The 72089-nt window shown below is 37.7% G+C and overlaps 1 protein-coding gene and 1 non-coding gene across 2 annotated transcripts; one reads left to right on the top strand and one right to left on the bottom strand.

Moving 5' to 3' along the window:
- Positions 1-21499: 21499 nt before the first annotated feature.
- Positions 21500-21693, top strand: LOC142451963 (U2 spliceosomal RNA). Its single transcript, XR_012785056.1, has one exon. It is a non-coding gene; the product is annotated as a U2 spliceosomal RNA (small nuclear RNA).
- LOC142451619 (NKG2-A/NKG2-B type II integral membrane protein-like) lies at positions 21652-58658 on the bottom strand. Its single transcript, XM_075553343.1, has 6 exons — positions 58472-58658; positions 57882-57962; positions 57317-57352; positions 56384-56535; positions 44268-44368; positions 21652-21703 (listed from the first exon to the last, which is right to left on the bottom strand). The coding sequence occupies exons 1-6, from the start codon at positions 58656-58658 to the stop codon at positions 21652-21654; spliced, it is 609 nt and encodes a 202-aa protein (XP_075409458.1).
- Positions 58659-72089: the final 13431 nt, after the last annotated feature.

Below are 72089 nucleotides of genomic sequence, written 5' to 3'. Positions count from 1 at the left end.
ACAAAAACGAACTCAAGATGGATTAAAGACCTAAACATAAACCTTAGAACTAATACAATCATGAATGAAAAAGTAGGGACAAATTTAAGGCCGCTAAAACAAGCCAGACTGTGGTTTTTAATGTGAGTAGAAAACCTTGTCTTTTGAATTGTTGACTTTGTGGTAAGCAGACCAATAAGTACACACTATGGCTCCTGGGCTCCAAATCTAAAAACCAAGCTCAATGGCATTAAGTCAATTCTGACTCATAGCAAGCCTAAGGCAGGTGAGAACTGCCCTGTGAGTTTCTAAATCAGAAACTTTCCCTTGTCCTTCACGGTAGCTGGGAGTCTCCTACTGCTGACTTTATGAGTAGGAGGCCAATGTGTGCCCACTAAGCCACCAGCGCTCCATCTCGAATGATGCGGGAAGCATCTAAGCAAAATGAAAATCACACTCAGAGTCACTGTATCAAAAACCACTGGTTGCTATTGAAACTTTTAAAAGGCAAGCATGTGATCAAGAACCAATGGCATCAAAGGAAAAAACCGAGCTGCACTGAAACCATTAGCCACAAACAAGGCACCAGGAAATTCTGGCACACTGATTGGAATGTTTCAACAAGTTGGACAAGCACTGAAATCTTTGTAGACCCTGATGGTATAGTTTTCATCATATAAGCTAGCTTCTCTGATTATTGTTCAGCATCCAGATGAAACAAGTATAGTGAGGAGATGGAACCCTGATGCACACCTTTCCTGTTTTATTTGCAGTGTTCCCTTGCTGTATTCGCACAACTGCCTCTTGATCCATGTACGGATTCTGAATGAGCACGGTGAAGTGTTCTGAAATTCCTATTCTTCTCAAGGCTATCCATAGTTTGTTATCCCCATGATTGAATGCCTTTGCATAGTCAGTAAAATGCAAATAAACATCTCTCAAGCAAAAGCGATCTGGCATCAGCAGTGATATCATTTGTTCCAAGACCTCTGTTGAAGCTGATCTTTGCATACTTAATAAAGCACAAATAAATCCCTGTCTAATATTCTTGCTTTGATCTATGATCCAGCTAGCATGAGCGATGATGTCTCTTTTTCTAATCCTCTTCTGATTCTGACTCCAGCCTCAACTTCAGGAGTTCCCTGTCAATGTACTGCTGCAATCATTTTTGACTGATCCTTAGCAAAATTTACTTGAATGTGATATCAATGATATAGTTCTACAGTCTAAACCTATGAAACGGGCATAAATATGGATCTCTTCAAGTCAGTTGACCAAGTAGTTATCTTTCAGGATTGGAGGAGTGAGTATTGACAACCTCTAATTGGCAGATGAAAGAAGCGTGCTTACTGGAAATCCAGAGGACTGGAAGGAATTTCTGATTAACATCAAAGGATTTTATCCTTCAATATAGATGATAACTCATTTTAAAGAAAACCCAAATCCTTACAATTGGACCAATGGGTAACATCGTGACAAAGGAAGAAGATATTGAAATTTTCCAAGATTTCATCTGGCTTATTCAATGCTCATGGAATTAGCAGTCAAAACCTCAAATGACATTTTGCATTGGTTAAATCTGCTGCACAAGATCTCTGTAAAGTGTTGCAAAGCAAGAATGCTACTTTGAGGACTAAGGTGCACCTGACCCAGATATTGACATTTTCAATCTCTTCATATGCTTGTGAAAGTTGGACATTGAATAAGGAAGATCACAGAAAAATTGATGCCTTTTAATTATGATGCTGACGAAGAACAATGCAAGTACTGTGGACAACCAAAAAGGAAATATATCCATATTGGAAGAAGGACTTCCAGAATTCTCCTAAGTTAACGATGAAGAGACTTAGTCTCATGTACTTAGGGCAGGTTATTAGGAGAGACTAGTACTTCCAAACGGGCATCCCACATGCTAAAGTAGTCAGGCAACAAAAAGAGAAAGGTTATTGAGGAAGTTAGTTTATTGTGCCAACCTAGCCGATAAACACATGTGGAGTTCATTGAGTATGAGCCTCCCCTTCCAAGTTCTCAGGTCTCTTGCTTTGTGATGGTCGGACCAGGGTGCAGCTGCCTTAGCTGGTTCCCTGCAGCTTGCAAGGCTGACTTCCTGCAATACATCCCCAAGAAGAAGCTGCATGGATCTACCCCAATGCAGTCCTGCGTACGGGAGCAGCACTGTATAGACCCCTGCCAGCACTGAGATGCTTACACATTCACTGATTTGGCTTTCCTCCCGCAGTCGGCATCATTGCATGCGTTTTGTGAGGTGGAGGACTTTGTGGTTTGGTGTCAGACATTTGGGTTAATGTTGGACTTGTGGGCTTGGGCAGCACTGGGTTGGGATGTTTTCTTGATGCGCACTTAACCTTTATATAAAACTCTCTCTTATACATAAGTTTCTGGGGATTTGTTTCTCTACCCAGACGGACACAGATCTAGACTGGATGGATTCGCTCAGTGGCTACAATAATAGGCTCAAATACGGGGATACCTGTGAGGATGGTGCAGATCAGGTGGTGTTTCGTAGCAGCTAGGGTTGCTATGAACTGGAACCATCTCTACAGCATCCGAAACAAAACAAAACAACAACACAAGCCAAGGAGTTCTGGTGGTCTCCTGGGTTATACCCGGGGCTGCTAAACAAATGGTCAACATTTCCATGGCACTCTGAGGGCCAAAGATGAGGCTTTCTACTTCTGTATGCCCTCTCAGAGGGCTGAAAGAAAGGTAAATAGTAGCAATGTTCTAATTACAGGACTTTCAAGAGCTTTAAATCTGCCTTTCAAGTAGCGGTATGGCAGCGGGTTTTCACAGCCATCATGGCCAGGGGAAAAGGTATTTGGTGCAGGGAAAGTGAAAATGCCACCGTTACAATCTTTCTTTCTGAGTTTCGGCTATTTTTCTTTAGAAAACCAACACATATTGCTTCTAGTCTTTTTTTAATTAATTTGTGGTGTGTTGAAAATTTCTTGCCAGTATTTCCTTGGCTTTATATGTTTGCAGAGGTCTCCACTTTAGCAATCCAGAAGTCTCAACCGCAAGTAAAGGTTTCATTGTGAAAATTGCTCAGCTGTTATTAAAGAATGTATTGAAATCCAAGCAAATTGCTAATAGTATTAAAAAAAACTCTTGAAAATAATAGAAAATCTGAGACCTTAGAAAACCAGATGTTTAGTTTTCTTATAAGATGACAACAGATATTTCTGTATTTTGGTTTGCTACAAAATTAAGCTGATAAACATACAGAAAAGAAATTCTCACTTAACATATTATGAAGTGTTATACTCACAGTTATATTTATTACAGAGAAATGTACTGGTGAATATAAGCTGAGGGAAGAAGCCCATCGGATAGAGTCCATCAGGGGTCCAAACATGGAGTTTCCAGTCGAACAAATATCTCACTTGTGTATAGGAGTCTTGCAATCATCATATTATTTCCATTTCTTGGATACTTGAAGAGCATGAACATCAAGTGCTTTAACACTAAATGTCATACTTACAAATGTACGTATATGAATCTTTACAGTCTTCTGCCTTAGAGCCTCTTGAGTGTATCACACCACAGTTACAATTAGGGTTTTGGCAATCGAATATGCTGTAATGGGTGAAAATGAACATTCCTGTTACCATTCCACCAAAAAGGCATTTTACATGCAATAATAATAGAAGAATGTTATACACATGAGTAATCATCATTCTTAAAAATAAATTATTTTTACAGAAACTGGGTGCTTTATTCTTAAATACACTGTGTCATCACTTAATGACCTTTACTCTCTATGTTATTTTGCATGTTTCTAATTCAGTTTAGTTATATTTCTTATCTACGTTTTTTGCAGTTATTATACTTTAAAAAGAATTATTCAGAAATGCTTACTTATTTTTGTAAAGTATGCCATTTGTCCAAAACCAGTTATGACTTGTACTTTTTCGAGTGAGACCAATCCATGAAAAAGGTGATAGGGACTTCAATAATGCCTGTTGCAAATAAATATTTCTGGTTTAATAACCATTATGAACACTTTTACTACTTTTAAATGCTGATAATGCTTTCTTTTGCATCATCTTTAATTTTTCCAAACAATATTAAAATCCTAGATTCTAATATTTTAAGTGCAATGAGTTTAAAATCACATAACCTATTTTCAAAAATTTTCTACATTTGTTCAGTTTTAGTGCAATAGTAACTATGTAAATATTAATACATACTACTTTCATTCTTCTAGTTTTATTATTTAAAAAAATTCATTTTATTGGGGGCACTTACAGCTCTTATAACAATCCATACATAAATTGTATCAAGCACATTTGTACATATGTTTCCATCATCATTTTCAAAACATTTTCTTTCTACTTGAGCCCATGGTATCAGCTCTCCATTTTTCCCTCCCTCTCCCACCCTCATGAATACTTGATAAATTATAAATTATTATTATTTTCATATCTTACACTGTCCACTGTCTCTCTTCACTCAGATTTCTGTTGTCCATCCCCCTGGGATGGGTGTGTGTTATATATCAATCGTTATAGGTTCCCCCTTTTTCCCTTTACTGTCTCCACCTTCCCCTGATTCTCATGGTATCGCTACTCCCATGAGTGTTACTCAGGGGTTTATCTGTCCTGGATTCCATGTGTCGAAAGCTCTCACTTGTACCAGTGTACATGCTCTGGTCTAATCAGATTGTAAGGTCAAACTGGGGTCATGATATTGGGGGGTAGAAAGCACTAAAGCACTAGCAGAATGTTGTGCATTTCGTTGCACGACACTGGCACATCCCTATACTCTACCCTGGAACATCCTTTCCTTTTTAACCCTTCTGTGAGGAGATGTCCAATTGTCTACAGATGGGCTTTGAGTATCCACTCTGACTCCCCTTGTACGCATTGATACGCTTGTTTGCGGTCTTTGGAAACCTGATACCTGATACAGTTGACCCCTGTGATCACAGGCCAGTGTGCTTCTTCCATGTGAGCTTTGTTGCTTCCCTGCTGATGGCTCCTTCCTTAACTTCAAGCCTTTAATAAGACTTCCAGAAACTATATATTCTAATAGCTGGGCACCATTCTATTTCTTCACCACATTTGCTTATGCACCCATTTGTCTTCAGTGATTTTGTCGGGCAGGTGAGCATCACAGAATGCCAGGTCAGTAGAACAAAGTGTTCTTGCATTGATGGAGGACTTCAATAGAGGCCCAATGTCTATCTGCTACCTTGATACTTAACATATAAATATATGTACATCTATCTATACCCCCATTGTTATGTATTAATATTTTTACATATGCATGTCTGTATTTATACCTCTATAAATGTCCTTTTCCATAACTAATTTCTCAATGTTCCTGTAATATAAAACTTACCAGGTCTCCAAGCAGTGAGCATAATAAGAATTACTTTCCAGATAATGTGACATTCTCCTCTACAAAAATGCATGTTTTTCTATCGTACTCCTCAGATTTTGTCTTGTAAAGGAGATTAAAGGTTGCCATGAGTAGATAAGTGACTTGGAGACCATTTTCTTTTCAGAGATCTACACTACCCTATTTTTAAATTTAATTCATCCTCCTTGTAGGTTTAATTCTGAACAACAGTCACACAAACAGATTAATATATAGTGGAATATTTTTTCTTCAGATTAAAAGGGGAAATCAATCCAATTTCAGATATAATAAAAGTAATATATCTTGTCAATAGCAAACCTATTAATGAAGACCGACTAAGAAAATTTCTCAAGAACAAAAACAAAAGAAAATTTCTCAAGTAGAAACAAAGAAAGAAATTTGAAGCAGCAGAGAAAAGAACAGAAATATGACTACATACAACAGGCTCTTCTCATTATTTTTCTAAATCTATGTAGTAAACAAAGATTATGAGACCATTTGAAAGTGCGATCAATAATATTTAAAGTAGAGAAAGTCCTGTTGCTGTTCTGAATCATAGTGACCCTGTTAAACAGAGTAGTGTTGTCCCAGCACATTTGCAAGGTTGTAGGTATTTAAATAAGGTGAGTGATCTAACAGTCTCATCATTTTCCCCTTGAGAATAACAGTGATTCAGTGTTAGCTGAGAATTAACCACTGTGAAAAGACGTATATGAAAGTGAAGTTTTCACACTTCAATGACTATGTAAAACCAATATTAGAAGTGGACAAAGCCATTTGCATGTGAAGCACAGATTATACAAAGAGATGGTAAAAAATCCACTGTGAAAACATGATATGAAATCCTAAATGTGCACAAAATGCCCAGATTTAAGCAACAAACAGAAATGGCTTGATAATACTTAACAAACAACCAGTAGCAAGAGATACAATAATTAGACAAAACAATCTAAAAAATTCATAAATAAAAGCACAAAGTTAAGCTTTTATATTTTTAATAATACACTTTTTTGCTGAAGAATGTTACCACTGGTAGTACCTGGGTGAAGAATACACACTCTTATTATTCTAATAGCACATTAGTTTAAAATTATGCCTCCAAAATAAAAACCTTAAAGATTTATTGATATTAAGAGCACCTAATGGTATTATTAGAAACTAATACTGCTATTAGGTTTTCCAACTATAGTAAACTTATGTACAAAACCAGTGAAACACTGTCCGGTCCTGTGCCATCCTCACAACTGTTCTTATGTTTGAGCCCATTGATGCAGCACTGTGTCCATCCATCTCAACAAGGGTCTGCCATGTTTTGATGTCTTTTTTACTTTACCGAACATGATATTCATTCTCAGGATTTTGAACCTCCAGAATACTTGTCCTAAGTACTTGAGAAGAAGTCTTGCCATCCTAGCTTTTAAGGAATATTCTGGGTGCATTGATTCAAAGACAGATCTACTTGTTCTTTTGGCAATCCATGGTAATATCAATATTCTTTGGCAACATTATAATTAAAATGATTCAATTCTTCATCTCTTTCACTCAACGAAATAGCATGACTTCAGTCTGACGCACCTTAGTCCTAAAATGAATCTCCATTCTTTTCAACACCTTACAGAGTTCTTCTGCAGTAGATTTACCCAACGCAATGCATCATTTGATCATGTGAGATTTGATTGAGGAGCCAAGCAAGATGAAACCTTGGACAATGGCGATCTTTTCTCTGTTTACCATGGTCTCTTGTGAGGATTTTGTTCTTTACATTAAGTTATAATCCTTATTTAAGGCTTCAATTCTTGATCTGCATTAGCAAGTGCTTTGAGTCCTCCTCACTTTCAACAAACAAGCTTGTCATCTTCTGAATATCTCAGGCATTAGTAAGCCTTCCCCTAATCTGCATGTCATGCTCATCTTTATTTCTTCCAGGTTCTTTGTTTATTTAGTCACCATATGGATTGAAAAAGTGGGTAAGAGAATACAACCGTGATACAAATCATCCCTGATCTTAAATCCTATTTTATTCCTTGTTTTGTTCACATCTCTGTCTTTTGATCCACCCAGTTTCCCCTTGAACACAATGAAGTGTGCTCATTCTTCTCAAGCCTCTCCAGAGTTGGTTATGATACACTGAGTTGAATACTTTGACATATTTAATAAAACACACAGAAAACATTTTTCTTATATTCCCTGCTCTCAGCCAACTTCAACCTGAAGTTACATATGAGCAATTAATGCACTGTTCCACTGTGCATCTCTGGTCTTTTAGCTGCTGATATTGAGCTGTCATCTTTTCTTCCCCCAAATGTAGTTAATTTTATTTCACTGTGTTTTAGGTAGAGAAGTTCACCTGTATAGTTGCCATTTGTGATGTTGAAATAGGTTTTTATAATAAATTCATTGTTCTGGCAAAGTTTTATCATGTTATCTCCAGACTAATGTCTCTCACCCATGCCATCTTTTTCTAACTGCTGTTCTTTCTTTACCCTATCCTGACCCCAGCAATTCCACCCACAGCATTCTGCTTCTTTGCTGGGTTCAATAGTTTCTTGCAATTGCCATGCAGCACTCAACAGAAAAATGCAATGAAGGTATTTCATAGAGAACGTAATAAAAAGTTGGTAGTGAGGATACACTTTTTGGTCCTAAACAGCATGTCTTCTCAGCCAACAAGTCTCTTTATGTCCTTAGGGTTTCAGCCACGTGGTCTCTTGACATCGACCTGTGGTCCAGGAAGGCAGCTACCTATTGCTCTGTCTCACAGTCCCACACTTTCAGGCTAGATGAGGGAAGGTACCTCATAGTCTTGGCACTGCTTGTGGATGGCTTCTATACATTACTACATGGATTTCATGGAGGGGTGATTTTATTTGTCTTTTAGCTAATGATTCCCCCTTAGAATATCAAGAATGGTTTTTTACACAAAAATCAGTCAGAGATTATTGTAAACTTAATTATGATGCATCAAATAATGGTATAATATGATAGCTGACCAGCTGACCTCTCTCTTGAGTCAACCTGAATGTGCTCTATGCTCAAATAATTTCCTGTATTGTTCCTATAAAGAAATTTCTTCTCTGGATTTTAAAATATTTTTGGCAATTTTCTATTTCTTACATTATTTTGTTTTTTTCTTCACTTATTTTTATCTTTTTCATTGTTATTGTTTCCTTCTTTCTGGCTGGTTTTAACTTATTTTTAAGTTTTCTCTTAGTTCTCTCAGTTTAGGAAGCTCAGAAGAAGTAGATGCATAGAGAATAACTGATTCCAGGGTTTATTGGGAAGAAATGAATGAGTGGGGAAGGAAAAAGGGGAGTAATCAGTTGATGTAGTAGGGGAGGAAGTATTAGAGCTGATGGAGATGATATCTATAAAATTCTTCTTATAATCGGTTTAAACTATGAATGTATATGATGTGATTATGCTATCGAAAATACTACTAAAATATAGAAGAAGAAGAAGAAGAAGAAGAAGAAGAAGAAGAAGAAGAAGAAGAAGAAGAAGAAGAAGAAGAAGAAACAAACTTGACCTATGGTTGCTAAAGAGGTAGGAGGAAGGGATTTTTTTGGTTAGGGGCATTGAGTTCATTTTATTGGAGGTGAAATAATTTGGAGAGGGCTAAAAATAATGGTTGCACAACATGGAGAGTGTAATGAATGGCACTGAATTATACATGTAGAAATTGTTGAATTGTGGATTCTTTCATATGGTATATTTCTGCCAAAATTGAAAAAATACATAAATAACATTGAGTATGGGAAAAAGAAAATGCTATAAAAATTATTGTGGTAAAGATTGTACTACTCTTCTTGGTATAGTTGAACTATTGAATTGTATGATATGTGGATAAAGTGTCAATAATACTGTTTTAAAGCAAAACAGAACAAAACAAATAGAAGCAGTCTTTAGTAAAGTAGTTCCTCTAATAAAGGAGTCTTGAAGATGCCCCTGGGAAAACAAAGGGAATGGGTTGGTTCACAGCTTCCACTAAAGTCAGAGCTTAATTCCATTTTAATTCTGTAACACAGAACTCCCTCAAAAATGGAATCATAGCGTGGGCGTAGCTTCCAATTATAATACATCTTATAAGGACTATGGCTAGAGGGGCCATATCGATTACATCTCAATTTGTAAATACTTACAATGATTGAAAAGACCATCTCTTCTGATCCTTAGTCAGCAAAATGATATCTTCTCTTTGCAAAACTTCAAAGGAGTCTTTTGCTGTCATTTACTTATTTACTAATTCTTTCATGTGCATTGGTTACTGATTCAAAAAGAAGGGAATCAATGAAAATTTCTATTTTTCAACATTTATCATGATTTTTGTTTTTGCTTTGAAGATTTTAGTTTTTCTCATGTTCTATTGTAATCATACTGAAGACTGTAACCTTTGACTTCATCAGTTGAGCGCTTTCACTCCTCTTTGCTTTTAGCAAACAGTGCTATGTCATCTGGCTGCCACGGGTTATTAAGAAGTCTTTCTCCATCCTTCTGCTGATTTCCCCCCACTAGTCCAGTTTCTCAGATAAATTTTTCATCATGAAGATTGAATATAAGGACACCACTACGACACCACAAAACTTTTCCAAATCTGAACTGCAGTTTTGATTGTGCATCCAATTAAAGTGAAATCTTTGAAACTTCAGTCTTTACTGCCCTGAGCATGATGCTTCCTCCTAGTCCAATACTGAGGAATTTTTATTTTGTTTATCTTGATGTGTAATTCATACTGAAGGTGAAAGCTTTCATCTTCATCAGCATTTTTTTCAAGTGTTATGTGTTGTGTGCATATCACAAGTTCTTATTGTCCTTTCCTCCAAATCTGATGCCGCCTTCTTCTTTGTACAATCCAGCTTCTTGAATCATTTGCTTTGAGCATAGAGATTGGAATACACATGGCAACATGTTGCCCCCCTTTGATTTTATACCATTCCATATCTGTAGGGAACTGCGTGTCCCCCACCCTGCATTTAAGCCATGTACGACCTTTATGAATTTACTCTCAGTCTCCTGCCATACAAACTGCCCTGAGATTTTACTGACCTTTCTTCCTTTCCTGCCAGAGGGTGGCTGCCTTGACCCTTGCTGGGATTGGTGCTCTTTCACTAGCAGCTGCTATGCTCATTGGTCAATACATGTCTGATGGCATCTCCCCCCAAGCTCACCAGGAATGCTTCATTAGCACACTTACCTGTTTGATCAGTTGCCCGTCATCCCTTCCTTGTTTAAAGATGCTACCTCAGCTGTACCCTATTATACATGTGACGTAAGGGTACCTGCCCTTCGCTGGCTATTTAAACCTCTGCTCTCAACTCAATAAAATGAGGCTTGATCAGATTCCTGTCTTGCCTCCATTTCTCGCGCCTTTGCCCATCTTCAATTCCAGTCCCTCTTTCAGGTATCCACGCTGTTGATGTCCCGCGGGACGGGACACATATCCATCTCTTCTGTTTGAATGATTGCCTCTTGGTTAAGGAATTGACTCCACATGACACATTTTAGTGGTCTTGAAATTCCATTCTTCCTAATGTTATCAATAATTTAATATAATAAACATAGTCAAATGACTTTGAATAATAAATAATGTACAAATAAATATCTTTGAGATATTTCTCTTTCAGAAATACAGAAAAAGATCATTGAGGTATTTCTAAGTATCTTCTTTTAGCCATTATCTATGTAATTTTAGTTATGCTTGCTTTTATTCCATCTTCTTGTGTGAATCTGACTTACATTAATGCAGCTTCCTGTCAATAATAGGGCATACATTTTTTAATAACCAAAAAAATTCCCTTGAATGTGATATTAATGAGATTGTTCAAAATGGATGCATAGTGCTGGCTCACTTTTGTTTGGAATGAGCACAGATATGGATCTCTTGCATAACTGTCAGATATGGATCTCTAGGTAACTGTCTTCCAAATGTGTTGATATTGATGAGTGAGCACTACATTTATTGAAATATTTCCATTGTTATTCTGTCTATTCCTGAACTTTTGTTTTTAGTGCATTTGGATTTCTTTTCTCAATACTGCTAGTTCTTAACTAGATGATATGTTCTGAAATGTGTGAATGTTGACCAATTATTTTTGGTAGAGTGGCTCTATGTATTCCTTTCAGAGTCTTTGATGCTTCCTGCCTATGCCACATCCTCTCCCTACCTATGCCACATCCTCTCCATAGACTTTAATATTTCACCTTGACTTGAATTCTTCTTTTTTTCTCATCTTGAGAGTTACCCCATGTTATTTCCTCCTTGGTTTTACAATCCAAAATCTTTACATATTTTACTAAAATATTTTGTGTTCTCAAGCTACCCATTGAATTCCATTATTCCTATCATCTAGTCAGTCTAAACCAGAGTGCAGCTGAAATTTCTCTACCATGGGTGACTCAGTGGCATTTGAAATACCATTGACATAGTTTAAAGCGTTATACTAATACCTAAACCACCATTTCACAACACACTGACATTGGAGTAGTGGATACAGCTGCTACTCAGTAATAAAGTATAGCACTGATGAGACACAATAAGCCTCTAGTTCTTTAAAGCTGCCCCCCTTTCGTGCCCCATCTCCCAACTCTAATTCTACCTTACAAATCCAAGAATTAACACTGGTACAGATAAGAGCTCTTGACACACAGAATTCTGGACAGATAAACCCCTCTGGAACAGTAATGGGAGTGGTGATACCACGAGGGTAGGGGAAATGTCAGGGGAGAAGGGGGAGAAAATGGGAATGGATTGCAATGATCCATGTGTAACCTCCCACCCCTGGGGGAAGAACAGCAGGAATATGGTAAAGGGAGACGGTGGAAGTGTAAAATATGAAGAAAATAATAATTTCTAATTTATCAAGAGTTTCACAAAGTTTGAGGGTGAGGAAGGAAAAGAGAGGAAGTGATACCAAGGACTCAAGTAGAAATAAAATGTTTTGGAAATAATGAAGGCAACATAAGTACAATTGTGCATAATACAATTGATCGAAAGATTGCTATAAGAACTGTAAGAGTCCCCAATAAGATGGATTTATAAAAACAATCACAACAACCATAAGCACACACACACACGCATATGCAATAAAAACCTCTTGCCACACACTACAGGTATGTGAATCCACAAATAATTATGTTAAATGTAAGAAATCAGAAAAAAAGATAAACATTTCATTCACTAAAAAATTCTGGAAAATGCAATGAAACAATGATGATAGAAAATAGTTGAAAATAACTGAGAATAGGCAAGAGGTTGGAATAAGTGGGTATTGAAATTTTTGAGTGTAATAGTTACATTCATTACCCAAAGAGATGATTTTTCGGATGTCTTAATATATCAAAACGAAGGAAAATATATGATATGTGTAGTTTATTTTATGTCAAGTATTTTTCAAAATTTTATTCTAAAGAGAATTAATAAGGTTCTTAGTTTCCTTATTCTAAAGGAAATATTTTCAAATACCAGTAGTATAGAATTCCAATGATAAAAATGTTAAAGCTTTAAATAAGAGACTATCATGTCCTGTCTACTTAATTTTGAAATGCACAGTCTTCAAAGGTGAAAAAAGATGAAATAAACAATAAGCTAGCTTATATTGTAATAGAAGGAATAAAATTGTCACATTCATAGATGATTCAATTTTATGTGTGTAACATGGAAAAGAAGAGCAAACGGATTTGTCCCAGAAGAAACACAACCTGTGTGGCTCCTTAGAAGCAAGGATGGTGCAGCTTTGTCTCACTTACATTGGACATCTTATAAGAAGAGACCCGTTTCTGGAGAAGTCCATCATGCTTTTTAAAGTAGAAGGTCAGAGAAAACTAGATAAAAGCTGCGTGAGGTGGAGTGATGAGGTGACTGTACCACTGGGCTCCAGGACAACAATTGCAAGGAAGCCACGAGAGGGGACGGTGGTTCCTTGCCTTGCGTGCAGGCTCTCTGCAAGCTGGACTGACCAGATGGCTCCTCACAATAGAAAACCTCCCAGGCATTTTCAGATAACTTCTTAGAATTATTCAGTGTTTAGATAGATTTCTAAGTACAAGGTCATTTTACACAATTCATTTGTATTGTGATATATTAAAATTATCAGAAAGGGATATAGAAAAGATCATCAGAGAAAAAATATTTGACTTCTATTCAAAACCATGATAAGATTGAGAAGATAATCTCATGTTAACCCAAACCATCTTCATTACCACAGAGTCAATGACGACGGATAGCGACCCCATAGGACAAGGTGGAACTGTCCCTGGGATTTCCTGAGACGGTAACTGGTTACAGAGCAGAAAGCCTGTCTTTCTCCTGTGAGCATCTGGTGCTTTTCAACTGCAGACCGAAGCCCAATGTGTCACAGCTGCCCCACCCGGAGCTTCAACTCAGAGTAAGGTAGTATATAATTCAGATGCCAATGTCCAACAGTTAATCTATTGATTAAATATAACTTAAATAGTATGTCCCAGCATATTTAAAATATGCATATATGTGTGTAGATGAATTTGTAAATACATTTGCAAAAATGGAAACTTTGTACTAGAAAAATTAAAACAATGAACAAGCGAAATAAAAGAGTGGCCAGGAACACCAAGTTCGACACACGAGATCCTTGTGTGATGACGAAGTGTCACAGAGCTGAATGAGAAACCTCTGACACTGCCAACAGCAGCCCAGCACTTAACCCATGGTGTCACCAAGCCTCCTTCTAGTATAAACTGTGCTCAGTTAGAGGAGGTTAAAAAGCACCTCAGGACATTAAAATCTAGTTGATTGTACAAATAAATGAAATGGTACACATAGAAGTTTTAAAGATGAAAATGAATGAATAAAATGAGTAATTACTAGGGACATTCATTGAAAGCACCTAACAACAGCAATAGACAGTGTCCACGTGGTTCAGACAGAGAGCGCTGCAGTTCAATCGCCCTCAGATGCATGATGCCAGGAGCTGGGCTGCCATGGACGCACTGTGTCCTTTAAAGGACCCCAACCTGACTAAACATGGGAGACGCCAAGAAAAAGAAACCTTCTCAACTGACAAAATCAAGAGAGATCTCATGTCAAAATATATCAAGAATTTATTGGAGGAAAATGGCTGACTATCCTAGAGGTAAAATCGGCAAGACACATGGACAGGCACTTCATAAACCTGCATATCATCCTGGGTAATTGTCTAACTACCTATTGTACATTTTCTTTACTGTTATTATTCAAGACATGTTGTGTGCCTTTGAAGTGCTCAGTCGTAAGGGAAATGGGCAATTATATGGCTGGACCCTGAAAACACAGTGTCAATTGAGGTGAGACACTGAGCAGTTCATAGGGTAAAAGTCCATTTATGCAAGTTTGCAAAGTAGGCAAATCTTTTCTTTAATATGCATAGGAAACATAGCATGTCAGTAACAGGATAAACATATGTTGTATATTTAAATATATTTATATGCATTTGTTTTTGCATGTTATATATTTTAGTAAAAGTATTGCGATCTTTGAATCTTACCATTTCTTCATCATTTTCTATAATAAGTAGATTAGATTTCTTGGAAGCACAGGCCATGTGACTCTCAGTCCAGTTTTTCTTTTCAGTACTAATGTGATAGCAATGGTTGGAGTAGAAAAGCCAATCCTCCATGCAACCATTACAATGAGATGCTGAAAAGATTATTAGCTTACATCATGAAACAATCTACATTAAAAGATCAATCAAGATAGTTGCATATACATGTGAACACATAGCCTAGATATGAATCTCATAACACTACATATGAAAACAAAACACGCATTCATAGAAAAGTGTCCACCCACCCCATTATTCATGTACTGTCAAAGTAAATAGTCTATGCTATCTGTCCCTGTCCGGAACATCACTGAGGAATTCTACTTTATTAGAATAGTGAACTTAAGTCTCTTATATCCAGCTGTTGTTTCTTTTTGTTAGGTGCCACAAACCCGATTTTAAACTCATAGCAACCCCACCTGACACAATTTCATTTCCTCATGAGATGCCCTAGGCTGCCATCCTTATAGAAGCAGGAGAAAATCTCAAACAAATCCAAAGAAGAATAGAGTAATTTTAAAAGAACTCTTCCAAATTTTGAAAAAGAATGATCTCATATGATGTGTATTTACAAAAATGTATTATTATATTTTAGATAGTTATACATTTCTCATTATTTATTCGTGACCTAAAATACAATGTATAATCTATCAGAAATTTAAAATTATTTTAACAATACAAATTAGTAAAGTATTAAGGTTATTTGGGATATTGTTTTTACCATCGACTAGACAAATGTTAACATCATGTAATCTTATTTTGTTTTCCAATGGGTCATTTTATTGGGGGCTCATACAGCTCTGATAATAACCCATGCAATAATTGTATCAAGTACATTTGTACCATGATATAATTTAAATCTATGAAAACTTTAAAAATTATTTCTTACTTTTCAAAGTATTGTTCTTCGCCAGCATTCCAATAGCTAAAAATTAAAGTAATTCCCATAGGGTTATTCATCTGTAATAAATCATAATAATTTTATATCCTATTCTATAATTTTACATAATAATAATGCAAGTTAAAATTATTTTATCAATAAAAATTAATAGATATATTTGTAAATACTTTGAAAATCTAAAAGACAAATACTACCATCCTTTAATGTATTTAATGACTTTCAAAAGTTAATTTTTATTTTGCAGTAAATGCTATTGGTCTCTCAATGAAAAGTTTTGAGGTGTGACAAACATATATTCATGTACATACACACACATATTATATAAACACGTAGAATTAAAAATAAGTGCCCCCTACATTCTATTGCTTAGACTTTTGAAAAATTTAGAATACCTTTTGCACGTTTAGTCTATTTGATGAGATAGTCTTTATTGGATGAGTGGTAAAGACTTGTCAAATATAGGCATAAATGCACACCCTAAACTTAGAGTTCTATTCCATAATATAAGGAAACATTAAGACATTTTCAAAGATCAAAAAGAAATATTCTCTTATAATATGTTGGAATCTTACGGGGAGTAATGATTTTCATTACTATCACACCAGCCACCAAGACAATGCAGATCATTCCCAAAATTCCAGCAGTGATCTTCTCTGGAGACGATGGAGATACAGAGACAGAGAAATGGAAACATTGAGAAAGGACAAATGAACATAAAAGACAGAGAAAGGATAAATGGCACCATGTTTTGAAAGTATGTAAACAAGACATTTGCGAACCTCTGGGAATCATATACATAATCAATCTACCTTGACTCCACAGTATTCATTATGATTTTTAAAATCTATTATTTATTTACAATTTAAAATTTAATCCCTTTTAAAACATACTTAACATTCAGAATATACCATTGCATTATTAATAAAATGATAGCTGCAGTTGTTTATAAAGATTTAAAATTGTCTGAATACAATTAAGCTTCAGAGATCACAGTAGAATATGGTCTCTATACATCAGGGTCAACACTGAAACCTAAAATCTATTCATCCTGTGCCCTTAATTTGAATATCTTTGTTCCATGTCTAGTTTTAACTCTTTCCCAAATTTTTTGCTGTAGAACTGTACTCCCAAATTGAGTTATGAGACTTGATTAAATATTTTACCTCTGCAGTGGAAATTCTTCTTATTCTTTTGAGGATTTTGACAAGTATTCTGAAGATTTAACTCCACGTAAGTTATTTCCTGCACAGTGGTTGAAATGGGTGCATTAGCATCCTTAGGTTTCGTTCGCTGCTTTTTTGAGCTCTTGGTCAGATTCTAATCTGAGTACAATATAGCTTGATTATTCATCTCTGTAGCTGAGGAGGGCCAAGCTCGGTGTTCTTCCCTCAACCCTGCCTAAGAAGCACATGAATGTAATGCGTATCACAAGATCAACGCAGGGGAGGCAGGACAGGGGTCAGTGCTCACTTGGTGGCTCAGAACATAAGGTTCTGGTTCTAATTCAATTTAAGAGACTTCCCTAAATGTCTCCAGGTGGAGTAAATGATTTTTTAAAGATTTTGTGCATTTGATAAAATGATATTGGTTAGAATAAGAAAGGCCATTAATTACTGAATAATACACATGTTCAAAAATAAGAATGTTCCTGCGTAGTCAAATTCCACAGAAATGTTTTAAAATATTAAACTATATAAATATACAACACTAAAACCTGGGTCTAAAATTAAAATGCTGTGTTAGAATGGAAATGATTAATCAGCTAAGGAAAGTTTTGTTATAAAATAATGTCTGAAGACAATGCTTTAATGAAGTAAGCTTTGGAAAATTGGCACACAATGATTTATAGTAATAAATTATCCTGATTTATTGACTTGCTTATTTATTAAAAGAATATGAATTCTTGTTATATGGTCTATTTCTTACTAATTAATGTGTGGAGGATTCTGAGACATTTTGACATATTTAAGGAAATGTGCTTCAGAGGAAGTACATGATGCAATAAATTTATCCGCAAACTGAAAATATTGTAAACATCATTTTTATACTATTTGAAACATATATTGCTAATGCAATAGTATTGAAAGTGATTTTATTTCTAAAATACATGATCAAAATGGATAAATAGTAGTGCATACCAATTATGGAAGAACAATATCAATTTAAACTTCCCAAAATATATTTTCACCATCTGTGTGCGTTACTTTGGTTATAGATGAAATTGTTATAATCCAATATAGTAAATTTAATAATTTCCATTGGACTCTAGAGTTAGTAAGATCAAGAATTGAATAATTCAGACTCTGAAACTTACAATTTGCAAATTTTAAAAAGATACTTAATGTCTAACAATATAGTCATAATACATAAAATGACATGCATATAACTACTTATCTCTCAACCCAGACATTAGAAACATTGAATTATTTACTTTTATTTCTGCCATAGTTTCTTATTCTTGCTCATACTCTTTAATATGTAAAAATTGTTATATACTCCATTAGGCAGCATACTCTCATATTAGCATGTTTTATCCCAAATGCTTTGTTAAATTTCCTGACCCCTTGGTGTTTAATATTAACTTTATATAAGTATTTTCTGTACACTAATATATCATTTTAAAATCTGTGTAAGTAAATGAGAAATTTGTCACATTTTAAAGAATAATAGAATGCATTAATATACATAGCCGCTCCTTGATCCGGTTTTTAAAACTCAAGAATCAAGTACTCATTTTCATGATACACAGAGGATTTCACTTTAAATTAGACTTATTTACCAAAGGAATTAAAATATCCGCCAACATATTTTGCAGTTGAGGCTTACTTTCTACCCTACTTCAAGTGTGCTACAGTGATTTTATTTGATATTAATAGTACCCCCATTGCATCATGCACAGCATTTGGAATCTCTCAATAAACGAGACAATCTAGAAATCCGAGGAAATGGTACATACCTTCTGCTAGTTGGGAAGCCTTGAATTCATTAACAAGGAGACCTGCAATGCCAACGAGAAAACCAGGTAATAAAAGGCAAAATCTAAAACATAGTTTAAAAAAAAAGAAGAATGTTCACTTCACACCCTTCTGGGAGGGCTCAGAGTGAGGCAAGAGATAAAAAGCAGATGGCCCTTCATGTCTGAGCAGGAAATTCTCACATTTGAAATGCTCACACTTCACTATGTTGAAGTCAGTTTATGTCATCACACAGCTCCAGAACATAGCAGATGCTGACCTCCTATTAAAAAGACAGGGTGGATCTTTAAATCTGTCCTAGAGTCTCCTTTTAAAGTGCTTTTGATAAACTGTCTTCACGGTCTTCAAAATTTTGCATAAAGGAGGTTTGACCACACATGCAGTTTGCATGTTTCCATCTCACCATAAACTATGACATTTAGGGCAAGTTGGCAATATTTTAGATGTTTTCACCCTATGTTTAGACTGTATTACAGAACTGTGGCACTGCCTTCTTCTTTGTTACATGTTACGCCGGAGGTGCCTCAGCGCACAGCTTCTGAATGGCTGTGGTCGTGAATGCCCTGGAGCAGTGCTGCTCTGAACACACGTGGGGTGACCATGAGTACGGATGAGCATGACGGACACCGATGACAATCATATTTTCAGAAACTAAAATAAGAACCTTATAGAAGGTGGCTTTAAAATGTGCGGGAAAATTCCAATATCACGGCCTCCAATGTTTCTAAAAACTTTCTGAAGCCCCATCAAATTATGGTTTTACATGTATATTTTATATTTAATAGGAATTAAATTTATTTCTGTTGACTGTATTTATTTTTAAAAACCTAAATAATCTTCCTCATGTCTTCTTTTTCTTATACACATTATATCAATTAAGAAATGTTATGCCATAATGGCAAATAGTAAAATTTTACTTCTCTTTACATTTAAATTATTAGGTTTACTATTCCTATTGAAACTTACCTTTGGTGCGAGGTAGTACCGATGAGAAATACAGCTTTCCCCCAGATCCTGGATGCTTCCTCCCCCAACTACCATGATCTGAATTCTACCTTGCAGGGCTGGGTAGGGCAGAGGTTCTACACTGGTGCATATGGGAGCTGGAGGCACAGGGAGTCCAGGGTGGACGATACTTTCAGGACCAGAGGTGTGAGGGGCGATGCTGGGAGAGTGGAGGGTGACTGGGTTGGAAAGGGGGAACTGATTACAAGGATCCACATGTGACCTTAGTGGTTGTGTCAGGAGGGTGAGCATCATGGAATGCCAATTTAATAGAAGAAAGTATTCTTGCAGTGAGGGAATACTTGAGTAGAGGCCCAATGTCCTTCTGTCACCTTAATACTAAACCTATAAATATAGGCACATAGATCTATTTCCCCATCCTCATATATATTTGCATATGTACATGTTTTTATTTAGACCTCTATAAATGCCCTTTACCTCCCAGCTCTTTCCTCTATTTCCCTTTACTTCTCTCCTGTCCCACTATCATGCTCTGTCCCCACCTGTGTTTCACCTATACCTCTTTGTTACAATACCCTTGATCATGTCCTACCAGGTCTGCCATACCCACTTCACCACCAATTTGGATCACTTGTTGTTCCATTGTCCCTGGGTTCATTAATACCACTTCCTTATCCCCCACCTCCCCCTATCCCATGTCCCCCGGGAACTGTCGGTCCCATTGTTTTTCCTCCAGATTGTTCATCCAGCCTATCTTATTTAGAAATACCTGCGAAGATGATAACATGCACAAGAACAAGACAGCAAAAGCAAGCAACAATATACAACAAAACAACAACAAACCACTGACAAAGAACAAAACAAAACACAATAAGAAAGAAAAGCTTGTAGTTATTTCAAGGATCATTTGTTGGCCTTTAGGAGTGTTTTCCAGTCCAGTCTGTTGGGGCACCATGCCCTGGCCCCAAAGTCCATCTTCAGCATTCCCTGAGGACCTTGCCACTCTATTCCCTTGCTGTTCCGCTGTACTCCCCCAGTGGTTTGCCTTGGTTGGGTGTGTGTCTCTGATGCTGTCCCCCGCATGGCCATGGGTCAGTGAGGGACGTCTTGTCTCATAGTGGGGCTGACCATATGGTCCTCTTTGTGGACTGGCTGCTCTAATTGGGGTCATCATCCTCAGGACCTGGTGAGCCAGGATATGATCCACTCTCTCCTACTCCCTATTCTTCTGCTCTATTGTGCTCTGATCAGATGTGTCCCTCTCCTGGAGCTGCAGATTCAATGCTGTCCTTTGAAATAAATTCTTCTGGGGGGAGGGGCAGGCATCCACTTAGTATTTGGTACTGGGACCAGCCTCCCAGACCTCTCCACTGGTTCCCTACTCTACTTCATGATGTTACATTCACACTTTGAGGCACTGGGTTGAAGTCTGGTCCCTCTTTCCCTGTGGAGACATAAACAATACCCTCCCCTTGGTTGGGTTAGCGCCCCATGCCCCCGCTCCCCATTTCTTCCCTATATTCATCCTTTTGTTTTAACCTTTCCCCACCTCCTCCCCCATTGTATACCATATGGATCCCTGGATTTGATCTGATCTCTGCCATACTACATGGTACTATGCATCGCTAAAAAGCAATGATGAATGTATGAAGCACATAGCGGCATGGGAAGAACTGGAGGAAATCATGCTAAGCGAAGTAAGTCAAGCACAAAAGGACAAGTACAACATGAGCCCACTGAGGTAAGCATTAAAAAGGCCTTTTGGCTAAGATCAAGTGTAGTATCTGTTCTTATTAGTTTAATATCTGATACGTCCTCTATCCGAGGACACCATATTAAATGGATTTTTGGAGCAGGGAGTTGGAATAGGAGCTTGCTCCATCCACTCCACGCATCAACCTGGTATTGCAGTACCTCCAGGAATGGTGCACCCCCTCAGGGGATTCCTAAAAAAAAAAAAATTAAAAAAAATAAAAAGGAATGCAAAAGGGGCATAGGGAAAATGCTACTGTATACAAACTGTTTATTTTTTATGTTATGTATCTATCTATCTATCTGTATAAATATATATATATATAATTATTAGCGTTCTGGTTCTGTTTCTCTAGAGAACCCTAACACAACATTGCACACAAAAAATCCATATAACAATATTTCCCTATGGAAGCAAATATGATAGAAATGCTGTTTCAATTTATTTTTTTTCAAATAGAAAAAAGGAAGAGGAAAAATAAAAAAATATTTTGATCTGAGAAAGTAATGTCAAAAAATATAATTTACATTTAATTGTGTAATTCACATTTACTGGTGAAATGTTGAAATTTTTTCTTCTGTAATAGTTTATTATACATCTGCAAAATTTATTTAATCTTTTTTCAACATTAAACGTGTAATAATAAGTGAAAATCATTCAATAAAATGTCATTTAAGGCAGAAAAATAATTTTTGATTATTTCAACTAAAAATATCTGTTTATAGAAGCAAAAATAGTCCATTAACAAAATAATGGAAGTAATACATGATGTAAGTAAAGTGAGACTATAAGATAAATGTGTAAATGCAAATTATATTTCTATTTTCAGTAACAAAAGTTATGAAAATAAAATTTAAAGTAAGGCTGCCATTGATAAATTCATGAAATTATGAAATACTTCTATTTCTATATTATTTAATGTAAAAGAATATAAGGAAGATATCTAAAATGAAGAAAACATAAACAAAAGGAAGTATTGTGCTATTGATTTGAAAATGTATTCTGAAAAGATGTAAAGCCATTTCAAATTATCTTACAAAATTTGAACTTTTAAACCAGTGTTTGAGAGATAATTTACATAACAGAATTTAACCACTTAAAGTACATAATTCAGTAAGGTTTAGTCTATTTCTGGAATTGGTGAGCATCACCACTAATTGTAGAAACTTTGCCACCCTTAAAGGAAATCCTACAGCCATTAATACCACTCATTTCATTTCCATCTCCCCTCAATCCTTGGCAAACACTAATCTGCTTTCTGTTGGACTTTCCTATCATTGCAAATGCAACAATCCAATAGGTGTTTTCTGTGACTAGCTTCTTTCACTTTTGCTATCAATTGAATTGGATCTCTCTCAAACAAAATGTTCACTTTCTAATAGTAGTTCTTCTTCCAAATAAATACAACTTTATTTGGAAATAGACTCTTGAATGGTGTAATCAATTAAGTTAACTTTCAATCAATTGGACTAGAATAGGGCATGTCCTAATTGCACATGAGTGCTGTTTAAAAAATGAGAACAAAGAGAGTCAGACCCAGGAAGGAGAACCTGTGACCCTGGGGTACAAGCCAGGGGACACGTGGAACTACTAGAAGACAGGGAAAGGCAGGGAACCATAGGCTCTCAAGGCTTGCACAGGAATCCACGTGACCGACATCCTAGGCTCGGACTTGAAACCTCAGAACTGTGCAACAATGTATTTCTGCCATCCATGTAACTCAGATTGATAGCTACACGGCCAGACAGAGCACAAGTGGCCCATAGGATTTCCAAGGCTCCAGGTCTTCATAGAAAGAGACCTTCAAGTCTTCCACAGCTGCAGAAGCTTTAGCAGCTGATGGGCTAAAGCTGATCCATTTTCCAGTTGTCAGTTGAACGTTTTAGTCACTATGCCACTAAGGTTTTCTTTATGATGAACTCCATTGTGGAAACTGATGCAATTTAGCATATTGTTCTAGAAGTTCATTCATGGTTTGTTTTAGATTTTTTATTCCTTCACACTGTCATTTTTGTGTTAAAAATATTTTTTCCAAGGCACGATTTTAATTCTCTTATATAAAAAGTAGTCCTTGTCCTGGTATTAAAATTAACTTCTCAAATGTATAAGGTGTCATTTGGAAGGAGACTAACGTGGTTGTAATATTATACAGAAAGGAGCTATTATATAGATTGATTCCTTTCACTTTTAATATTTTTATTTCAATGAAAATTGTATATGTACACATGAAAACATTCAGCACAATTTTATACTCATTGAAATAAATAGTTGTCTTTTAAAATGGGGGCAGAAAAGTGTTAAAAAATCTGTCTATGCTCCCATTTCCATGCACTGGTGCTCCTGTGGGGTATTTCTTTTTTAATTTCCTAGTGTCCCTTATTTCATTCTATAGGACTCTTTTTGAATTGCAAGCCTGTTACTAGTGAACATCTCTTTTTGTTTGTCTAGCAGTGCCTAACTTCTCTTTAATATTTTAAGAATAGTGTTGATGAGTTCAAAATTGTTGGCTAAAGCTCTTTTTTCCGCAAATGTGGTGAAGAAAGCAGATTGTGCCTGGCTATCGAAAGATATAGTGTCTGGGGTCTTAAAGGCTTGAAGAGGCCACCTAGCTGAGAAGCAACAAAGCCCACATGGAAGAAGCACAGTAGCCTGTGCTATCACGAGGTGTCGCAGGAATCAGGCATCATCAGGACAAAAAATTATATCATTGTGAATGAGGGGAGTTCCTAAATGCTTCCTTCCCTCCCACCCCCACTATCATGATCCCAATTCTACCTTGCAAGTCTGGCTAGACCAGAGGATGTACACTGGTACAGATAGGAATGGGAAACACAGGAAATCCAGGACAGATGATTCCTTCAGAAACAGTGGTGAGAGTGGCGATACAAGGAGCGTGGAGTGAGGGCAGGTTGGAAAGGGGGAACAGATTAAAAGAATCTACACTTAACCACCTCCCTGGGGGATGGACAACAGAAAAGTGGGTGAAGGGAGATGTCAGATAGTGTAAGACATGACAAAATAATACTTTATAAATTATCAAGGGTTCATGAGGGAGAGGGGAGTGGGGAGGGAGGGGAAAATGAGGAGCTGATGCGAGGGGCTTAATGGGAGAGCAAATATTTTTAGAATGATGAGGGCAATGAATGTACAAATGTTCTTTACATGCTTGATGTATGTATGGATTGTGGTAAGAGTTGTATGAGCCCCCAATAAAATGATTTTTTTAAATAAAAGAGAAAATATTAAAAGTAAAAAAAACTTTCTGTTTTGCATTCAGCAATTTTGATATATTATGCCACTTTGATTTTTGTTCCTGAGAGGGTGGATAAAGTTATTAAAAGACCCTTAGATATTTTTCTCTTTCTTCTTTTAATTCTCTCTTTAGACAATGGAACTAACCTGAGTCTGCCTGTGAATCTAATAAATGTATAAACCTATATTAATTTTTCATCAAATCTGGAAAATCTGAGATATAGTACTTTGGGATACTACAGTAAAAAAAATCAAAAAACTGAAAGTAGGTTTAATCTTTGTTAAATTATGGTTATGTGAGACAATTTTTTGTGAGTGCTCATAAAGAAGTGAGAAGAATTGTAACTTCTTTAATCATAGAGATCACATATATCCTCTGGGAATGTTGCTGCAACATGAATGCTGCAGGCCCTTAGAAATAAACTGAGAAATGTGTTATTGCACAATTGAGAAATATCCAATACTTCTTATGTGATACTTCTTATGAAGTTCTGGGGATCATGACTAAATTATATTATTTGTAGAAAATAGGGCTTGAAAGTGATATATATGTATGTGTATATATATATTAGAATTTCCAAGTAAAATGTTAAAAGGGTGATTGGCTTCTCTTTGATACTGGTAGTAAAACATGAAGTAAAAGTTAAATTGAGGAAGAAACCATTAAACTAGAAGGAACCAAAACCTGTACATTTGGAACACTCTGTGTTACCTCTAGTGCAAAAATTGGGAAGTGTGCATCTGAGAGCATCCCAAGCATGTGGCTTAACGGACTTCTGTGGGGAAATTAAAAGTGTGCATTAGAGATCCATCAGTCACCTCTGAAAGGACACTGCACCTGGTGGAGGGAACCATGACAGACAAATGCAGACAGACTGCTGACCCTCTGGGCTTCTGTCTGGAGGAATCAGGTGAACAGAGCAGGCGGTTCTGTACAGGAGCCATAATCTGAGGAGAGATGAAGGTGCGGGCACACAAAGCATAATCATGCTGAGTCCAGTGGAGAGCACACATGCTCAACTCCAGAGGAGGAAAATAGAGCCTCTTTAGTCCAGAGAGTGGAGGCATTGCCGAGAACAAAGAGGTCAGAACTGCTTCCCAAGGGCTAAAAACTGAAGATACACTGAGAGGATGTAACTCCTGCAGAGGACCCACAGTTGGAATCAGGAGGATGTCATAAGGTCAATCCTATAAACCTTCTAAGAGAGGGTGGGGCAATCAAGCTCTTTCATAGGTCTCTTCGTGAAAAATGGCAAGGCAGAAAATGTTCTGAAACCTTGAAATGTTATGTAATTTTCTCTTTTATATTAGATCTGCATGAGAATTTGATGCCCCTTTTCTTCCTAGTTCTTTCTCTTTGGATTGGTTTGGATTTAAGACATATATTATATCTTTCCACATTTCAATCACATTGAGCAGATTGTACAGTTGCTAACACAATCAGTATCAAAACATTCCTTATCCCCCTGGACTCCTTCACATCGTCTTCCTTTTACCACTGCCCTACCACTACAGTACCCTACGTCCAAGTCTCTTATTCCACTTTCTGTCCCTATAAGTTCATCAATCCAGGGCTTCATAAACCAAAAAACAGAAATGTACATAATACACCTTCAAGAAGGTTACCTCCATTTACATAACACCTCTGAGATACATTCTACTATAAACAAATAAAAACTGAAGAAAACATTGCAAAACAATAATACAGGATGGAAAGGATCCCAGGATATCCATACATGTACTACCTCAATGGCCACCTTGATGTGGCATGGAAGACTCTGATCCATTGAGCAGAGATCTGCACTTGAAGAATTGATCCAGGTAGGACCTCCCTGCCATCAATCCCCATACTTAGTAAACAGAGCCCAGTCATTTGAGAGATCCAGCTGGGGAAGACAAAAACTCATGGATTGCAGCCCAAAGTGAAACTCTATCCACACAGACCCTTCATATCAGGAGTGTGTAGGATGCTAGTTCATAGGAAAATGAATGAGGATATGAGTGTAATCGACTTATACCTGAGATGGGTGATTGACAATGCTGTCCTTCTTTGTTTGTATGGGTTTTCTGCTTTCCTGCTTGTTGCTTACTTTTCTTGGTGTGTGTGTGTGTGTGTGTGTGTGTGTGTGTGTGTGTTCTGTTTGTTTGGTTCCTGGTTGACTTTTGGTTGCTATTGATACAGTTGGACTTCCATCAAAGCAAACGAGTCTAGGCTCCTAATTTATTCTAGCCCCAATTCAAGAATAGTTAGTTTTGATAGCATAGCCCAGCTCGATACTCACCTTCATTAAATATTCACTGCAGATAAGTGTGATAAAGAAAAAGATGGTGCCCGGCTATCAATCTGAATAGTGTCTTAGGTTTTAAAGGCTTGTATTCTAAGAAGCAGTAATCGAAGTGAGTAGTCAAGTAAGTCTACACAGAATAGTCACACAAGCTTCTGAGATCTAAAGAAGGCAATTACAAAATCTAAATATGGTGAATGGAAAAGTATCAGAGCTAAAATTATAAACACCCAATTTGTAGAAGTCTATGGAGGACAATGGAAGGCCAAAACCCATATGCAAAGTAGCTTGTCAGATTAAGCAGTTGGTAGATCCACCTTAGTCATAGGCCAGAGTCTTACTATCACACAAAGACCTATGTAATCTTGATTTACTGGATTGGCTCAATACTTAGCCAGTTGACCCTACCTGAATTTCTTTTGGCAGCAGGTTTCTCTTATTAATTCCATGACAGAAGTTGACCCCCTGGCTTTTTGAATGTTGATGGGGTTCTTTTCTTTCTTACTCATTATTTGTATCTTTGTCTTTATGTTATTATTATTATATTATCAATACCACCTTACTTTGATTTTATTTTTATTATTTCCCTTGGGTTTCCGGGTATGAGAATCACAGGAAGAGCTGATGTATCCTGATAATAATTGATACAAGGGATTTTAATCAGGGATGTGAGAGTGGGCATGTGTGATAGGAGGGAAAGAGGATTAGGGAATTAATGATGAAAGCTAGAGAGAGAAGGGAATACAGAACTTATTGTTATTGATCAACTCATTTTAAAGGCTATTTAACCATCATTGGCAGGGGGCAGGGATTCTAAAATTCATGTAGCAATGTTTGTACAATTCTCCTTGATATGATTGAATGATTGAACTATTGGATTTTATGATATGTAAATTAGGTGCTGATAAAACTGTTGGGAAAAAGAAATATCATTGCAAAATAATAGAAGTCTTTATAAAATAAAATACCCTAATGTGAACCGATTGTTCCTCCGCATATCCTTCTCTTAAGTTTGCAGAATTCTGAACACAGTGTCAACTCCTCTCAAACAAGCTTTCTTTTAAGATTTATATGCTCTTTGGTTTATACTATACTCAGATAGCAGTTTTGACATTGTATGTTTTGGCAAATCACATTCTTTAATTTTTTTTTAATTCAGGGCAGTAAAAAAGGTCTAATGAAGTGTGTTAGTCTGGATACATTAGAGAAACAAATCGACATGAACTCATAAGGATATAAGAGAGGGTTTTATATAAAGGGTAGGGATCCATTAAGAAAGCATCCTATCCCAGTAATGTATAAGCCCTAAGTCCACCATTAGGCCATATGTCAGAAACCGATCTAAAAAGTTCTCCTCCATCTCACAAAGCACACGCAATGTCACCGACTGCAGGAGGAAAAACGAATAAGTGAGCGTGTAAGCATCTCAGTGCTGGCAGGGGTCTCCACGCGGCTGCTGCAACACCCAGAGCTGTATTGGAGTAGGTCAATGCAGCCTCTCTTCAGGGATGTCCTACAGGAAGTGAGTCTTGCCAGCTGAAGCAGGGAACTGGCTAAGGCAGCTGCACCTGGTGCGACCATCACAAAGCAAGAGACATGAGAACTCAAAAGGCGAGGCTCGCCGAGTCATTTATCCCTCTGCCCTTCAATTAAACCCATATGTGTGTATCGGCCAGGTTGGCACAATAAACCTTAACTATCTCATGAGGCAAGATGAGAGTAATCTCATAAGACTGCCATTGTTACCCCCAAAGAATGATCGGTGCCTGGACATGATGTGAAAAATAAAACCCACTGCTGTAAATTTTCAGGACTTTTTTCACCAATGTAATTGTAATTTTCTTAAAACTTCTTCCTAATAAATTGTCTTCATCATTTTATGTTCTTTGAGAAACTCCAAAAATTATCTCCTCTGGAATTTTCCAAAGCATTTAATATTCTTAAGGCCATTTTGCTTTTACTGTCATTCACCGCATAGATCCATCAGAAGACACCATTTCAGCCAGACTCACTATTTTGAGGAGGCACTTTAATGAGATTAAGACAAATTAGATGGAGCGACCTGGTCTACATTTTACACTAATCTCAGAGACATATCAAAATATGTTTTGGTTGAGGTGAACTCATGCATGAATGAATTAGAATCCTATTAGTGATCCTTTTTAATTTGCTTTGCTGTGCACATTTGTGTAAGTTGGAGTCTGCGATTTTTTTGTATTATGTTGTCTGTAGTTAATTATAATAGTGTCAGTACCTGGAGTCTACTGAGTTATAGAAACATTATTATTTAATGGCAAGTGGAAAGCTCTTTAATTGTGACCACAAATTTGTTATTTTTCATGAATTAGAAGAGAGATTATTAGTTTCCTGCTGATATGTATTAAAGAATTTATTAGAAAATCTTCTAGCAGAAGAAATAAAAATTAAATCAAACTATTCACAGTGAGTGTAGAGTTCATATATCTTTTTGTTAATGATAATAAGTATGAGCATAAGAAAGGGAAATCATTCTATTCATAAGCAAAACATAAGATGAACTCAGAGTAATTAATAATCATGATCTCTGTTACTTATCATGTTGATTTCCATGGTATTTATAATCACTTTCTTTCAGTACCCGGTCAGAGCAGAGACCCAATTAAGGAGGCCTTGCAGTAGAATAGAGTGCAGCATGACTATCATGAGGGTGTACAGCACAACAGGGAGTTGATTTCTTGGCCCATGGAGGCAGAGGAAAAGGGACCACATCGTTAAGATGTTAAGAACAAGAAAGAGAAAGAAACTTGCTGATGACTGAGGAGAGGTATGGCTGTGAACAAAAGGCTATAACCTTGACTTAATAATGATTCTGACTTGTGGTAACATCTTAACTTCTCTAATAAACAGATATAATTGTGAGTTTTGTCTTTAAGTTCTATGTGGCTAAGGCAATGGATTATTGAACCTGGCAGAGAGGTTATTGCTCTGGGAAAACGGTTCCTTCCATAGGAGGGTAAAGAAGGAGGAGGGTGAGCCCCATCTGACCTCTGCATCAGGCTGTGGGCTGGTGAGGAGTTACATCTCCCTGCTTCCTTATGTAGCTAGTGGAGGTCAGATATGGCCTCTGCCCCACATCTGCACATTGCCTTATTCACGGAAATGGTAGTATTTAGGGATCTTTTTTTTCAAGATATATACATCTTAAGTTCATTTTTTTATTAACAGTCCAATGGCATAAGATTCAGAGAAGCTGGATGATATGAAGAAGAGTGTGGTATCAGGATAGGTGGAAGACTTATTAATAACCTGATTATGTAGATGACACAAGCTTGTTTGCTGAATGAGGACTCCAGGCACTTTCTGATGAAGATCAAGGATTGTAGGCTTCAGTATGGATAACAATGTCAATAAGACCAACCCTTCACCACTGGACTAATGGATGACATCATGGTAAACAGAGAAAAGGTTGAAATTGTCTAAGATGTTGTCTTGCTTGGATCGACAATTAATGCTCATGTACTAATCAGTCAAGAGTTGAACAAGCAAGTTACATTAGGCTAATCTTTATAATGTTGACAATCAGGGAGGTTACTTTGAGGACTAAGATGCACCAGATCCAGGACATTGCATTTTTAATTTTCTTGTACATCTCTGAAATTTGAACATTGAGCAAGGGAGAATTGGTGGGTTTGAATTATGGTGTTGGTGAAGAACAATGAAAGTATCATGGACTGCTAAAAGGACATACAAATCTGTCTTGAAAGAAGACTGACCAAAAGGTAGGGTAGAAAGGGGGAATCAATTACAAGAATCTGCATATGACCCCCTCTCTGTGGGATGGACAACAGAAAATTGAGTGAAGGAAGATGTCAGAGAGTGTAAGACGTGACCAAATAATAGTAATTTATAAATTATAAGGGTTCATGAGGGAAGGCGGGATAGGGAGGGAGAAAATGAGCTGATACAAAGGGCTCAAGTCAAAAGCAAATTGATTTCTGCTTGTTAATGTTTTATCCTGCTAAATACTATATTCATTTATTTTTTCCAGCAATTTTATTGTTGACCCCTTAGGATTCTCAGTATATATAATCATATAATCTGAAAATAGTGAATGCTTGACTTATTCTTTAGCCAGTCATACACTCTTGATATTTTATCATTGTCTTATGCCATTGGCTAGGACATCCAGCACAAGGTTGAACAGAAGTGGAGATAAGGGGCATCCTTGTTGGGCTCCCCTCATTCCTGAAAATGTTTTCAGCTTCTTCATTGAATGTAATCTTACCTATTGTATTGTTTGCATATGGCATTTATTGTACTAGGATTTTCCACTCTCATTCTATCTTCTTGAAAGTCTTGATAAGGAATGGGTATTGATGCTATTAAATGATTTTTCTGCACCTATTAATATGATATATGGTTATATACTTTTTGGTGATGTGGTAGATTACATTAATTATTTTACAAATGTTGAATACCTCCAAATTACTGAAAGTTTTGGAATACAGTCTTTCATAATACTGTATAATTAATATTTCTATTTCATTTGATTTTAGGGTAAGGGGGCTCCCCAAAACTTGAACACGTCCTCAGGAGCAATTTTGTGATTGTGGAAAATAAGACAGACAGACAGATGGGCATAGGAGCTCCTCATCCCATGTCAGGACTCAGAGAGTGGATGTATTTTCCATTGGGTTTATATGTAATGGGGTTTACAGTTTTTCCATCCTGCATGCATGTCGTACAGCCATCATATTACCTTCTCAATGGAGAATATCATAAGTGGGTAACATAATGAACAATACATGAGATGAGTCATCATCTTGACCTAGTGCTAGTTGACCTCAAATGCCCTGAGCCCTTCCCAGGCATTGGCTACTTTTAAGGTAGTTTGACTATTGAATCTGATTCTTCTTATCTACAGATAACCTCCAGACACAATGCTAAGCCTGACAATAGCTTGCAACTTCTTTTATGGCAACTCCCCTATGACGGTTCCTTTATGGGGGTTTCTGGAGGGACTATGTTCAGTCACAGGAATGCATACTGAGGTTTATTTATATCTCATAACAATGAGGGTCTTCCCTGACTAGAGTCAGTTTCCAGATCTGTAATTATGACCTGCATGGAGATACATTATATTCTCATTCAGTCCCTCAGCTTAGTACAATTCCCCCTTTAGTAAAATGAAAGGGCTACATACGTGTTTGTACTTTCCTCCACACACCAAAGTTTTCTGCATAAATATCAAGCAGTTCCAAAAACCAAAATGGCGACTATAAGCAAAACAGATGATCCAGAGCTAAGTCTATACAATGGAGTTCGAAAAGACTCATGGATCAAGCCTTCTAAACCACCTAACTTTTTTCTTTCTTTTTTTTTAATTAAGAGATAATTTTATTGGGGGCTCTTACAACTCTTATAATAATCCATACATCAGTTGTATCAAGCATATTTGTACATATGTTGCCATCATTCTTTTCTAGACATTTACTTTTTTTGGAGCCCCAGTATCAGCTTTTATCTTTTCCCTCTTGCCATCGCAATTCTCCTGGGCATGTTTTCAATCCATGTTTAAAAGTATTGAATATCTCCTTCTTTTGCTGTTCTATATCTAATGTGATATTTCCCTAAATCCCGACAAATGTTTTCAATTTAAGGATAAATCATGTAAGGTTTTATTATATGGATATAGAGTTACAAATATGTAATAAACCAATAACATTTTACCATCAACCGCTGTGACCAGATGTCAGTGCAAGGTGATCATTAAATGCCCCTGAGGTATAATCATCCCTGGCCACTTCCCTAAGCTGGTGATCCACTGATGGGTTGGAGAGGGGCTTGGGGGGAGGGGAGGGGAAAGAAGACACAAAAGAAAGATAGAAAAAAGGGAGAAATGCTGCTGCACTGGCAAGGGAAGCAAAGCATTGTCAGTAGGACAGGTAGGATTATTGTGCCAAGCTTGCCAATAAACCCATGTAGGGTTAACAAGGTTCCAGTTTAATTGAAGGGCAAAGAGATAAATGGCTCGGTGAACTTCACCTTTTTGTCTCTTACTCTCTGATGATCAGACCAGTGTGCGGCTACCTTAGCTAGCTTTCTGCCTCAACTTGTGAGCTACACTACCTCTCCCAACCCACGGACTGTGCCGCTCTAGTTTGAGGTTCCTTCAAGACACACTTCACAACACTGCTGGTGTATACATCATTCGAGCTGGGGACTGTCGGACCCTGTCATCTGACTGACTGTTGGTGACCTGCCCTGCTGTTTGGTGCCTGTGGCCAGACTGCCTGTATTGCTCTACAGAACACTCAGCTGTATGCTTTCTTGACTTGCACCCAGAAGCCCTTGTTAGTTGAAGGATTCAGTGTATTAACTGTCTCATGGAAAATGAGTTGTACTGAGCGTTTGTACTGCTCTGTGTATATTAGCTGTTTATTTCTTTTGTTCTATCTATCTATCTATCTATCTATCTATCTATCTATCTATCTATCTATCTAATCATAAGGTCCTGGTTTTGTTTCTGAAGAGAACCCTGTCTAACACAACAAGGCAATGAGAACAGGGACCACGCACAATGGACCATGAGCACAGCTGAGCTCTTTATAGGTTTGCCTACAAACGGGAAGCCTCAGATCCAGGTCCCCTAACAGGGCAACCTTACAATCAAATGTGGCAATCGCACAGTGAACACTTCACATGGGCGATCCTCCATCCGCCTGTAAATCTTTATAGAGGAGGTTAATCGTCTTTCTCTGATGACGCAGTTGATGGGTTTGAATTGCTGACTTTTCTGTTAGCAGCCCATCACTTTACCTTCTTGCCAAACAGAAACACACACTTGCTCACACAAACACATGCCCACACATGCATGAATATTTTCTTCAAGGAAATGACTCATGTAATTGTGGGAGTCTGATACGCAAAAACCTGTCAGTCAGACAACAGGCTGCATGTCAAAATGTTATAGGTGAGGTCATGATTAAATTCAAAAGTGCAGAAGAAAGTATATAATCTTGAGACAGGGTGTTCTCTTTTTGTTCTTAAGGCTTCAAATACAGTCATCTTAAGAAAGATAATCTTCTCTACATAAAGTCAAGAGATTCTGTCACTTGTAATTAGATCACAATAACAAGAGAATTTATATTTTAGCAACCAGGTGGGCATCATAGCCTAGTCAAATAGACACACAAAATGACACATCATGGCATGCGACATGCTCTAGAAAGAAACATTTATTTGTTTCATTAAAGAACTAGAGGAGAGTTATTACTGAAGGCTTGTGGGGAGGGGATGAACCTGGCAGGGTGCAGGGGAGTAATGATGAAACATATAAATTTACTCTATTAACTTTCCTCTAGTTCTTAAATGCATCCTGCCCCCCACCATCATGATCCCAATTCTGCCTTACAAATCTGGCTAGAGCAGAGGATGTACATAGGTACAGAGAGCAACTGGAAACACAGGGAATCCAGGACAGATGACTCCTTCAGGCCCAGTGGTGAGAGTGGCGATGCCTGGAGCGTGGAGAGAAGGTGGGGTAGAAAGGGGCAACTGATTACAAGAATCTACATATAGTCTCCTTCTTGGGGGAGGGACAGCAAAGAAAAAGGCTGGGGGAGACATCTGACAGTAATAGTGACAAAAGAATAATAATTTCTGAATTATGAAGGGTTCATGAGGTAGGGGGCAGTAGGGAGGGAGGGGGAAAATGAGCAGTAGATATTAAGGGCTCAAGGAGAAGGCGAATGTTTTGACAATAATGATGGCAACAAATGTATATATGTTCTTGACATAATGGATGTATGTATGGATTGTGATAAGAATTGTATGATAAATAATAATAAATAATAAAAAAGAAAAGTAGAAAAAAAGAAACTGTTAAAGTACTGTCACATTGTAACACACGAAGCATTACTGGTAAGGATGATGCATGTTTCATAGTGGTAGATTTTCCATGTCATTAATATAATCTCTGCAAATTTTCATGTCCTTTAAATACTTCCCCCCACACACGCCCCCAACTACCATGATCTGAAGTCTACCTTACAAGTCTGGATAGAGCAGCGTTTGTACACTGATGCAAATAGGAGCTGGGGGCACAGGGAATCCAGGGTGGATGATACCTTCAGGACCAGGGGCGTGAGGGGTGATGCTGGGGGAGTAGAGGGTGAATGGGTTGGGAAGGGGGAACCAATTACAAGGATCTACATGTGACCTCCTCCCTGGGGGACGGACAACAGAAAAGGGGGTGAAGGGAGATGCTGGGCATGGCAAGATATGACAAATAATAATTTATAAATTATCAAGGGCTCATGAGGGAGGGGGGAGCAGGGAAGGAAGGGGAAAAAAGAGGACCTGATGCAAAGGGCTTAAGTGGAGAGCAAATGCTTTGAAAATGATTAGGGAAGGCAATGTACAGATGTGCTTTATACAATTGATGTATGTATATGTATGGATTGTGATAAGAGTTTTATGAGCCCCTAATAAAATGTTAAAAGAAAAAAAAGAAGTAACCTAGCTAAGGAATGTAAGAACTCAGTTATAGGGCCTGGTAGCTTTTAGCATAGCAAAGACCCACTGTAACAAGAGTCAGCTTTATACAGCAAGTAACTACAGTCCAGTGACTTTCAGAAACAATTACATTTGAGTATACTCTAGCTGGCCAGGGAGATAAAAAAAAAATTCTCAGGCTCATTGGGCTTGCTTTTTAACTTTTTTGTCTCCTCTTTGCCTCTTTCTTGGTCTCTCACATTCTACTGCTAACCTCCAGACCACTCCCCTTAGCCTAGGGCATTTACACCTGTGCCACACCAAGCTAGGTGAGCTCCACCCTGGGTAGCTAGATAGGCTGGGAAAACCCTGCTGACTCCCGCCAGGGGATACTGGGCTCAACTTCTTACTGGGCAATTCCTGCCTGTGTGCCCTGGGGCATAAAGCAGCTCAGCCTATACTCCTAGCTGCAGCAGGAACCTCTGGCCAACCTCTGCAACACCAAAGCAGGCAACCCTTCTGGGTCACTCTCCTGAAAGGGAAGCCACTGGAGGATAAAGTGGTAGGTTAATTCCATGGTGAAATAAACTATAGGCAGTTCGAAAAAGTACTCCTACAAGTCTCCTAGAAAGAGCCAGTGCTCTTTGACTCCCAGGAAAATGGCATCTGGCTCATCTAAAACAACACAATGCAAACAGCCATCAGCCCCAATGACCTCAACAAAAAAAACAGGAGAAACAAAGGTAATGCCTGAAGATGGCCTGAACATAATGACATTCATAGAGGAAACAGACATGGAGCTGCCACAGAAAGAAATTTTCAGAATGCTACTTGGAGTCATAGAAGATATGAGGGGAGGATGAAATGATAGAAGAGATAAAAGCTATAAATCAAAGAGAAATATAGGAGCGTAGGGAGGAGATAACAAAAACCAGTAGCACATTCATGGATCTCGAGAAGGGACTGGAGGAATCAGAGAGCAACATTAGTGACTTGGAGGGCAGCCAAGCAAACTTCAACAAATGCAAACAAAAATCTAATAAGATCTTCAGAGAAGCTGAAGAAAACTTAAGAGCTATGTCTGATCCTATGAAGCGAAACAACATTTGAATGATAGGCTTACCGGAGGAAGACACAACAAAGAAGTCATCTGCAACAATAGTGAGAGAATACTTGGAGGAAAGCTTCCCCAGCTTAGTGAATGAAAACCAGGCAACCATTCAGGAGGCTGAAAGATCACCAGCAAGACGGAACCTCAAGAAGTCACCAAGGCACATAATAGTTAAATTATCCAACTTTGAGGAAAAGGAGAAAATCATGAGAGCAGCTAGGGAAAACAAGCAAACATATATAAAGCTTCCCAAATAAGAATATGCTCAGACCTATCAGCAGAAACTATGAAGAAGAGGAGAGAGTGGAGTAACATTTTCAAAAAATTGAAGGAAAACAATACAAACCCAAGAATACTCTACCCAGCAAAAATATCGATCAAGATAGAGAAGTAAGAGTCTTCCCAGACAAGGAAAAACTCAAAGAAGAAATCCAGCACTACAAAAGATCCTTCCCGACTCAGTATGGGCAGAAGAACAACACTCACCAAGCATAAATAAGAGACCACCACATAGAACAACCTCACCCAGAGGACAAAAAATAGAAAACAGCCTTCAAGATAGCATTGATTTAAATATAGAAATACTTGAAAGGCTGATGAAGTAAGCTTAAAAAAAAAAAGGTAAATGGGGCATAGGGAAAAAACTACGATATACAAATATCCCTGGGGTGAGGACCAGGTAATATGGCAGGGACCAAACCAAATACAGGGGTACACATGGTAGACAACTAAAACAGGAGGTGGGGAAAGGAAAAAAATATAATATAAAAGAAAAGGGTATAGGGGGTACAGGGTATTAACCCACCCAAGTTGAGGGTATTGTTTGTGTCTCCACAGGGAAGGAGGGACCAGATTTCATCACGATGCTCCAAGATGTGAACCCAACATGCTGGCATGGAGTAGGGCACCAGTGGAGAGGTCTGGGGGGCCGACCCCAACCCCAACTACCAAGGGGACATCTGTTCCACCCATCAGAAGAATTTATATCAAATGACGGCACTGAATCTACAGCTCTGGAAGAGGGACATATCTGATCGGAGCACACGGGAGCAGAGGAAGGGGGAGGAGGAGAGAGTGGAGCACATCATGGCCCACCAGGCCAGGAGGTTGATGTTCCCAATTAGAACAGCCAGTCAACAGAGAAGACCACATGGCCAGGGCATGGTGCCCCAACAGACTGGACTGGAAAACAATCCTAAATGCCAACAAACAATCCTTGAACTAACTACAAGCTTTACTTTCTCGGGTTTTGTTTTGCTTTTGTCATTGGTCTTTTGTTTTGTTGTATATTGTTGCTTGGTTGTGCTCTGTCTTGTTTTTGTGCATGTTACTATCTCCGCAGGTCTGTCTAAATAAGATAGGCTGGATGAACAATTGGAGGAGAAAACAACGGGACCACTAGTTCTATGGGGACATGGGAGACAGGGAGGTAGTGGTGTTAATAAACCTAGGGACAAGGGAACAACAAGCGATCCAAACTGGTGGTGAGAAGGGTGTGGGAGGCCTGGCGGGGCATGATCAAGGGCAACGTAACTAAGAGGAATTGCTGAAAACCTGGTGGGGACTGAGCATGATAGTGGGAGAGGAGGGAAGTCAAAGGAAAGAGAGGGGAGGCAGAGGGCATTTTTGAGGTCTGGATAAAGACATATACATATGCAATATATTTATACATGAGGATGGAGAAATAGATCTATGGGCATAAATTAATAAGATTAGTATTAAGGCAGCAGATGTACATTGGACCTTCACTCAAGTACTCCTTCAATGCAAGAACACTATTAAATTGGCATTCTATGATGCTCACCTTCCCAACACAACCACTGAAGACAAAGTGTGCGAACAACTAAATGTGGTGAAGAAAGCTGATGGGGCCCGGCTATCAAAAGAGATAGCATCTGGGGTATAAAAGGCTTGAGGTAAACAAGCGGCCATCTGGCACAGAGGCAATAAAGCCCACATGGAAGAAGCACACTAGCCTGTGTGACCAAGAGGTGCTGAAGGGATCAGTTATCAGGCATCAAAGACCAAAATAATCATATCATTTTGTGCTCACCTCCTTGATATGATAGCTACAGACATATGAGTGCATAAGCAAATGTGGTGAAGAAAGGTGAAGGTGCCCGGCTATCAAAAGAGATAGTGTCTGGGGTCTTAAGTGCTTGAAGGTAAACAAGCGTCCATCTAGCTCAGAAGCAACAAAGCCCACATGGCAGAAGCACACCAGCCTGTGCGATCACAAGGTGTCAAGGCATCAGGTATCAGGCATCATCAGAACAAAAATCTTACCATAGTGAATGAGAAGGGAAGTGTGGAGTGGAGACCCAAAACCCATTTGTAGGCCACTGGACATCCCTTTACAGAAGGGTCTTGGGGAGGAGACAAGACAGTTATGGTGCAATGTAGCAGCGATCAAAAATACAACTTTAGTTCCTAAATGCTTCCTTTCTACCCCTCCCACTGTCATGATCCGAATCCTACCTTGCAAGCCTGACTTGACCAGAGGAGGTACACTGGTACAGATGGGAACTGAAAACACAGGGAAGTCAGGGCGGATGATTCTCTCAGGACCAGTGGAGTGAGTGGCAATACTGGTAGCGCATAGGAAGGGTGGGTTTGAAAGGGGGAACCAATTTCAAGGACCTGCATTTGACCTCCTCCCTGGGGGACATACAACAGAGAAGAGGGGAAGAGAGACGTGGGACAGAGCCAGATATGACAAATTAATAATTTATAAATTATCAGGGAATCATGAGGGAGGGGGCCATAGGGGGGGAGGGGAAAAATTAGGACTTGATTCCAGGGGCTTGGGTGGAGAGCAAAAGTTTTGAAAATGATGAGGGCAATGAATGTACAAATGTGCTTTACACAATTGATGCATGTATGGATTGAGATGGTTGGTATATGAGTCCCTAATAAAATGATTTTTTAAAAAGGACAGATAAGGACATTTTATATAAAAATGTAATTTTTATAGAGTATGTTTTATGAATCTGGATACAAAATTCTCTACAAAATACCAGAAAACCTAATAGAAATTCCATATACAAAATACTCCACAAAATAGTAGCAAATCAAATTCAACTTTATTTTCACAGGTATGTACCACAATCAAGGGTCATTTATACAAAAAAAGTAAGGATGGTTCAACATTTGAAAATCAAAAACTTAACATATAATATGATTAGTTAAACTTGTCTTAGTCTAATTTTAGTGCTTCCAAAAGAGTTCTACTCAAAATCGTGGTTTCAAAAGAAATCTGGGGGGCTAATTAAATTCAAGGCAAAGAGATCAGCTCAGAAGGTAATGGTAATTACAAAAGAATGAAATAGCACCTATATCTCATACCATACACAAAATGAACTAAAGATGGATTAAAGATGTAAACATAAAAATTAAACCGATAATAATTATGAATAAAAATTATGGACAAATGAAAAGTCTTTAATGCAAGGGAGATTGTAGCTTTTAATGGGAGTAGAAAACTGTCTTTTGAATTCCTGACCTTGTGGTTATCGGCCCAATATGTAATCACTATGGCACCCTCACCAGAGCTGAAGACCAAGCCCAATGTCATTAAGTCAATTCTGACTCATAGCAACCTTAAGGCAGATTAGAGCTGCCTCTGAGAGTTTCTAAGAAAGTAACTTTCCTTTCTTCCTCACGGTGACTGGCGGTCTCCTACTTTACAAGCATGAGCCCAGTGTGTACACACTAAGCCACCAGTGCTCCACAGTGAATGATGCTGGAAGCATCTAAGCAAAATGAAAATCATACACAGAGACACTGTACCAAAAACCACTAGTTGATATTCAAGCTATTGAAAAGATAGCATATGATCCAGAATCAATGGTATTAAAGGAAAAATTCAAGCTACACAGAAAGCATTGGCCATAACAAGGCACCAGGAAATAATGGCATACTAATTGGAAGGTTTCAACAAGTTCGTGAAGCCAGGGAATTTTTGCTAACAGACTGCGCAAATTATAGAACAATATTACTGACATGACAAATAAAATTTGGTTGAAGATTATCCAATAACAGCTGTGGGAGTGTATTAACAGGTAGGTTCCAGAAAATCAGTCCAGATTCAGATAAGGACATGAAACAAAGGTTGTAATTACTGAGGCCAGATGGATTTTGTCTAAGAGATGTTTACTTTATTGACGATGACTTTTTTTGACTATGCAAAAATCACTCAACTTTTATTGTTTATGCAAAATTCTATTGCCTATTTTATTGACTATGCAAAATCACTCGACTATGTAGATCCTAATAAACTATGACTAGTCTTGAGAAGCATGCGAATTTCAAAACACATAATTATGCTCTTGCAAAACCTGTACATGGATGAGGCACTTGTTCAAAAGGTACATGGCAATGCCATATGGATTGCAATCAGGAAACCTGTGCCTGGTGGCTGTAGCCTCTCACCGTACATTCCATCTGCATGCTGAGAATATAATCAGAGAAGATGAGTTATATGGAGAAATGGGACATCAAGATTGGGGTTTTGTTGGTAGCATTTGGTTCTAATCCAAAACACAATAGAATGGAACAGTGTATGGTCTTGCTCCATCCTTACAATTTTCCCTAAGACTGTCCCATTGTTATAACCTTGGGGTTAATCTATCCCATTGAGAGCCTAATTATTTTTCTGCTCACTTCCACTTTACCAAACCAGACATCCTTTTCCAGGGACTGATTTCTCCTGATAATATGCCCAAAGTATGTAAGATGAAATCTTGCCATCCTTGCCTCTAAAGAGCACTCTGACCATGCTTCTTCCAAGACACATTTTTATTTTTGTCTTGTTTAACAGCCCATGATAATTTCAATATTCAATACTTTTCTCTAGCATCTTGTACACTTCTCACAAGCATAGGTGGCCTTTGGAAATATCACAGCTTTGGGCAGGCGCACCTCAGTTCTCAGTTACTTCCCTACTAGTCATTGTATTCTAAAATTTTTGTCCAGCAGATTTTTCTAATGCAATACATATTTTGAATGCTGCTTCCATGAGAATTAAGGATTCTGGATCTAATTAAGATTAAGGATCCAAGACAGACAAATACCATCACAACCTCCAACTCTTCTCCATTGATCACAATTTTTCCTAGTGGTCTAGTTGGTGAGGATTGTGGTCTTGCTTACATTGACTTTTAATGCATATGGAAATCTGCAAGAGTTCAACTGTATCACAAGGTGCTTCCTTCGAGTCCTCTTCATTTTCGGCAAGCAAGGCTGTGGCCTGTACACATTCCAGGTTGTTAATAGGCCTTCCTCCATCCTCATGGACCCGTCTTCATCATATAAGCCAGCTTCTCTGATGAACTGTTCAGCATCCAGATGAAACAAGTATAAAGAGGAGATGCAAGCCTTATACACACTTTTCCTGCTTTTATTTGCTGGTTCCCTTGTTGTATTTGCACAACTGCCTCTTGACCCATGTACAATTCTGAATGAGCACATGAAGTGCTCTGGGATTCCTATTCTCTCAATACTATCCATAGTTTGTTAAGATCCTCACAGTTGAATGACTTTGCATAGTCAATAAAATGCAAATACATATCTTCCAGGCAAGATCCATCTGGTATCAGCTGTGATATCTTTTTTATCCAGGTACACATCTGACCCTTGTCTTTGCACTGTCAATGAAACAAAAACAAACATCCTTTTGGTATGTTCTGCTTTGACCCAAGACCCATATGACATCAGTAATGATAGCTTTGGTTCCAAGTGCTCTTCTAGCTCCAGCCTGAATTTCTGGCAGCTCCCTGTTAATGTACTGCTGCAATCATTTTTGAATGATCCACAGCAAAATTTTCTTGCATGCCACATCGATGATATAGTTCTGCATTTGAACCTTGGCAATGGGCACAAATATGGATCTCTTCAAGTCGGTTGGCCAAGTTGCTGTCTTTCAGTATTGGAGAAAGGCTCATTAACTACCTGAAAAATGAAGATGACACAAACTTGCTTGCTAGAAGTGACAAGGACTTGAAGCATTTGCTGATTAAGATCAAGGTATTTATTTTTCACTATAGATTATAATTTATTGTAAACCTAAATCCTCACAATAGGACATTATGATAATTGACATGAACCCGTGATAACTTATAAATTATTATTATATTTTCATGTCTTATACTCTCCAATGTCACCCTTTGCCTACTTTTGTCCATCCCCGTGGGAGGGGGCAATTTGTAAATCATTGTGATCAGTTCTCCCTTATTCCCCCACCTTCCCCTTCCCCTCATGTTATAGCTACTCTCATTATTGGTCCAGAGGAGATTATCTCACCTGGATTCTCTCTCTAAAACTTCTTTAAAAGTTTTTCCCGTCTTTTTGTTAAAATAATTTTATTGTGGACACATTCAACTCTTTTCACAATCCATGCATACATCCATTGTATGTCAAACACATTTTTACATTTGCTGCCCTAATCATTCTCAAAACATTTGCTTTATACTTGAGCCTTGGTATCGGCACTTCATTTTTAAGAACTTTAAATGTTCTGCCTTTCAAATAGTAGTATCACTGCTGGTTTTCATGGCTACCATGGGCATGGGGACAAGGTATTTGGTCTAGGAAAGTTAAAATACCACAATTACAATCGTTCTTGCTGAGTTTCACCATTTTTTCTTTAGTAAACACTTCACATATTATTTCTGGTCTGTTTTTTTTAAAATTTGGGAATGTTGAAAACATTCTTCTGACAATTTCTTGTAGGATTTCCTCAGTTTTATATGTTTACAGAGGTCTCCAATTTAGCAGTCCAGAAGTCTGAACCCTAAGTAAAGTTTTCTTTGTGAAAATTTCTAAGCTCTTATTAAACAATGCATTTAGGCAAGCAAATAGCTAACAGTATTCAAAAATTATGAAAAGAATAGAAACTCTGAATAGTTAAAAAGTTAGATATTCAGATTTCTTGTAAGACTACAGGTATTGGTCTATTTTGGTTTGTTACACAATTATACTGATAAACGTATAGAATAAAATGAATGCCCAGTTACCATACTGCAGGCTGTTATACTCACTGTTACATTTTATTACCAAAAAACGCACTGCGAATATTAGCCAAGGGAAGAAGCACATAGGATATAGTCCATCAGCGTTCCAAACGTGGAGTTTCAGTCGAGCAAATAATGTATTTGTTTATAGGAGTTTGGGAGTCACCATGTTATTTCCATTGCTTGGATACTTGAGGAACACCAAGATCAAGGGCTTTGACGCAAAATCTTATTCTTACAGATGTATGTGTTTGCAGACTTGCACATATCTGCCCAGAGACCATTGGAGAATATCAAACCACAGTTAGGATTAGAAGTTTGAAAAGCTCTTATGCTGTAAGGAAGAAAAGAGAATAAATGGTTATCAACCCAGAAAAAGGAATTTTACATGGAATAATAATAGAATAATCTTTTACAAATGGGTAACTATATTTCTTAAAAATAACAAATTATTTTTACAAATACTGATTGCTTTATTTTAAAATATACTTGTGGCAGCGTTTAATCTCCTTTACTTTTTATATATTTTACATGTTTCTAATTCAATTTAGTTATATTTCTTATCTAAGTTGTCCATTTTTGTAGTTTTATTACTTTTATATAGCTTCTTTCGGGAAAACTTACTTATTTTTGAAAACTGAATCATTTATCCAAAACCAATCATGACTTGCGCTTTTTCGAGTGAGACCAATCCATGAAGAAGGTGAGAGGGACCTCATAAATGCCTGTTGCAAAAAAACCCAAAAAATCCTGTTTTAACAACTATTATGAACAGTTTTATTACTTATAAATGCTGGCAATGCTTTACTTTGCTTCATCTTTAATTTTCCAAACATAGTGAAGAGGTAGATTCTAATATGTAAAATACAGTACAGTTGAAAATCACATTACATATAGTTTGAAACTTTTCTATATTTGTTAAATGTTGGTGCAAGGGTAACTATTTAAATATTAATAATTACCAGTTCTAGTCTTCTAGTTTTATGAATTTTTAAAAAATAAATCATTTTCTTAATGGTTCTTAAGATCGTACAACAATACATACATAAATTGTATCAAGCACATTTATACATAAGTTGCCATCAACATTTTCAAAACACTTTCTTTCTACTTGAGCCCATGATATCAGCTCCTCTTTTACCTCTCTCCCTGACCTCCCACCCCGTAATTCCTTGATAAATTAGAAATCATTTTTTGTTTCGTATCTATTCTTACACCATCTGTTGTCTCCCTTCACCCAGATTTCTGTTGTTCATCCTTCTTGGGGGACGGGGGGTTATACATCATTGATCATTATGATCGGTTTCCCCTTTCTCCGTGTTCTCCTGCCCCCTTCAGTCTATCCTCACACTGTCGCTACCCTGTGACTGTTCCACAGGGTTCATGTGTCCTGGATTCCGTATCAAGACCTCTAATCTGTACCAGTGAACATGCTCGATTAGTCAGATTTGTAAGGTAGAACTGGAGTCATGAGAGTGGCGTGAAGGAAGCACTAAAAAACTAGAGCAAAGTGTTTTATCTGTGTGTTTCTTCAGTGCTATACTGCACCCTAGCTGGTGCATCCCTTCATTATGACCATTCTGTGAGGGGATATCCAATTGTCTATAGATGGGCTTTGGGTCTCCACTTCGACCCTCTTTGTTCAGATTGAAATAGTTGTTTGTTTTGTGGATTCTGATGCATGATACCTGATCCCAGTGACACCTCATGATCACAAGTGTTGGTGTGCTTAATCCATGTTGGCTTTGTTGTTTCCCTGTTAGATGGCTACTTCTTTAACTTTCAGCCTTTAGGACCCCAGGTGCCTTATCTTCTAATAGCTGGGCACCATCTGCTTTCTTGAACACATTTACTTATGTTTTTTATTTTGTCTTCAGTGATAGTGTCAGGAAGGTGAGCTTCACAGAATGGGAGGTCATTAGAACAAAGTGTTCTTGGTTTGATGGAGAACTTCAGTAGATGCCCAACGTCAATCTGTTACCTTTATACACAACATAGAAATATATGTCCATAGATCTATATCTCTATTGTTATATATTAATATATTTACATATATACATCCCTCTCTTTATACCTCTATAAATGTCTTTTGCCATACTAATTTTTTAATGTTCCTGTAATGTAGAACTTACCAAGTCTCCAATCAGTGAATATAATAAGAACTTAAATTAGTCTCTGGACACTATGGCATTCTTCTCTAAAAAAATGCATATTTTTCTATCTTAATCCTCAGACTTTTGTCAGGTAAAGGAAATTAAAGGTTGCCACTAGTAGATAAGTAACTTGGAAACCATTTTCTTTTCTGAGATCTACAATGCACGATTTTTTAATTTAATTCATCCTCTTTGGAAGCTTTATTCTGAAAGACGGTCACATACACAGATGAATATGTAATGCCGTATTTTTTCTTCAGATTAAAAGGGGAAATCAATACATTTTCAGATGTAGTAAAAGTAATACGTTTTGTCCATAGCAAACCTACTAATGAAGATTAACTAGAAAATGCCTCAAGTAGAAATGTAGACTGTTGAAGCATCAGAGAAAAGAACAGAAACACGAATACATACGAGAGGACATTCTTCTCCTCATTATTTTTCTAAATCTATGTAATAAACAAGGGTTATGATACCATCTGAAAATACCATCAATAATGTTTCAGAGTAGAGAAGTACCTGTTGTCCTTCTGACACATAGTGACCCTGTAGGAGAGACTAGAATTGTACTGTAGAATTTCCAAGGTGGGATATCTAAATAAGCTGAGGAAGCTAACTACCACATCATTTTCATGTTGAACATTACCAATGATTCAGTTACTAGCAGAGAGCTTACTGACTGAAAGGATGTGTATGGAAGTGGTGTCCACACTTTAATGAAAATTCAAAACCTATAGTAGTAGAAGTTGATAAATTCATTTGCATACCAACCCCTGATTACAAAGAGAGATAGTAAAAGAAAGACCAAAAATGATATGAAATCCTGAAAGTGCACAAATTACCCAGATTTAAGCAACAAACAGAAATGGCTTGATAGCACATAAAAAAACAACAAATAAAAAGAGAAAAAATAAGTAGAGGAAGCAATCTAAAAAAATCATAGATAAAAACACAAAGTTAAGCTCCATATATTTTTAGTACTATACTGTTGTCCTAAAGAATGTTACTACTGGTAGAACCTGTATGAGGAATACCGTCTTATTCTTACAATAGCACGTTAGTTTACAATTAGGCTCCCTCAAATCAAAAACATAAAGATTTAGTGACATTCAGAGAATCTAATGCTATTGTTAGGTGCTAATATTGTTATTAGGTTATTTCCAACTGATAGTAATCTTATAAATTAACAAATGAAACACTGTCCAGTCCTGCGCCATCCTCACAATTGTCCTATGTGTGAGTCCATTGATGCGACCACATGTCAATTGATCTCAGCAAGGTTCTTCCAGTGTTTTGCAGCCCCCTTTAATGTGTAACACTTCTAATATTATTCTATTGGGGTTAGAAAAATAGTCTGATTATCCTCTAAATTTTGTTGCTTTATGATCTTTTAAAAATATATTTCCCCCCCAATACAATAGCACCTCGCCCTGCTAAGCAGCCATTGCAGGATACCCATCTTCCCGACATGATCACTGAAGACAGCCGTGTGTGTAAGCAAATGTGGTGAAGAAAGCTGATGGTGCCCGGCTATCAAAAAAAGATATAGCGTCTGGGGTCTTAAAGGCTTGAAGGCAAATAAGTGGCCATCTAGCTCAGAAGCAACAAAGCCCACAGAGAAGAAGCACACGGCCTAAGTGAACACAAGGTGTTGAATAGACCATGTAGCAGATACAAAGGAACAAAAACAATCATTGTGTGATCACCTTCCTCACATAATGGCTGAAGACGAAAGTGTGCATAAGCAAGTGTGGTGAAGAAGGCGGATGGTGCCCGGCTACTGAGAGATATAGCGTCTGGGGACTTAAAGGCTTGAAAGCAAACAAGCGGCCATCTAGGCCAGAAGCAACCGAGCCCACATGGAAGCAGCACACCAACATAGGTGACCATGAAGGACAGAGGAGACCAGGTCTCCAACATCAAAGATGGGGTGGTGGTGAGAAACACATCACCGTGAAAGAGGGGGAGTGCATGATGGGGACCCAATGCCCACCTGTAGAGAGCTGAACACCCCTTCCAGAGGGGTAGTGAGGAGGAGATGGGCCACACAGGGTTCAGTGTAACAACAATGAAACTCAAAACCTTCCTCTAGTTCCTGAACGCTTCCTCCCCTCCCAATCATCATGACCCCAATCCTACCTTGCCTTGCGGACCTAGTTGTACCAGAGGATGTACAGTGGTGCAGCGGGGATCTGGAGGCACAGGGAATCTAGGACAGACGAACCCTTCAACACCAGCGGTGGGAGTGGCGACACCAGGAGGGAAGGGCATGTAGAAAGGGAGAACCGATCTCGGAGATCTATGTGTAACCTCCTCTCTGGGAGATTGTCAAGGGGGAGGCAGGTGAGGGGAGACGCCGGGGAGTGTAAGATAAGATATAATAATTATTTATAAACTATCAAGGGACCAGGGGTGGGATCGGGGAGGGAGGGGGATGGGGGGGGGGGGAAAAGGGAAACCGAGCTGATTCCAGGAACCCAAGTGGAAGGTGAATTATGAGAGTGACGAGTGCAACGAATGTATAAGGGTGCTTTGCTCATTTGATGTATGTACAGATTGTGATAAGAGCCTTATGAGCCCCAAAAAAAAGATTAAAAAAAAAAAGAAAATGATTAGGGCAAAGAATGTACGGATGTGCTTTATACAATTGAAGTATGTATATGTATATGTATGGATTGTGATAAGAGTTGTATGAGCCCCTAATAAAATGTAAAAAAAAAATAAAAAATATATTTTTATTGTTTTAGAGCTCTTGTAACAATCCATACATCAATTGTATCAAATACATTTGAATATATTTTGTCTTCATTATTTTCTAGACATTTACTTTCTATTGAGCCCATGGTGTCGGCCCACCCCACCCTTGTAGCCCCTTAATAAATTATCATATTTTTCATATCTTGCACTGACCACTATCGCCTTTCCCCTACTTTCTGTTTTCGTCCCCCATGCGGGGGCAGTGTGGTTATATGTTGATCTTAGTGATCTGTTCCCCATTCCCTCCTTGCACTCCCAACCTTTCCCCTCCCCTCCTGGTGTCACTGCTCACATTCCTATATTTGGATTCCATGTGTCATGAGCTCTTATGTTTTATCTGTACTTTGGCTTAGCTATTGTCTAGCCCGCAGAGAAAGGCAGTAAGAGGGTCATGACAGTGGGGGGTGAGGAAGCCTCAAGCAACCAGAGGAGAATCATGTGTTTCATCAGTGCTTTATTGCACACTGATTGACTCAGGCTTTTCCTGTGACCCCGCTGTGAAGGGATGTCCCATCATCTACAGGTAGATTTGTGGCCTCTGTTCTGAAAACCTTCATTTTCAACCATGTGTTTGTTTGTTTTGGGTTTTCTGATACTTGTAAATCGTCCTGGCGACACCTCATGAATGCACAGGCTGGTGCGCTTCTTCCATGTCAGCGTGTTGCTTTTCTGCTAGATGGCTGCTTGTTTAACTTCAAGTCCTTAATAGTTCACATGCTATATCTTTTACTTTACCAAACATGATATTTTTCTCAGAGTCTGTTCCCTCCTGAAAACTTGTCCTAAGTACAATGGAAGAAGTCTTGCCATCTTTGTTTTTAAGGAATAGTATGGTTGTTCTTATTCAGAGTCAGACCTATTTGTTCTTTGGACAATCCATGGTAATCTCAATATTCTTTGGCAACATTATAATTAAAATGGTTAAATTATTCTGTCTCACTTACACAATACCCAGTATTTACATGAATGTTTGGCAATATAAAATAGCATGACTCAAGTCCAACAAACCTTAGTCCTAAAAATAAAATCTTTTTTTTCAACACCCTTTTTGGAATAGATTTATACAATACAATGCGTCCTTTGGTTATTTGAGATTTGATTGTGGATCCAAGCAAGATGAAACCTCTGACCATGCCAAACTTTTCTCCATTTATCATGCTATTCCCTGAAAGTCCATTGTGAGGATTTTGGTACTTTGCAGTATGTTGTAATTTTTATTTAAGTATTCAATTCTTGATCTTGATCAGCAAGTGCCTCAATTCCTCCTCTCTTTCAACAAACAAGTTTTCCATCTGCATAGCTCAGATGTTAGTAAGTTTTCTCCCAATCATCAGTTTTTCTATTTACTTAATCACCATACAGATTGAATGTGTAGAGAGAGAATACAACTTTGACACAAAACTTTCCTGATTTTAAATAATATAGTATTCCTTGTTTTGTTCACAAAATTTGTCTTTTGATACATGGACAGTTTCCCCATGAACACAATGATGGGTGTTCATTCTTCTCAGCTATCCACACTTTGTTATTTTTCCACAGAGTCCATTGCCTTGAAATAGTCAATAAAATACAATAAACATTTTTCTCACAATCTCTGCTTTTAGCCAACATCAACCTGAACGTATATACAAGCAATTGATGATCTGCTCCACTGTGCGTCCCTGGTCTTTTTTTAGCTGCTGATCATGAGCTTCCATCCTTTCTTGCCACAAAGTAGTTAATTTTATTTCAGTGTTTTATATGTAGGGAAGGTCATATGTAGAGTTGCCATTTGTGATGTTGAAAAAAGGTCTTTGTAATGAAGAGTCCTTGTTCTGCCATAGTTTTTTCATTTGTCTCCAGGCTAATGTCTTTCACTAATGCCATCTTTTCTAACTGCTGCTCTTTCTTTACCCTATTCTGACACCAACAGTGCCACCCACAGGATTATCCTTCTTTACTGGGTTCCATAATTTCTTGCAATGGTCATGTGGCACTCCACAGAAAATACAATAAAGGGGTTTTGTAGAGAAGGTAATAAGTTAACTGTAAGGATACACTTTTTGTTCTTCAACAGCACATCGCCTCAGTCAACACTCAAGTCTCTTAGGATCTCAACCATGTGTTCTCTTGATTTCTGCCTTTGTGGGCTGGTAAGCCAGCCTGCCTATTATTCTGTCACAGAGCCCCACACTTTCAGCCTGGATGAGGGAAGGTACCCCATAGTCTTGATTAATGGCATTTATGGAGGGGTTTTTCCCCCCCTGCCTTTTAGCTAGCTATACCACCAAAGAATATCAAGGATAGTGTCTTAAATTACTATCAGTCAGTAATTTTTGAAAACTTAAATATGAGAAATCAAATCATGGTATAAAATGATACTTGGCTAGTGGACTTCTTTCTTGATGCAACCTGAATTTGATCTATGTTCAAATAGTTTGCTATTGTCCCAAAAAAAGAAATTCTTCTCTGGCATATTTAAATATTTTTCTTGGTTTTCTGTTTCTTTCTTTACTTATTTTTACCTTTTTCTCATTTTTATTGTTTTCTTCTTTCATTTTGGTTTGTTCTGTGTTTTTTATTATTATTGTTTCTGTTAGGTCTTCCAGTGTAGGAAGCACAGAAGGAGTAGCTGCTTAGAGATAATAACTGATAGCATGGTTTATTGGGAAGAAGGGATGGAGGGGAAAGGGAAAATGGGGAGCTGTTTTAATCCGGGTTGACTGGAGAAACAAGTTCATAGACACTCATATGTGTATAAGAAAGAGCTTTGTATACAAGAGAAGTTGAATGTTATGAAAACATCTCAGCCCAGGCCAGATCAAATCTATAAGTCTAATATTAGCCCATATGTCTGATAGCAATATATAAAGCCCTCTTCAGATTCATGAAGCACATGCAATGGTGACAAATGCAGGAAAATTACAGGCCAGTGGGTGGGAAGTCTTATGGATCCAGTGGCATTGTACCTAACTCAGTGCTAGCAGGGGTCTCCACGTGACCTCTCCACTCCAGAGGTCTGGCTCCATCAGTCCCTCAACATGTTTCTTTTCCACAGGGATGTCTCTCAGAGAGGGAGCAGAGAGAGAGTGTCTCCCATGTACAAGGAAGGATAATACAGTTGTTCCAAGAATCCTCAGGAGAAGTCCATGCCCACACAGAGACCTCATTGGCTGTATCCTGATTGACAGATTACACTCTATGCCTACACTCTTAATCCTCATATTGACACCACATTATGTAACTACCACAGGAGCAGTTCATTGATATGGGAGGGGGAGGGGATATCAGAGCTGGCTGTGATGATATATTCACAATTCTTGTTATAGTGTTTTATCTATGGATGTAAATGATACATGGATGCAAATGTGAATATTCTATCAAGAAAACTACTGAAGGAAGAAGAAGAAGAAGAAGAAGAAGAAGAAGAAGAAGAAGAAGAAGAAGAAGAAGAAGAAGAAGAAGAAGTCAAACTTGATCTGTGCTTACCAAGGCGGGAAGGAGGAAGCGTTTTTTGGTTAGGGGGCGTTGAGTTCATTTTACTGGATGTGATATTATTTGGATGGGGCAAAAATAATGGTTGAACAATATGCAGAGTGTTATCAGTGGCACTGAATTATACATGTAGAAGTTGTTGTATTATTGCATTGGGCATCTCTTTGCCAAAACTGGAAAACCATACATGAATAGCAGTGAGTACAGGAAAAAGAAAATGTTCTAAATATGATTGTGGCGAAGATTGTTCTACTCTTCTTGATATATTTGAACTATTCATTGTATGATATGTGAACTAAGGGCCAATAAAACCGTTTTAAAGCAAAACAAACAAAACAAAAAGAAGCAATCTTACTAAAGTTATTCCTCAAATAAAGGAGTCTTGACGACGCCTCTGAGGAAAGGAAGGGAATGGCTTGGATCACAGCTTCTACTAAAGTCAGAGCTTAATTCCATTTTAATCCTGTATCACAGATCTTCCTCCAAAATGGAATCATAGCCCCAGGCCTAGCTTCCAATTATAATACATCTCATAAGGACTACAGCTTGAGGGACCATATTAATTGATTACACCTTGCTTTTGTAGGTATTTAAAGTAATCTAAAGACCATATCTTCTCATCCTTAGTGAGCAAAATAACTTCCCTTTTTAATACTTAAAAGGAGTCCTTTGCAGCCAATTTTTCCCATGCAATATGTTCTTTGACTTATTGACTATTACTTTCATGGGCAGGGGTTATTGATCCAAATAGAAGAGAATCGATGAAACTTTCCATTTCTTCAATATTATCATGATGTTTTTTGTTTCTGCTTTGGGGATTTCAGTTTTTTTCATGTTCTCATAATTATACCAAAGGCTGTAGCCTTTGACCTTCGGCAGTTAAGTGCCTTTACTCTTTACTTTTAGCAAGCAAGACTATGTCCTCTGGGTGCCACAGATTATTAAGGAGTCTTTCTCCAATCCTGCTGCTGTCAGGAGCTCTTATCTGTCCAGTCTGCAATCTCTAGGCAAGTCAGATTTGTAAGGTAGAACTGGGCTCAGGATAGAGGTGGGGTGGGGGAGAAGCATTAAAGAACTAGAGGAATGTTGTGCTTTCTGTCGTTGCTCTGCTTTTATTACTGGGTAGCAGCTGTATCCACTACTCCAATGTCAGTGTGTTGTGAAATGATGGCTTGGGTATTAGTATAGTGCTTTAAATGGCACCAGTGTTATCTCAAATACCACAGAGTCCCCCAGGGTAGACAAACATTGGCTGCACATTCAGATTAAGACTGACTAGATGATAGGAATAATGTGATTCAAAGGGTAAGTTGAGACAACAAAATATTGTAGTAAAATATGCAACGATTTGGGATTGCAAAATCAAGGGAAAACAACACTTGTCACCTCTCAAGATGAAAAAACAAAAGGAGAATTCAAGTCAAGGTGAAATATTAAAGTCTATGGAGAAGGGGTGGAATAAAGCAGGATGCATCACATCAGGAACAGTAATAGAAGTAAAAATACCACGAGGGTAGGGGGAATGTGGGGATGATGAAGAGGGGAAGAGGAGGAATGGATCACAATGATCATTTTATAACCCCCACCCCAGGGGATGAACAACCGAAACATGGGTGAAGGAAGATAGCGGATGTTGTAAGATAGAAGAGTAATAATAATTTAGAGTTTCCCAAAGGTTCATGAGGGTGGGAGGGTTGGGGAAAAAGGGGAAAAGGAAGAGCTGACACTAAGGGTTCAAGTAAAAATAAAAAATTTTGAAAATGATGAAAGTGACATATGTAAAAATGTGCTTGATACACTTGCTCTCTAGATTGTTATAAGAGCTATAAGATCTCCCAGTGTGATGATTTATAGTAAAATCAAATATTACCACCACAACAAAAAAAACTCTTGAAACACACTACAGGTGTATGAATCCACAAAAAGTTATGTAAAATGAAAGAAAAAAAGCTAAACATTTCATTCACTAAAAATTTCTGGAAAATGCAACTAAACCATGATGATATTGAATAGTTTGCAATAACCGAGAATAGGCAAAAGGTTGGAATAAGGTAGGTATTGAACCTTTTTTAGTGTAATAGTTATATTTATTATCTAAGGAGATGGTTTTTCAGATGTCTTTTATATTAAAACGAATGAAATTTTTTGATACAATTATGTGCAGTTTATTTTATTTCAAGTATTGTTCAAAATTGGATTCTAAAGGGAATAAATAAGTTTCTAAATTTCCTTATTGTAATGGAATTATTTTCAAATACCAACATCCTATAAATCCAATGACAAAATCATTACAGCTTTAATCTCACATAGGTAAATAAGAGAAAGTCATGTCCTGTCTACTCAATTTTGAAATGCACAGTTTTCATAAGGCAAAAAAAGATGAAAAAACAAGCAAACTAGATTATATTGTAATGGAAGAAATGCAATTGTCACATTCATAGATGATTCAATTTTACCGTACAACACAGAAAGTACCGTGCAACACCAGAAGAGCAAACAAATTTGTCTCCGAAGAAACACAACCAGAGTGGCTCCTTAGAAGCAAGGATGGTGCGGCTTTGTCTCACTTACGTTGGACATCTTATAAGAAGAGACCCGTTTCTGGAGAAGTCCATCATGCTTTTTAAAGTAGAAGGTCAGAGAAAATGAGATAAAAGCTGCGTGAGGTGGAGTGATGAGGTGACTGTACCACTGGGCTCCAGGACAACAATTGCAAGGAAGCCACGAGAGGGGACGGTGGTTCCTTCCCTTGCGTGCAGGCTCTCTGCAAGCTGGACTGACCAGATGGCTCCTCACAATAGAAAACCTCCCAGGCATTTTCAGATAACTTCTTAGAATTATTCAGTGCTTAGATAGATTTCTAGGTACAAGGTCATTGTACACAATTCATTTGTATTCTGATATATTAGAATCATCGGAAATGGAATATAAAAGATAATCAGAGAAAAAATATTCAAGACTTCTATTCAAAGCCACGATAAGATTGAGAAGATAATCTCATGTTAAACCCAAACCATCTTCTCTTCCACAGAGTCAGTGACGACTGATAGCGACCCCGTAGGACAAGGTGGAACTGCCCCTGGGAGTTCCTGAGACAGTAACTGGTTAAGGAGCGGAAAGCCTGTCTTTCTCCTGTGGAGCGTCTGGAGATTTTGAACGTCAGGCCACTCAGGTTAAATCCCAATGCTAACTTCTACTCCACTAAGGGCTTCAAACACATGATAAGGTATAATATTCTTATGATGAGAGTTTCCACGAATTAATTTATTGATTAAGTATAACTTAAATATTTAGTCACCACATATGCTTAAAATATGCACACAAATATGTGTAGAAGATGTAAATCAATTTTAAAGAATACCAACTTTGGACTGAAGAAATTTAAAAGTGAAGTAAATAGTGGACAGAGACATAGAATTAGACACACAATGTCCTTGGGTTAAGACACAGATGGCACAGAGAGGAATGGAACCATTGACTTTGCCCTTAGCGACCCAGCACTTAACCCCCAGTGTCACCAATCCTCCTTCCAGTAGATGCTATGCCTATTAGAGGAAGTTAAAGAGTACGAACGTCAATCAGCCTCTCAAAACATTAAATTCCAGTAGATTGTACAAATAAATGTAAATGGATAACATAGTCAAAAGTTTTAAAAATGAAAATAAATTGCAAAAATGAATAATTACTAGGGACATTCATTGAAAGCACCTAACAACAGCAGTAGACAGTGTTCACGTGGTTCAGACAGAGAGCGCTGCAGTTCAATCGCCCTCAGATGCATGATGCCAGGAGCTGGGCTGCCATGGACGCACTGTGTCCTTTAAAGGACCCCAACCTGACTAAACATGGGAGACGCCGAGAAAAAGAAACCTTCTCAACCGACAAAATCAAGAGAGATCTCATGTCAAAATATATCAAGAATTTATTGGAGGAAAATGACTGACCCTAGAGGTAAAATCGGCAAGACACATGGACAGGCACTTCATAAGCCTGCATATAATCCTGGGTAATTGTCTACCTACCTATTGTACATTTTCTTTATTGTTATTATTCAAGACATGTTGTGTGCCTTTGAAGTGCTCAGTCTAATAGTCGTAAGGGAAATGGGCAATTATGTGGATGGACCCTGAAAACACAGTGTCAATTGAGGTGAGACACTGAGCAGTTCATAGGGTAAAAGTCCATTTAAGTAGGCAAATCTCTTCTTTAACATGCACAGGAAACATAGCATGTGAGTAATATTATAACATGTCAGTAACAGGATAAACATATGTTGTATATTTAAATATATTTATATGCATTTGTTTTTGCATGTTATATATTTTAGTAAAAGAATTAAAATGTTTGAAATCTTACCATCTCTTCATCATTTTCTATAATAAGTAGATTAGATTTCTGGGAAGCGCAGGCCATGCGGCTCTCAGTCCAGTTTTTCTTTTCAGTACTAATGTGATAGCAATGGTTGGAGTAGGAAAACCAATCCTCCATGCAACCATCACAATGAGATGCTGAAAAGATGATTAATTTACATCATGAAACAATCTCCATTAAAAGATCAATCAAGATAGTTGCATATACATGTGAACACATAGCCTAGATATGAATCTCATAACACTACATATAAAAATAAAACACATTCATAGAAAAGTGTCCACCCACCCCATTATTCATGTACCGTCAAAGTAAATAGTCTATGCTATCTTTACCTGTCCGGAACATCACTGAGGAATTCTACTTCATTAGAAGAGTGAACTTATGTCTCTTATATCTAGCTGTTGCTGCTTTTTGTTAGGTGCTTAAACCCGGTTTTAAACTCATAGCAACTCCACCTGACACAGTCTCACTTCCTCATGAGATGCCCTAGGCTGCCATCCTTATAGAAGCAGGAGAAAGTCTCAAACAAATCCAAAGAAGAATACATCTTTAAAAGAAATCTTCTAAATTTTGAATAAGAATGATGTGTATTTACAAAAATGCATGATCATATTTCATATTGTTGTAAAATTTCTCAATATTTATATATTTGTGGCCTAAAAACAAAGTATAATCTATCAGTAATTTTAAAATTATTTTAACAATAAAATTTTTAAAGTATTAAGGTTATTTGGGATATTGCTTTTATCACTGAATAGACAAATGTTAACATCATATAATCTTATTTTGTTTTCCAATGAGTCATCTTGTTGGCAGCTCTTACAGCTCTGATAATAACCCATACAGCAAGTTTATCAAGTACATTTTACAATGATATAATTTTAATCTATGAGAACTTTAAAAATTATTTCTTACTTTTCAAAGTATTGTTCTTCTCTAGCATTCCAATAGCTAAAAAAATTAAATTAATTCCCACAGTTATTATTCTGTAATAAATCACAATAATTTTATATTATAATAATGAAAATTAAAATTATATTACCAATAAAATTAATAAACATATTAGGAAATACATTTGAAGAACCTAAAAGACAAATACTACCATCTCTTAATGTAGTTTATGACTTTTAAAAGTTAATTAGTATTTCATAGTGAATGTTATTGGTCTCTCAATGAAAGGGTTTGAGGTGTGACAAACACATACGCATGTGCATGCACACACATATTATACAAACATTTATAATTAGAAAAGTGCCCTCTGCATTCTGTTGCTTATACTTTTCAAAAATTTAGAATACCGTTTCCATGTTTAGTCTATATTGATGAGATATTGTTTATTGATGAGTGGTAAAGACTTGTCAAACATAAGAAAAAATGCACACCCTAAAATTAGAGTTCTATTCCATAATATAGGAAAACATATAAAGGCATTTTCAAAGACTTAAAAGAAATATTCCGTTATGGTATTTCATTAGCTTACAAGGAGTATTGGTTGTCAGGGCTATTACACCGGCCACCAAGACAATGCAGATGATTGCCAAGACTCCAGCAGTGAGCTTCTCTGGAGATGATGGAGATATGGAGAGAGAAATGGAAACATTGAGAAATGATAAATGAACATAAAAGACAGAGAAAGGATGAATGGAACCATGTTTTGAAAGCATGTAAACAAGACATTTGCGGAAATCTGGAAATCATATAAACAATCTACATTGACTCCACAGTATTCATTATGATTTTTAACATCTATTATTTATTTACAATTTAAAATTTTAGTCCCTTTTAAAACATACTTCCTTAACATTCAGAATATACCATTGCATTATTAATAAAATGATAGCTGCAGTTGTTTATACAGGTTTTAAATGGTCTGAATACAATTAAGCTTCAGAGATCACAGTAGACTATGGTCTCTATACATCAGGGTCAATCCCAAAACCTAAAATCTATTCATCCTGTGCCCTTAATTTGAATATCCTTGTTCCATGTCTAGTTTTTACTCTTTCCCAACATTTTTGCTGTAGCACTTTACTCCCAAATAGAGTTATGAGACATGATTAAATATTTTACCTCTGCAGTGGAAATTCTTCTTATTCCTTTGAGGATTTTGACAAGTATTCTGAAGATTTAACTCCGCGTAACTTATTTCCTGCACAGTGGTTGAAATGGGTGCATTAGCATCCTTAGGTTTCGTTCGCTGCTTTTTTGAGCTCTTGGTCAGATTCAGATCTGAGTACAATATAGCTTGATTATTCATCTCTGTAGCTGAGGCGGGCCAAGCTCGGTGTTCTTCCCTCAACCCTGCCTAAGAAGCACATGAATGTAATGCGTATCACAAGATCAACGCAGGGGAGGCAGGACAGGGGTCAGTGCTCACTTGGCGGCTCAGAACAGAAGGTTCTGCTTCTAATTCAATTTAAGAGACTTCCCTAAATGTCTCCTGGTTGAATAAATGATTTTTTAAAGATTTTGTGCATTTGATAAAATTATATTGGTTGGAATAATAAAGGCCATTAATTACTGAATAATAAATATGTTCGAAAATAAGAATGTTCCTGCTTAGTCAAATTCCACAGAAATGTTTTAAAATATTAAACTATATAAATTTTCAAAACTAACACCTGGGTCTAAAATTAAAATGCTGTGTTAGAATGGGAATGATTAATCAACTATGGAAGGTTTTGTTATAATATACTATCTGAAGACTGAATGCTCTAAAGAAGTAAGCATGTAAACATTGGAAAATTGGCACATAATAATTTATAGCATTAAATTATCCTGATTTATTGAATTGCTTATTTATTAAAAGAATATGAAATCTTATATGTTCTATTTCTTACTAATTAATGAGTGGAGGACTCTGAGACATTTTGACATATTTAAGGAAATGTGCTTCAGAGGAAGTACATGATGCAATAAATTTATCCACACCTAAAAACATTGTAAACATCATTTTTTATACTATTTGAAAAATATATTGCTAATGCAATAGTATTGAAAGTGATTTTATTTCTAAAATACATGATCAAAATGTATAAATAGTAGTGCATATCATTTATTGAAGAGCAATGTCAATTTAAACTTCCTGAAATATATTTTCACCATCCTCGTGACTTACTTTGGTTGTAGAAGCAATTGTTATAATCCAATAATGTTAATTTAATAATTTCTCATTGGACTCTAGAGTAGTAAGGTCAAGAACTGAATAATTCTGACTCTGGAACTTACAATTTATGAATTTTAAATATATACTTAATGTCTAGCAATATAGTTTCATAATAAAAGCATGAGAGCAATAATACATGAAATGACTTGCATGTAACTACTTCTCCCTCAACCCAGACATTATAAACATTGGATTATTTACTTTTATTTCTGCCATAGTTTCTTATTCTTGCTCATGCTCTCTAATATGTAAAAATTGTAATATAATTAATTAAGCAGCATACTCTCATATTACCGTGCTTTGTTAAATTTCCTGACACCATGGTGTTTATTATTAATGTTATATAAGTATTTTCTGTACACTAATATATAATTTAAAATCTGTGTAAGTAAATGAGAAATTTATCACATTTTAAAGAATAATAGAATGCCTTAATGTACATAGCCGCTCCTTGATCAGTTTTTAAAACTCAAGAATCAAGTACTCATTTTCATGATACACAGAGGATTTCACTTTAAATTGTGTTCATTAGGAACCCTCAATAGGTGTGTGTACACTTGACTTATTTACCAAAGGAATTAAAATATCCACCAACATAGTTTGCAGTTGAGGCTTACTTTCTACCCTACTTCAAGTGTGCTACAGTGATTTTATTTGATATTAATAGTACCCCCATTGCATCATGCACAGCATTTGGAATCTCTCAATAAACGAGACAATCTAGAAATCCGAGGAAATGGTACATACCTTCTGCTAGTTGGGAAGCCTTGAATTCATTAAAAAGGAGACCTGCAATGCCAACAAGAAAACCAGGTAATAAAAGGCAAAATCTAAAAACATAAATATAGTTTCATAAAAGAAGAATGTTCGCTTCACACCCTTCTGGGAGGGCTCAGAGTGAGGCAAGAGATAAAAAGCAGATACCTCTTAATGTCTGAGCAGGAAATTGTCATATTTAAAATGCTCACACTTCACTATTTTGAAGTCAGTTTATGTCACCACACAACTCCAGAACATAGCAGATACTGACTTCCTATTAAAAAGACAGAGTAGATCTTTAAATCTGTCCTATAGAGTCTCCTTTTAAAGTGCTTTTGATAAACTGTTTTCATAGTCAACAAAATTTTGCATAAAGGAAGTTTGACCACACATGCAGTTTGCATGTTTCCATCTCACAATAAACTATGACATTTAGGGCAAGTTGGCAATACTTTAGATGTTTTCACCCTATGTTTAGACTGTATTACAGAACTGTGGCACTGCCTTCTTCTTTGTTACATGTTACGCTGGAGGTGCCTCAGCGCACAGCTTCTGAATGGCTGTGGTCGTGAATGCCCTAGAGCAGTGCTGCTCTGAACACACGTGGGGTGACCATGAGTACGGATGAGCATGACGGACACCGATGACAATCTTATTTTCAGATACTAAAATAAGAACCTTATAGAAGTTGGCTTTAAAATGTGTGGGAAAATTCCAATATCATGACCTCCCATTTTTCTAAAAACTTTCTGAAGCCCCATCAAATGTATAGTTTTACATGTTCTTTTTATTTTTATTAGTAATTTAGTTTATTTCTGTTGACTGCATTCATTTTTTAAAAACTAAATAATCTTCCTCACGTCCTCTTTTTTCTTAAATCGTTTTATTAGGGGCTCATTCAACTCTTTCATTATCCATACATATATCATTTGTGTCCAGCACATTCGTACATATGTTGCCATCATCATTCTTAAAACACCTGCTTTCTACTTGGGCCCTTGGTATCAGTGCCTCATTTTCCCCTCCCTCCCTGCTCCCGGTCCCCCTGAACCCTTGATAATTTATAAATAATTATTATTTAATCACATCTTACACCATCTGATGTCTCCTTCACGCAGTTCTCTGCTGTCCATCCTCCAGGGAGGAAGTTATATGTAGACCTTGCCTTCTGCTCCCCCTTTCTCCCTCACCCTCCCTCCACCCTCCTGATATCGCCACTCTCACCACTCATCCTGAGCGGTTCATCTGTCCTGGATTCCCTGTATTTCCAGTTCCTATCTGTTCCAGTGTACATTCTCCGGTCCAGCCGGATATGTAAGGTAGAATTGGGATCATGATAGTTGCGGGGAGGAAGCATTTAAGAACTAGAGGAAAAAATTGTATGTTTCATCGTTGCTACACTGCACTCTGACTGGCTCATCATCTCCCCACAGCCCTTCTGCAAGGGGATGTCCAATTTCCCCCAGATGGGCCCTGGGTCCCCTCTCTGCACTCCCCCTCATTCACAATGCTATGATTTTTTAAAATTATTATTATTTTGGTCTTTGATGCCTGATACCTGATCCCTTCGACGCCTTGTCATTTCACAGGCTGGTGTGCATTTTCCATGTGGACTTTGTTGTTTCTCAGCTAGATGGTCCCTTGTTTATCTTCCAGCCTATGGGACCCCAGATTCTATATATTTTGACAACTGGACACCATCAGCTTTCTTCACTGCATTTGCCTATGCACCTGATTTGTCTTCAGTGTTAATGTCGGGGTAGGCTGGTGTGCTTCTTCCTTGTGGACTTTGTTGTGTCTTAGCTAGATGGCCGCCTGATTCTCTTCAAGCCTTTAAGACCCCTGGTGCTATATCATTTGATAGTCGGGCACCATCAGTTTGGTCACAACTTTTACTTATGCACCCACTTTGTCCTCAGTGATCGAGTCGGGACAGACCTGTGTGCTTCTTCTACATGGGTTTTGTTGTCTCTCAGCTAGATGGCTGCTTGTTTATCTTCAGATCTTTAGTACTTCAGATGCTATATCTTTTGGTATCTGGGCACTCTCAGCTTTATCACCACATTTGCTTGTGCACCCATTGTCTTCAGCAACTTCAGATGCTATATCTTTTGGTAGCTGGGCAACAGCAGCTTTCTAATGTCCTCATGTCCTCTTTTTATTATGCACATTATATCAATTAAGAACTGCTATTCCACAATGGCAAATAATAAACTTTTACTTCTCTTTACATTGAAATCATTATGTTTACTATTCCTATTGTAAGTCACCTTTGTCATCCTCTATTAAATAGTGTTATATAGCTTCCTTTTGATCTATGCACTAATATGGGTTGGTTCTTCTACTAGTTACACTTAACAAAATCTCTACTCAGAAGCTCTAAGGTTATGATAAACTTACTAAAATATTTGAGGGCATTTAAAATTTACTACGTATGATGTAACTCTGTGTAAGCATCTGTGAGTACATATGAAAGTGGCAGAACCCGTGTCCAAAGACGAGTTTCCAGGAATTTTAAGGGCTTAATCCTTAAACTAATTAGACAAAAGGTTGGTAGTTTCACATCATCCAGACTCGTCTCTGCAGACGGACATAGAGACCTATTTCTGAAAGGCCAGAGCATTGAAAACTCTACAGAGGAGGGCACCTTCAATTGGAATTAATTTTATGGAAATTAATTGCAACAGTGTGCAACAACAGATGGCTAAATTTCAGTTCATTTCCAAGTAAATGTGTCTTTCAACTATTATTATGAATATAATATAATAATAATAAAATGATGACTTTCAGCAATTTTTATTAAAACAAGGAAATTACAACCAATTCTCAATGAAGGAATAATTCAAGCATCTTCCTAAATATAGACAATCATTCCATACAATGTTCATTGTACACAAAAAGGAAAGAAGAGTTTAAAAATCAAAATTAGTGGCTCTATATACATGTGCATCAATTGTATTTCAAATGCATTTCATCTATCATAAAATTCTAGTAATATAGATACCAACTTGAAGATTCATATTTGTATTTGAGTTTGGGGACCAGATGTAGCATAGCACCAAGTCCATATATGTGTGGAAAGTATTTGTATTGTTTGAGAAGATGTGAAAATACATATTTTGGGAGATTAAAGAAGTGAAAAATGAGTGCTATAAAATGTAGAACACCATTATGAGAATAGATAAAATAAATTGAATTAATAAGATTTATATAGAAAAGAATAATCAATATATTTATTCCCCAAAACATAATAAAACAAAGACATGATGCATATTTATAATGTAAATAAAAAATAGCAAGTAGAGATGAAATTCAATTTAATGATAATTAGATGATTATTAATAGCATATTTCAGTTCAAACATTGAGAGAGCTTGCATTAAAAATAAGCATTATTTAGTTTGATGAGAAACACCTTCATATGCATGAAGGAAAAATTATAGTTCAATGATTTTTTTAAGATACCATGCAATACAAACTAGTAGAAAAATTTTAAAAGGTTGTCATGTTATATGGTAAAATGTGATACTGGAAATGAAAAGATATGTCTCACAACGGTTGACTATCCAAATTACTAATAATATGATTTTAAATTTGCATATAACTAATGATAGTAATAGGAAATATATGTGTATATAATATCTGTAAAACGTTGAATGTAGAAAGTAAAGAAGTAACCATTATGAGTGGAATTTTAAACTCTCTCACAACTTTGAATCCTGGAACCTCAGATTAAAGAGTTCATCAATGTTGCTATGAGCTGCCTGAAGTACCATATATATTCGTGTATAAGCCGAGTTTTTTCAGCACAAAAAATGTGCTGGAAAACTGGGGTTCGGCTCATACACGGGTCAGTGGTGCCCCAGCCAGGTGAAACATTTCGCTGGGGCCCCCAGAGGCAACAGGGCAAGGGCCCGTTATCTCGCGGGTGATTGCTGTTTCTCCACTGTTCATTCAAAGCCCTGCTGACACTCAGGGCTTTGAATGTTTGTTTACTCACATCTAACCAATCAGAGCCATCCTTTAACGTGGAAGGCGTCAATTCGCAGAAGCACCCATAGTGATTCACTTATGCCACAGCTGAACTGGTAAGGATGTGTCTGTGGCTGGGCTCTGTCTCTCCCCTCTGGTCTCTGTGTTAATTCACATCCTGCATTCCCCCCCTCCCCTGCACAGACTTCACCCCCTCATCCTGGCTAACATGTCAGGAGGGGAGGGGGGAGGAGACATTACTATGAAAGTTCTTATTCAAAGTCTTGTTTTTTTTATCCTATTAGAAATGGATACTCTTGAACCAAAACAAAAACATCGGTCATATGAGGCTGGTTTCAAAATGAAGGTTGTGTCAAGAGCACAAGAGAGCAATAACAGTATTGCAAGTAGGGAATTCTGTGTTGACGAAAAGCAAGTTAGGGAGTGGTGGAAAATGAATGCTGACTTGGAACAGATTCCAAAAGCTAAAAAAGCTCATCGTGGTTTAACGTCTTTTTAATGGGGTTCTAGGGAATGAATTGCATAAATGGGTTTTGGAGTGTCATCAAAATGGTTACTGTATAACACACATAGAAATATGCCTACATGTTCTACAATGGCTAAGGATGACAAATATAAAGCAACAGGCATTGAAAATTTTGCTGCGTCAGCAGGATAGGGTACATGCTTCATCAATAGGTTTGGCCTACTATGTTTGAGACAAAGAACAAAGATTTCTCAGAAATTGCCACAAGACCTTGAAGAAAAAATTACCATATGTCATTCCAGTCATTTATTATAAAACAAAGAAGGATTTGTAATTATTACCTAGCAGATATTGGGAATATGGATGAAACTGCCATGACTTTTGATCTTCCAAGCAATGCAACTGTGACAAGTTTAGGAGAAAAAGGCACTTTTCTCAAAACCACAGGAAATGAAAATAAAATACTTTACAGTTGTTTTATCATGTTTGACTAGTGGAACTGAGCTGCATCGTGTTATTATTTTTAAAAGAAAGACCTTGTCTAAAAAGATCAATTTCCCACCAAGAATTACTGTGCATGAACATGTTAAAGGCTGAATAGATGAAGACAGAACAAAAAAATGCCTGGAAGAAATTTGGAACCAATGACCAGGAGCAGCCTTAAAGAAAAAGCCATTGTTACTTGTGTGGGATAAGTTCAGAGCCCACCTATCCGATGACATAAAAAAACTGGCAAAATCTATAAAAGTTACCTTAGCCTTTATTCCAGGTGGGTTTACATGTGTACTGCAGCCTCTGGGTGTATCTTTGAATAAGCCTCTTAAAGACCGTGTGCGAAGGATGTGGCATGAATGGATGTCATCTGGTCAAGCCCAACTAACAAAAGGAGGAAATCTTATGAAGCCTGACATAGAGTGAATAGCAAAGTGGGTTCGAGATGCATGGGAAGACATTCCAGAAGACATGGGAGGACGTGCCTACCAGAAATGTAGTATTAGTAATACTCTGGATGGCAGTGAATACTGTGCTTTGTATGAAAATGACAGCAGTGATGGTGATGACAGCGATCTCAGTGAGTACAGCGTCTATGATGGCCTCACACCAGCTGAAGCTCTGCATCGGGATACGGATGATGATGAGGAATCCAGTTTCGAAGGATTTTAACTCTTTACATTTTAGCTTGGTTGCTGATTGAGCTCAGGGAATAGTACTCTTAAGGTATCATTGTTGATACCTTATTGTTTTTGTTGAACCTATTTTCCACACACTGTGCTGGTTTACTAATGTTAAATGACTTGTTGTCCTTTTATTTATGTTTTCCTTTAAAATAAATATTTAAATACATTGCCCCACTGATGTCTCAATTTTTAGTAATTTTATTTTCATTTGCTTTGATTATTGAAACTCACCAATAGCATCTGCATTTTTCACCTTAGGCTTAAGCTCGAGTCAATCAGTTTTTCTGGTTTCCCAGGTAATAATTAGGTACCTTGGCTTATACTTGGGTCGGCTTATAATCAAGTATATATGGTACTTCTCCTGGTACTTGGTATGCAGCTATTGATCTGGCTAATGCCTTCTTCTCAATATCAGTTTCGAAGGACCACCAGAAGCAGTTTGCCTTCACTTGGAAGGGGAAACAATATACTTTCACAACTCCTCCAGGGGTTCATCAACTCTTCTGCCTTGTGCCATAATTTATTCTGAAAGGAACTTGATCACCTCTCTATTCCACAAAATGTTACACTGGTCCATTATATTGATGACATTATGCTGATTGGACCCACTAAGGAGGATGTATCAAAGACTCTAGATTCATTAGTACAATGTCTGTGTACAAGTGGTTGGGAATTAACCCAATGAAGATTCAGGTACCCTCCACATCAGTAAAATTTCTAGGGGTCCAGTGGTGTGGGGCATATCGAGATATTCCTACTAAAGTGAAGGATAAGCTACTGCATTTAGAGCCCCCAATGACTAAAAATAAGGGGCAATGCCTAGTGGGCCTCTTCGGATTTTGGAGGCAACATATCCCTCACTTGGGTGTTCTACTTCAACCTATTTATCAAGTGACATGAACAGCCTCCAATTTGAGCGGGGCCCAGAACAAGAAAAGCCTCTTCAACAGGTTCAGGCTGCCGTGCACGCTGCTTTGCCACTGGGACCATATGATCCAGCTGACCCAATTTTGCTAGATGTATCAGTTGTAGATAAAGATGCAGTGTGGAATCTTGAGCAGACTCCTATTGGTGAATCACAGCAAAGACCATTGGGATTTTGGAGTAAAGTCCTGCCATCCTCTGCTGACAACTACCCCCCCTTTGCAAAACAGCTGTTGGCCTGTTACTGGGTCTTTGTGGAGACTGAACACCTCACCATAGGCCAGCAAGAACCATGAAGCCTAAATATCATGAACTGGATATTGTCTGACCCATGGAATCATAAAGTTGGACGTGTGCAGCAACACTCCATTGTTAAAGAGATGTGGTATATAGGAGATCGGGCCAAAGTAGGACCTGAAGGAACAAGTAAGCTGTATGAAGAAGTGGCCCAAATGCTCATTTTCCCCCTCCCTCCCTCCCCACTCCCCCCTTCCTCATGAACCCTTTATAGTGCATAAATTATTATTGTGTCATATGTTCCACTTTCTGACATCTCGCTCTGACCTCTTCTCTGCTGTCCATCCCCCAGGGAGGAGACTATAGGTGGATTTTTGTAATTGGTTCCCCCTTTCTACCCCACATTCTTGCCACCCTCCTGGCATCACCACTCTCACCATTTGTCCTGAAGGAGTCATGTGTCCTGGATTCCCTGTGTTTCCAGTTGCTATCTATACCAATGTACATCCTCTGGTCTAGCCAGATTTGTAAGGTAGAATTGGGATTATGATAGTGGGGGAGAGGAATTAAGAACTAGAGGAAAGTTAACCCTGATGGGCTCATCTCCTCCCCACAACCCTTCAGTACGGAAGTGTCTGGTTGGCTACCGATGGACTTTGAGTCCTCACTCTGCACTCACCCATACTTACAATGATATGATTTTTTCCCCCTTAATGCTTGATACCTGATTCCTTCGACAGCTTGTGGTTACACAGGCTGATGTGCTTCTTCCATGTGGGGTTGTTGCTTCTGAACTAGATTGCGATTTGTTTATCTTTGAGCCTCCAAGCCCACAGATGCTATACCTTTTGATATCCGGGCACCATCAGCTTTCTTCACATTTGCTTATGCACACATTTTTTTCAGCTATCGTGTCAGGAAGGTGTGTATCCTGGAATTCCAATTTAATAGAACAAAGTGTTCTTGCATTGAGTTAGTGCTTGAGTGGAGTCCCAATGTGCATTTGCTGTCTTAATACCAAACCTATAAATATATGCACATAGATCTTTTTGCCCTCACTCTTATGTAAATATATTTACATATGTACATCCCAGTCTTTTGACCTCTGTAAATACCCTATATCACCTAGTTCTTTCCTCTATTTCCTTTTACTTTTCTCTTGTCCCACTATCATTCTCAGCCTTCTCTTGGATTCCATTAATTTCTCCCGGTTACCTTGCCCTTGCTAAATCCCTACCAGGCCTCTCACACCCTCCTTGCAACTGATTTTGGATCACTTGTTGCTCCCCTGTCCTGGGTTTGTCAACACCACCTCCTTACGCCCTCCTCCCTATCTCCCGTGTCCCCTGGAACCATTGGTCCCATTGTTTTCTCCTCCAGACTATTCATCCAGTTTATCTTATGTAGATAGATCTGTAGAGATAATAATACACACCAAAAATCAAACCATAGCAAGATAGATGATGGGTGAGAACACAGCGACGACAACAAAAAAGGAAACCAATTAACCATAGAAGAATAAATTAGTTAAGAGCAAAACAAATTAAAAAGAAAGAAAAACCTGTAAATAGAACAAGGTCTGTTTTTTTATCTCTAGGCGTGTCCTTCAGTCAGGTCCAATGGGGTACCATGCTTTGGCCCCAGAGTCTGTCCTGTGTACTCCCTCAAGCGCTCCCTGCTCTGCTCCCACAGTTGCTCTGCCGCACACTTTTAGTGGTTTGCCTTGGTGTCACGGGGTCAGTCTGGGCCACTCCCGACACTGAGTCTACAGTGTTGCCCCCTTAGGGCCCTGGGCCATCAAAGTATGATGTATCTCATAGTGGGATCAGCCATATTGTCCACTGTCCATTGGCTGTTCAGAGTGGGGATATCTTCCTCGAAGTCTAAAGGGCCAGAATGTTCTCCACTCTCTCTTCCTCCCCGTTCATTTGCTCCCATTTGCTCTGATCAGACGTGACCCTCTGCCTCAGCTGCAGCTTTAGTGCTGTCCTCTCAAGTAAATTCTTCTGGGGTGAAGGGCAGTTGTCCACATAGGGCTGAGCCCTCAGGCCTCTCCACTCGCTCCCCACTCCTTGCCAGCACACCGCATTCGTCTGGCACTGGCTTTATATCTGGTCCCTCTTTCCCTGTGGAGACACTAACCATATCCTCCCCTTGGGTGAGTCAGTGCCCTGTTCCCCAATCACACATCTTTTTTCTCTTTCCCCTTTCTTCCCTCCACCCCCTTTTTAGTTGGCTACCATATGTTTCCCTGGATTTTGTGTGGCCCTGTCATACTACCTGGACCTCACCCTTGCAGTGTTTGTATACAGTATCTTTTCCCCGGTGACCCTTTTGCACTTAACTTTCGGTTCTCTCATATATATATATATAAACACACACACACACACACACATATATATATGTTAACTTACCTCAGTGGACTCATATTATACTTATCCTTTTGTGCTTGGCTTACTTCACTAAGCATAATTTCCTCCAGTTCTTCCTATGTGGCGGTAAGCTTCATCCTTTCATCACTGTTTTTTTCGTGATGCATAGTACTCCATTTTATATATGTACCACAGTTTTTTAATCCATTCCTTTCTTGATGGGAATTTGAGTTGCCTCCAACTCCTTGTGATTGTGAACTGTGTCGCAATGAACATTGTAGCACAGACAGCTGACTGTGGTTTTTTTCTAGCCTCTTCTGGGTATATGTCCAGTAGGGGGATTACTGGGTCATATGGTAACTCAGTTTCCATCTGATTGAGAAATCGCCAAATCGATTTCCATAGTGGCTGTACATACCTACAGGTCCACCAGCAGTGAATAAGAGTTCCTATCTCACCACAGCCCCTTCAACACTTGTTGCTTTCTGATTTTTTTAATTGGGCTATCTTTGAGGGTTTTAGGTGGTATCTCATAGTTGTTTTGATTTGCATTTCTCTTATGGTTAATGATAGGGAACATTATCTCATTTGTTTATTGGCCATTCAGATTTCAGATTCTGTTAAACTTCTGATCAGGCCCTTTGCCCACCTCCTCAGTGGGCAATTAGTTTTTCTCTTATTGTAAGCTTGCAAAGTATTGTAGATTTTAGTAATAAGGCATTTGTCTGATATGTTATTAATAAAGATGTTTTCACAGTTGGTGGACTCTCTTATTACTCTCTTGGTGAATTATTTCGATATACACACCTGTCTTATCTTCAGTATATCCCACTTGTCTATTTGTGACTCCTCTGTATTTGTATCCTTCCCTATTTCTGATAGCTTATTTATTCCCTTTGCCAAGGTTCTCAGGTTTGTCCCAATTCCCTCATTAATGACCCTAATTGTTTGGCAATTTATCTCAAGTTATGTGATCCATCTTGAGTTTATTCTTGGGCATGAGGTGACGTAAGGGTCTTGCTTCTTTTTTCTTCAGGTAGATATTCCTTTTTTTTCCCAGCACCATTTATTGAAGATGGCATCTGCTTCCCATTTAATATTTTTGGGGACCTTATCAAAGATCAGTTGTCTTTATATTGATGTTTTTATTTCTGGGTCTTCTGCTCTTTTCCATTGGCCTGAATATCTGTCATTATGTCAGTACCACACTGTTTTGACTATTGTAGCCATGTATTACTTGCTAAAATTAGGTAGAGCAAATCTTCCCACTTTGTCCTTCTTCTTGAGGAGTTCTCTGCTAATTCTGAGTTTCTTCCCCCTCCATATGAAGTTGGTAATCTGTTTTTCCAATTTTTGAGGAAGGATGGTGGTATTCGTATCGGGATAGCATTGAACTTATACAGTGCCTTGGGCAGAACTGACATCTGTACTATATTCAGTTTGCCAACCCACGGGCATGGGATATTCTTCCATTTGTTGAGGCCTTAAAGTACTGTCTTGTATTTTTCCTCATACAAATCTTTCATTTTTTTTAGTCAGGTATACCCCTAGGTATTTCAATTTGTGCCTGGGTATTGTAAAGGGTACTACCTTTTAAATCATCTCTTCTGTGGTCTTGTCTGATGTGTAGAGTAGTCCAATAGACTTTTGTTTTTTTATTTTATATTCTGCCACTCTGCCATATTCCTCTATTGCTTCCAAAACTCTGCGTGTAGAGTAAGGGATCTTCAATATACAGAATCATATCGTCTGCAAATAATGATAATTTCGCCTCTTTTTGCCTAGCTGAATACCTTTAATAACTTCCCTTTGTTTATGTGGTTAGCTAGGATCTCCAGTACGATGTTAAATAGGAGTGAGGACAAGGGGCATCCTTGTCTGGTACCCTTTTTCAGTGAAATTTTTTTCGTCTTTTCTCCTTTACACCATTACCTGTTGGTTTTTCATATAAAGCTTCTACAATATTGAGGAATTTTCCTTCTATTCCTATCTCCTTAAGTGTCTTAAACAGGAATGTGTGTTGGATGCTGTCGATTGGTTTTTCCACATCTATCGATATTATTGTGTGCTTCTTATCTTTTTTCCTGCCAATGTGGTGAATAATGCTGATGCTCTTTAGTATGTTGAACCATCCCTGCATCCCTGGTATGAATCCCACTTCGTCATGGTGAATTATTTTTTTGATATGCTTTTGTATTCTAGACCAGTATTTTGTTAAGGATTTTTTTGCATGGATATTCATTAAGGATATTGGTCTATAGATCTTGATTCTTGTGGCATCTTTGCCCACTTTAGGTATCAAAGTAATACTAGCTTCATAGAAAGAGTTTTGGAGTTTTCCATCTTTTTCTATGTTCTGGAAGAGTTTGTATAGGATTGGTGTCAGTTCTTCTCTGGATGCTTGGGAGAATTCTCCTGTGAAGCCATCTAGCCAGGGAAATTTTTTTGTTGGTAATCTCTTGGCTTCATTGTCTATTTCTTCCATTGCTATGGGTCTGTTAAGAGTGTTAACATCTATCTGGGATAGTCTAGGGTGGGATTGTGTTTCCAAATATTTGTCCATGTCTTCCAAATTGTTGAATTCATTAAAATAT

This window comes from Tenrec ecaudatus, chromosome 6 (assembly GCF_050624435.1).
Source record: "Tenrec ecaudatus isolate mTenEca1 chromosome 6, mTenEca1.hap1, whole genome shotgun sequence".
In the NCBI taxonomy this organism is placed as follows: Eukaryota; Metazoa; Chordata; class Mammalia; order Afrosoricida; family Tenrecidae; genus Tenrec; species Tenrec ecaudatus.
The sequence above is the reverse complement of the archived record's forward strand: the minus strand, read 5'-3'. Positions and strand labels throughout refer to the sequence as shown.

What these genes read in the sequence shown, in the direction of transcription:
- LOC142451619 (XM_075553343.1), bottom strand. Translation starts at nt 58,658, where the DNA reads ATGAATAATCAAGCTATATTGTACTCAGATCTGAATCTGACCAAGAGC. An exon ending in CCTGACAACCAATACTCCTT is followed by an intron (nt 57,353 to 57,881) that starts GTAAGCTAATGA and finishes TAATTTTTTTAG; the next exon opens with CTATTGGAATGCTAGAGAAG. An exon ending in GATTCAGTTTTCAAAAATAA is followed by an intron (nt 21,704 to 44,267) that starts GTAAGTTTTCCC and finishes TTTTTTTTTTAG; the next exon opens with GAATCCCCTGAGGGGGTGCA.